This window comes from Triticum aestivum, chromosome 5D, assembly GCF_018294505.1.
Source record: "Triticum aestivum cultivar Chinese Spring chromosome 5D, IWGSC CS RefSeq v2.1, whole genome shotgun sequence".
In the NCBI taxonomy this organism is placed as follows: Eukaryota; Viridiplantae; Streptophyta; class Magnoliopsida; order Poales; family Poaceae; genus Triticum; species Triticum aestivum.
Genome location: NC_057808.1, coordinates 1,494,728 through 1,566,816, shown reverse-complemented (window position 1 = coordinate 1,566,816; position 72,089 = coordinate 1,494,728). Strand labels below are relative to the sequence as shown.

Here is a 72,089-nt window from a genome sequence, read left to right as displayed (position 1 = left end):
TTTGGGGTTGCGATGCTTATAAGAAAAAGTTTAATCCTGATAAGCTCGAACCCAAATCGGAAAAGTGCGTCTTCATAGGATACCCAAAAGTTACTGTTCGGTACACCTTCTATCACAGATTCGAAGGCAAGATATTCGTTGCTAAGAATGGATTCTTTCTAGAGAAGGAGTTTCTCTCGAAAGAAGTGAGTGGGAGGAAAGTAGAGCTTGATGAGGTAATTGTACCTGCTCCTTTATTGGAAAGTAGTTCATCACAGAAATCTGTTCCTGTGACTCCTACAACAATTAGTGGGGAAGTTAATGATGATGATCATGGAACTTCAGATCAAGTTATTACTGAACCTCGTAGGTCAACCAGAGTAAGATCCGCACCAGAGTGGTACGGTAATCCTGTTCTGGAGGTTATGTTACTAGACCATGACGAACCTACGAACTATGAGGAAGCGATGATGAGCCCAGATTCCGCAAAATGGCTTGAGACCATGAAATCTGAGATGAGATCCATGTATGAGAACAAAGTATGGACTTTGATTGACTTGCCCAATGATCTGCGAGTCATTGAGATTAAATGGATCTTCAAGAGGAAGATGGACGTTGATAGTAGTGTTACTATCTACAAAGCTAGAATTGTCGCAAAAAGGTTTTCGACAAGTTCAAGGTGTTGACTACGATGAGAGTTTCTCACTCGTATCTATGCCTAAGTCTATCCGAATCATGTTAGCAATTGCCGCATTTTATGAAATCTGGCAAATGGATAAACAAAACTGTATTCCTTAATGGATTTATTAAAGAATAGTTGTATATGATGCAACCAGAAGGTTTTGTCAATCCTAAAGGTGCTAACAAAATATGCAAGCTCCAGCGATCCATCTATGGACTGGTGCAAGCATCTCGGAGTTGGAATATACGCTTTGATAAGTTGATCAAAGCATATAGTTTTATACAGACTTGCGGTGAAGCCTGTATTTACAAGAAAGTGAGTGGGAGCACTACAGCATTTCTGATAAGTATATGTGAATGACATATTGTTGATCGGAAATAATGTAGAATTATTCTGCAAAGCATAAAGGAGTGTTTGAAAGGAGTTTTTCAAAGAAAGACCTCGGTGAAGCTGCTTACATATTGAGCATCAAGATCTATAGAGATAGATCAAGACGCTTGATAAGTTTTTCAATAAGTACATACCTTGACAAGATTTTGAACTAGTTCAAAATGGAACAGTCAAAGAAAGAGTTCTTGCCTGTGTTACAAGGTGTGAAATTGAGTAAGACTCAAAACCCGACCACGGCAGAAGATAGAAAGAGAATGAAAGTCATTGTCTATGCCTCGGCCATAGGTTCTATAAAGTATGCCATGCTGTGTACCAGATCTATTGTATACCCTACACTGATTTTGGCAAGGGAGTACAATAGTGATCTAGGAGTAGATCACTGGACAACGGTCAAAATTATCCTTAGTGGAATAAGGATATGTTTCTCGGTTATGGAAGTGACAAAAGGGTCATCGTAAAAGGTTACGTCGATGCAAGTTTTGATACTAATCTAGATGACTCTAAGTCTCGGTCTAGATACATATTGAAAGTGGGAGCAATTAGCTAGAGTAGCTCCGTGCAGAGTATTGTAGACATAGAATATTTGCAAAATACATACGGCTCTGAATGTGGCAGACCCGTTGACTAAACTTCTCTCACAAGCAAAACATGATCACACCTTAGTACTCTTTGGGTGTTAATCACATAGTAATGTGAACTAGATTGTTGACTCTAGTAAACCCTTTGGGTGTTGGTCACATGACGATGTGAACTATAGGTGTTAATCACATGGTGATGTGAACTATTGGTGTTAAATCACATGGCAATGTGAACTAGATTATTGACTCTAGTGCAAGTGGGAGACTGAAGGAAATATGCCCTAGAGGCATAATAAAGTTATTATTTATTTCCTTATATCATGATAAATGTTTATTATTCATGCTAGAATTGTATTAACCGGAAACATGATACATGTGTGAATACATAGACAAGCAGAGTGTCACTAGTATGCCTCTACTTGACTAGCTCGTTGATCAAAGATGGTTATGTTTCCTAGCCATAGACATGAGTTGTCATTTGATTAACGGGATCACATCATTAGGAGAATGATGTGATTGACTTGACCCATTCCGTTAGCTTAGCACTCGATCGTTTAGTATGTTGCTATTGCTTTCTTCATGACTTATACATGTTCCTATGACTATGAGATTATGCAACTCCCGTTTACCGGAGGAACACTTTGTGTGCTACCAAACGTCACAACGTAACTGGGTGATTATAAAGGTGCTCTACAGGTGTCTCCGAAGGTACTTGTTGGGTTGTCGTATTTCGAGATTAGGATTTGTCACTCCGATTGTCGGAGAGGTATCTCTGGGCCCTCTCGGTAATGCACATCACTTAGGCCTTGCATGCATTGCAACTAATGAGTTTGTTGCAAGATGATGTATTACGGAACGAGTAAAGAGACTTGCCGGTAACGAGATTGAACTAGGTATTAAGATACCGACGATCGAATCTCGGGCAAGTAACATACCGATGACAAAGGGAACAACGTATGTTGTTATGCGGTTTGACCGATAAAGATCTTCGTAGAATATGTGGGAGCCAATATGGGCATCCAGGTCCCGCTATTGGTTATTGACCGGAGACGTGTCTCGGTCATGTCTACATAGTTCTCGAACCCGTAGGGTCCGCACGCTTAACGTTACGATGACAGTTTTATTATGAGTTTATGAGTTTTGATGTACCGAAGGAGTTCGGAGTCCCGGATGAGATCGGGAACATGACGAGGAGTCTCGAAATGGTCGAGACGTAAAAATCGATATATTGGACGACTATATTCGGACATCGGAAAGGTTCCGAGTGATTCGGGTATTTTTTGGAGTACCGGAGAGTTACGGGAATTCGTATTGGGCCTTAATGGGCCATACGGGATAGGAGAGAAAGGCTCCAAAGGGTGGCCGCACCCCTCCCCATGGACTAGTCCGAATTGGACTAGGGAGGGGGGGCGCCCCCTTCCTTCCTTCTCCTTCTCCCTTCCCTTCTCCTACTCCAACAAGGAAAGGAGGAGTCCTACTCCCGGTGGGAGTAGGACTCCCCCCTTGGCGCGCCCTCCTCCTAGGCCGGCGGCCTCCCCCCTTGCTCCTTTATATATGGGGTCAGGGGGCACCCCATAGACACAACAATTGATCTATTGATCTCTTAGCCGTGTGCGGTGCCCCCCTCCACCATATTACACCTCGATAATATCGTAGCGGTGCTTAGGCGAAGCCCTACGTCGGTAGAACATCATCATCGTCACCACGACGTTGTGCTGACGAAACTCTCCCTCAACACTCGGCTGGATCGGAGTTCGAGGGACGTCATCGAGCTGAACCTGTGCTGAACTCGGAGGTGCCGTGCGTTCGGTACTTGACCAGTCAGATCGTGAAGACGTATGACTACATCAACCACGTTGTGTTAACGCTTCCGCTTTCGGTCTACAAGGGTACGTGGACAACACTCTCCCCTCTCGTTGCTATGCATCACCATGATCTTGCATGTTCGTAAGAATTTTTTTGAAATTACTATGTTCCCCAACATTTGTTCGGGGTATCTTCACCTCGACCGGAACCACAATTAGTTGCCGCCCAACCTACTGCACCTACTGAAAATATTGAATATAAAATTCCTTCGGGTATGGTAGAACAACTGCTAGCTAATCCTTATGCAGGAGATGGAACTGAACATCCTGATATGCACTTGATATATGTGGATGAAATTTGTGGACTGTTTAAGCTTGCAGGTTTACCCGGAGATGAAGCTAAGAAGAAGGTTTTCCCTTTATTTTTGAAATGAAAGGCATTGACAGGGTATAGGCTATACGATGATATTGGATCTTGGAACTGGAATCGGTGGAAATTGGAATTCCATCAAAAAAATTATCCTATGCATCTAGTTCATCGCGATCAGAATTATATATATATAGTTTTTAGCCTCGTGAAGGAGAAAGTATCGCTCTAGCTTGGGGGAGGCTTAAGTCAATGTTATATTCATGCCCCAATCATGAGCTCTCAAGAGAAATTATAATCCAGAATTTTTATGCTCGGCTTTCTCGTAATGATCAATCCATGCTCGATACTTCTTGTACTAGTTCTTTTATGAAGAAGACTATTGAATTCCGGTGGGATCTTTTAGAAAGAATTAAACGCAACTCTGAAGAATGGGAACTCGATGAAGTTAAAGAGTCAGGTATTGAGCCTAAGTTTGATTGTGTTAAATATTTTATGAATACCGATGCTTTTCAAAAGTTTAGCACTAAATATGGACTTGACTCTGAGATAGTAGCTTCCTTTTGTGAATCTTTTGCTACTCATGTTGATCTTCCTAAAGAAAATTGGTTCAAATATCACCCACCAATTAAAGAAGAAATTAAAGAACCGGTAAAAGCTAAAGAAGAAACTATCATTTATAATGTTGACCCAGTTGTTTCCACTGCTCATATTGAAAAACCACCTTTCCCTGTTAGGATGAAGGAACATGCTAAAGTTTCAACCGTTGTCAACAAAAGTAATATTAGAACACCTAAACTAGCTGAACAAATCAAAGTAGAACCTAGTGTTGCTATGGTTAAAGATCTCTTGGTCGATAATATTGATGGGCATGTTATTTACTTCTGTGCTGAAGCTGCTAGAATTGCCAAACCTCATGAAAAAGATAAACATAGACCTGTATTTGGCATGCCTGTTGTCTCAGTTAAGATAGGAGATCATTGTTGTCATGGTTTATGTGACATAGGTGCTAGCGTGAGTGCTATTCCTTTTACCTTATATCAAGAAATTATGATTGATATAACACCTGCTGAAATAGAAGACATAGATGTTACTATTTAGCTTGCTAATAGAGATACTATATCACCAATTGGGATTGTTAGAAATGTTGAAGTCTTTTGTGGGAAAATAAAATACCCTACTGATTTTCTTGTTCCTGGTTCCCCACAAGGTGACTTTTGTCGCATTATCTTTGGTAGACCTTTCTTGAACACCGTTAATGCTAAAATAGATTGTGAGAAACAAACTGCCGGTGTTAGCTTTGGTAATGAATCTCATGAGTATAATTTTTCTAAGTTTAGTACAAACCTCATAAGAAAGATATTCCTAGTAAGGATGAAATTATTGGTCTTGCTTCTACTGTTGTACCTCCTACTAATCCTTCAGAACAATATTTGCTAGACCATGAAAATGATTTGCATATGTGTGAAAGAAACGAAATAGATAGAATCTTGTTCGAACAACAACCTCTGCTGAAACACAATCTGCCTATTGAAACTCTAGGAGGTCCTCCTCCACCTAAAGGTGATATTGTGTTTGAATTAAAATAATTGCCAGACACTTTGAAATATGCTTATCTTGATGAGAAAAATATATATCCTGTTATTATTAGTGATAACCTTTCAGAACATGAAGAAGAAAGATTATTGAAAGTTCTAAGGAAGCACCGAGTTGCTATTGGATATACTCTTGATGATCTTAAGGGCAATAGTCCCTCTCTATGCGAGCACAAGATTAATATGGAACCCGATGCTAAACCCGTGTTGATCACCAACGTCGGTTAAACCCGAAGATGAAAGAAGTGGTAAGAATGGAAATATTGAAACACTAGTACAAAACAGGGCTTTCGTTACAGGGCAATATTCACATTAGTCCCGGTTCAGTCACAAACCGGGACTAATGTGAGCATTGGTCCCGGTTCGTGCGGCTAAGGCATTAGTCCCGGTTCACCTGGGACCTTTAGTCCCGGTTGGTGCCACGAACCGGGACTAAAGGGTGCGATGCCCATTAGTACCGGTTGGTGGCACCAACCGGGACTAAAGGTTAGTCCTTTAGTCCCGGTTGGTGCCACCAACCGGTACTAATGGGCTTTGAGGCATTAGTATCGGTTCATGGCACGAACCGGTACTAAAGGGCCCATCAAACTCTACCCCCCCGGTGGACCGCCTTTTCAGTTTTAGAAAAAACAAAAGAAAATAATGGAAATGTCAAAAAAAATAAAAAAATAAGTTTCCCATGTGATATGTGGTCTAGTTGTTGGGAAAATTAACAAATATGAATTTCGACTTTATTTGCAAAATCTCTCTGGAATTTCTTAAAATGGGCATAACTTTTGCATACGAACTCGGATGAAAAAGTTTTTTATATGAAAAATCATCTACTCGAAAAGTTACATCCGAATTTAACGCGGGGGGGGGGGGGTACCCCGTTAAACATTTTCAAAATCCTCAAAAACCTAACAGAAAAAAGATACGGGGCCTTTAAGATCTGGAGAGGCAAAAAATTCAAAAAAATTCAAATTGTGATCAAACTGTGGTCAAACAATGGTCAAACTAATTATTCTAGAATATTAGTGTTACTAAATAATTATTTCAGTTTTTTTGAATTTTGGTCAAATCTGGTCAAACAGTGGTCAAACTAATTATTCCGGAAATATTAGTGTTACTAAATAATTATTGTTTTTTAAAACAATAGTTTCAAACTCAAACAGTGAAATGTGTCACTTCATGCTCAAGCTAAATTCCTGAGGGTTAATAGAATTGACATCTTACTATTGTCAGGAAAACAACAAGTGCAGACTTGGAAACGAGGGAGAATAGAACCCGGAAGTTAAGCGTGCTCAGGCTGGACTAGTGAGAGGATGGGTGACCGTCCGGGAAGTTAGATGATTTGGAATGATGAGGGGTGATTAGAGATTAGAGGATAGATTGAGCAGTGGTGAGGGGTGGTGATTAGAGATTAGAGGTTAAAATAATTCAGAAATTTGAAAATTAAATTTTTTTTAAAAAATCGCAAAAAAAATGTTCAAAAAAAATCATAAAATTTCCTTTAGTCCCGGTTGGTAAGGCTGCGTCCACGTGGATGGCCTTTAGTCCCGGTTTGTGTAAGAACCAGGACTAAAGGGGGGAGGCATTAGTAACGACCCTTTAGTCCCGGTTCACAAACCGGGACTAAAGGCCCTTACCAACCGGGACAAAAGCCCCCTTTTCTAGTAGTGAAACTTCTGGAAGCAGGTATAATCTATCCTATAGCTGATAGTAGATGGGTAAGTCCTGTTCATTGCGCCCCTAAGAAGGGAGGTATTACTGTTGTTCCTAATGATAAGAATGAACTTATTCCATAGAGAATTGTCACAAGCTATAGAATAGTAATTGATTTTTAGAAAATTAGACAAAGCAACTAGAAAAGATCATTACCCTCTGCCTTTCACTGATCAAATGCTAGAAAGATTATCTAAGCACACACATTTTTGATTCCTTGATGGATATTCTAGTTTTCACAAATACTTGTTTCTCAACCTGCTCAAGAAAATACCACTTTTACTTGTCCCTTTGGAACTTATGCTTATAGACGTATGCCTTTTAGTCTATGCAATGCACCTACTACCTTTCAAAGATGCATGACTGCTATATTCTCTGATTTTTGTGAAAAGATTGTTGAGGTTTTCATGGATGACTTCTCTGTTTATGGGAAGTCTTTTGATGATTGTTTAAGCAATCTTGATCGCGTTTTGCAGAGATGTGAGCAAGCAAATCTTGTCTTGAATTGGGAGAAGTGCCACTTCATGGTTAACGAAGGTATTGTTTTGGGCCATAAAATTTCTGAAAGAGGTATTGAAGTGGACAAAGCCAAGGTTGATGCAATTGAGAAAATGCCATGTCCTAAAGATATCAAAGGTATTCGTAGTTTCCTTGGTCATGCTGGTTTCTATAGGAGATTTATCAAAGACTTATCTAAAATTTCTAGGCCTCTTGCAAATCTTTTGCAAAAGGATATCCCTTTTGTTTTTGATGATGATTGTCTGGAAGCCTTCGAAACACTAAAGAAAGCCTTAATTTCTGCACCTATTGTTCAACCACCTGATTGGAGCTTGCCTTTTCAAAATTATGTGTGATGCTAGTGATTATGCTGTTGGTGCTATTCTAGGACAAAGAGTTGATAAGAAACTAAATGTTATGCACTATGCTAGTAAAACTCTAGACAGTGCTCAATGAAATTATGCTACTACTGAAAAAGAATTCTTAGAAGTAGTGTTTGCTTGTGATAAATTTAGATCCTACATTGTTGCTTCCAAAGTGACTGTTCACACCGATCATGCTGCTATAAAGTATCTTATGGAAAAGAAAGATGCTAAACCAAGCCTCATTAGGTGGGTTCTTCTACTACAAGAATTTGATTTGCATATCACTGATAGAAAAGGAGCAGAGAACCCCGTAGCTGATAACTTGTCTAGGCTTGAAAAAATTATTGATGACCCACAACCTATTAATGATAGCTTTCCTGATGAACAATTAGCTGCAATAAATGTCTCTAACAGTACACCTTGGTATGCTGACTATGCTAATTATATTATTGCTAAATACATACCACCTAGTTTTACATACCAACAAAAGAAATAAATTGTTCTATGATTTAACACATTACTTTTGGGATGACCCATATCTTTATAAAGAAGGAGTAGATGGTATTATTAGACGTTGTGTACCTGAGCATGAACAGGAACAAATCCTACAGAAATGTCACTCTGAGGCTTATGGAGGACATCATGCGGGAGACAGAACCGCTCATAAGGTATTGCAGTCTGGGTTTTATTGGCCTACTCTCTTCAAGGATGCCCGTAAGTTTGTCTTATCTTGTGATGAATGTCAAAGAATAGGTAATATCGGTAAGCGTCAAGAAATGCCTATGAATTATTCACTTGTTGTAGAACCATTTGATGTTTGGGGATTTGATTTCATGGGACCTTTTCCTTCCTCTAATAGGTATACTCATATTTTGGTTGATGTTGATTATGTTACTAAGTGGGTAGAGGCTATTCCAACTAGTAGCGCTGATCACAACACCTCTATTAAAATGCTTAAGGAAGTTATTTTCCCAAGGTTTGGAGTCCCTAGATATTTAATGACTGATGGTGGTTCACACTTTATTCATGGTGCTTTCCGCAAAATGGTTGCCAAGTATGATGTTAACCATAGAATTGCATCACCATATCATCCTCAGTCTAGTGGTCAAGTTGAACTTAGCAATAGAGAAATAAAACTAATTTTGCAAAAGATTGTCAATAGGTCCCGGAAGAATTGGTCTAAGAAATTAGATGATGCACTTTGGGCTTATAGAACAGCATATAAAAATCCTATGGGTATGTCTCCTTATAAAATGGTTTATGGAAAAGCTTGTCATTGGCCTCTTGAGTTAGAACATAAAGCATATTAGGCAATTAGAGAACTCAACTATGATTTCAAACTTGCAAGTGAAAAGAGGTTATTTGATATTAGCTCGTTAAATGAATGGAGAACCCAAGCTTATGAGAATGCAAAGTTGTTCAAACAAAAAGTTAAAAGATGGCATGATAAAAGAATCCAAAAGCGTGAGTTAAAGTTTGCAAAATATGTTCTTTTGCACAACTCTCATTTCAGATTCTTTGCATGAAAACTCCTTTCGAAATGGGAAGGACCCTATGTTGTCGAGAAGGTTTATCGATCTAGAGCTATCAAGATAAATAATGCCGAAGGTACTAACCCGAAGGTTGTTAATGGGCAACGAATAAAACATTATATCTCAGGTACGCCCATTAATGTTTAAAGTAATATTATCCAAAACTATGACACCGGAAGAACACATAAAAGAAACCTTCCGAAACACTCCAGAATCGTGAAAAAGAGGAGGTACGTGATACGGTAAGTAAATGGACTTCGAAAAATCCGCAAAAATATTTTTTGTCAGTTTTGGAATATTTAGAAAATTAGGAAAATAAGAAACAACCAGGAAGGCACCCCTGGTAGGCACAAGACACCAGGGCGCGCCTGGCTTGGCGCCCAGGTGGGTTGTGCCCACCTCGGGTACTTTTCGGACTCCGTTTTTCTTCCGTGTGCTTGTTTCCCAAGATAAAAAAATCTTAATATACCCCCTGAACCTATTGGCCTCCATATCGCAGAGAAATCTCCTATTTTCTTTCCTTGCTGTTTTGCGTCAGATTGGTCAAGTCGGGCATCATGTCTTCTCCGTCCTCCAACTCTGAAGAAGGTGATGCTTGGTTGCTTCAGGTAGAGTCCAGGGGAGAGGGATTTGAAGAGGTCGCTATGGAGGAAGATGAGGGAGACTCGCTTGGAGTTCACCCTCCGGCCTCTGAGAGGGGCACTCTAGCTGGCATCTCCACTCATCCTAACCCCCATCCATCCATGAGACCAATAAACAATCAAGAGGGCCCTAGAGATCAGGAAGAACTCCCTACAAGGAGACCTCTACACAGGTTACATCAAAACAATTTTCACAATTTGATTCATAATTATGGGTTCGAAAACACTCCTCGTGTGCATATACTGTCCAATTGGGACATATCTCGTCCAAGAGAAAGTGATGCAGGGACAAACTCTTGGGGTCCAGAAAATAAGCATATCATGGCTGAAGTAGAGAAGAACACTGAGTTGCTTCACCAAGCTCTTCGGGAGATTCACATTTTAAGAGAGGCACTCAAAGATATATTGGATTAGGATAGCCACTACTTCATCACCACCACCTCCTTCTTCATCACCAAAAAAATTGAGTATCGGGTATGGGCACTCCCCTTGGCTTTCGCCAAGCTTGGGGGAGGTGCCCTGGTATCATATCACCTCCACTATCTTTTGCCTTTACTTTTCTTAGTTCAATCCATAGTTATCTTTTGCTTTAAATGAATAAATTTTTTAGTTCAATCCTTTATTTTCGAGAGTTTGCTTAGTGATCTATCCTTGTAATCGTGTACGAGATATATAATAAAGTTTAGTTTGAGTTTTGATTTCTTTACTTTCATGTTTCAATAAAAATAAGGGAAATAAATGAAAAAGATCATATGCTAATCTTAGGTTAAGTAATGACACCACATAAGGAAAAGTATAAGTAGAAAACTTTATTGTAGATTGACAAACATAGCGTTGGTCAATGATGCAACTCATGAAAGAATTAGTAAGGGAAGGGAAGATTCACATGCAAATACACTATCCTGGAAATCATTTGTGATTGTGAGCACTCATCAAAATATTATATGCCAAAATTGTTGACGTTGGACAAGGAAGACAACATAATGATTTCTGTTTGTTCATATTCACATAGAAGCTATATTGTCAGAGATCCTTCAACATGTGGTGTTTGCCCCCATCTTTGCCAGCCAAAAATTCCGCACCAAGTAGAGATACTACTTGTGCATCCAAAACCCCTTAAACCCAAATCTTATTTTGAGAGTCCACCATACCTACCTATGGATTGAGTAAGATCCTTCAAGTAAGTTGTCATCAGTTCAATAAGGCAATAAAAATTGCTTCTAAAAGTGTTAGATCATTTAGTGTAAGAGAAAATTGAGCGTTGTACGAACTTGTGATGGCGAAGAATAAAAGCGACAGACTGCATAATAAAGGTTGCCATCATAAGGGGCAATATAACGTGACGTTCTCTTGCACTAAGGGGTTGAGCATACAAACAAAAAGTGCATGGCAACCTCTGCTTCCCCCTGTGAAGGGCCTATCTTTTACTTTTATGTATTTACTTTCATGCAAGAGACATAGTTCTTCTCTCTATTCCTCTTTACTTTCTCTTTTGGCAAGCATCATGTGGTGAGGAAAGATCTAGGCACATATATCCAGTTGAATATGGGTAGCATAAGTTATTATTGCTGACATCACCCTTGAGGTGAATACGTAGGGAGGCGAAACTATAAGTCCCTATCTTTCTATGTGTCTGGTTGAAACTTTTTGCTCATGTGTACACGGTGAGTGTTAGCAATCATAGAAGACTATATGATGGTTGAGTATGTGGACTTGCCAAAAAGGCTCTGATACGTGACCCTTCCTGAAAAGATGATGAATTGTAGTTGCAAAGTTGACTGAGAACATAGTTGGTTTCCAATAGAGTTTATACTTTGTACTTCAAGTTGTGATGAACTGTTACTTGTTCATGAGAAGTCTATGATAAAAATTCTATGATAAAAGTTTTATGCTAAAGTTTGTTGTTGTCATAATAAATTACATGATGCTTCTATGTCCATATTTTGTTTTTATCGACATCTCTCTCTCTAAGCATGTGGACATGTTTTTCGATTTCGGTTTTCGCTTGAGGACATGCGAGGTCTAAGCTTGGGGGAGTTGATACGTCCAATTTGCATCATGTTTACCTACTGTTATTTATGTTGTTTTATTACATAATAATGTTTTTTGGAGTAATTATAATGCCTTTTCTCTCATAATATGCAAGGTACACACAAAGGGGGAGAATTCTGGCAGCTGGAAATCTGGACCTGAAAAAGTTATGTCAGGGTACCTATTCTGCACAACTCCAAATGAGCTGAAACTTCACGAGGATTTTTTATGGAATAAACGAGAATTATTGGAGCCAATAAGTACCAGAGGGGGGCCCACCAGGTGGGTGAGGGAGTCCTGGACTAAGGGGCCCTCGGGCATCCGGTCTATTCGATATGGGCCGGACTGATGGGCCATGAAGATAAAGGAAGAAGACCACCTCTGGTGTCCGGATATGACTTCTATATGCGTGAATGGCAAGATTGGCGTCCGGATATGCTATTTCCTTTCCCAGTAAACCGACTCTGGACAACCCTAGGGCCCTCTGGTGTTTATATAAACCGGAGGGTTTAGTCCGCAGGCAGGATCATAATATTCATAGGCGAGACAAGCTAGGGTTTAGCCATTACGATCTCGAGGTAGATCAACTCTTGTAACCCATATACTCATCGAATGCAATCAAGCAGGACATAGGGTTTTACCTCCTTTAAGAGGGCCCGAACCTGGATAAACATTGTGTCCCTTTGTCCATTGTTACCATTGATCCTCAGACGCACAGCTTGGGCCCCCCTACGCGAGATCTGCCAGTTTTGACACCGACATTGTGGCTTTCATTGAGAGCTCTGCTGCATTGTCAACAGAAGGATTGATGGCGCGCCTCATCATCAATAATGATGCCGTGTCCGGGGAGACCTTTCTCCCTAGACAGGTCTTTGTGTTCGGCGGCTTCGTGCTATGTGCCAACTCGACCGGCCAGCTTGAGCAGGTCGACAGCTACGCCCCCAGTCACCAGATCGGGTTTGGGAACCTGAATTACGTGGCTGAATCCGAGGAGATCTAATCTTCGAGGGGTTCGCAGGCTCGACTGCCTACCCTCATGAAGAAGGCCCTTCAGATCCGCTATCAAATCCCATCTAGAGGTCAATGTTCACACCTGCCTCGGCCGTAGATCCGGGGCAGATCGTGTCGTCCAAAGACAGGAGGATCGACCCCGCCAGACCTTCTCCTATCATGGAGCTCCCAACCGGAGACCCAGAGGCGATCATGCCATTGGTGAACCCGGAGTTAAACAGGACTCCCTAGTCATCGGAGAGCCGGACTCGCCTCTAGACGATAACTCCGAACTATCAAGGTCTGCGTCCATCGGGCTCTATCGCGTGCTCGGCCCCGCAGATCCGCAAATTCCTATCCAGCTTTCGCTCTTAGACGAAGCACTGGGCTTAATACAATCTCTCGCCATTACGGAAGCCTCGCCTCCTGACTACACCCAGCTCAGGCTGGGGGCTGAGATTGGGGAATTTTACACCCCACCACCACCCACTTAATAGCCACTGTCGAGGATTTAACCGACATGCTAGATTATGCCTCCGAAGACATCGACAACGTGGACGATGATGTTGACACCGAGCAAAGCCAAAACCCGCCTATCACTGGGCATTGGACGGCCACTTCTACCTACGATGTATACATGGTGGACACTCCTGAGAAGAAGGACGATGATGGCATTGAAGATCGAGGTAGGGACAAGCCCGTCGATGAACCACCAAAGTGTCGGCCTCAGCGGCGCCGCTCACGATCGCGTCGGGCAAAGGATAGTAATACCGGCACCGGAGATAATGACACTCTGAATAACGCCAAATATCGTGACCACCCCATCGAACCCACGTCCAAACAGAATGAGAGGGAGGAAGGGCAGTACAGTCCCGAACACACTGATCACGAGGACTCAGAAGACAACAACTACTTACCTACCTCCGAAGAGGATGTGAGCCTAGGTGACGAAGATTTCATCATCCCAGAGGAACCCCTCGAACAAGAATGCTTCAAGCAACAACTCATCGCCACTATGCGGAGCCTGAAAAAGAAATAGCAGCAGCTTCAAGCTGAATAGGACACGCTTAACGATAGATGGACCAAGGTCCTAGCTACCAAAGAATATGGCCTTGAGCGACCAGTAAAGAGTTACCCCAGGCGCAGGCTGCTGCCACAATTTGACGATGAAGCCCTTGAGCCAATTCCGTCAAAATACAATTATGCTGATCAATCAGACCGACCACCACGTGGACGGGACAAAATGACTCATCAGGCTGAACACCAGCCCGCACCACCTCGCCGTAGAGGCAAGGAGACAGCGGTGTCGGACTACACTTGTGACTTACGTCAGGACCTGGCCAATAAAGCCGGCCAGACCAGATCAATCTACGGATCCAGAGGACGTGCTCCGGCACGAGATGACGGTCACCAAACCTGGTGCGATGAACATCATCAAGTTCGAGGTCAGCACCAAACACATATGTCATCCGAACTTCGTCACGATGTATCCAGGTATAGACGTGTCGTACACCCTATGTGCTTTACTGATGAAGTAATGCAGCACCAATTTCCGGAAGGGTTTAAACTTGTGAAGATCGAGCAGTACGATGGAATGACAGACCCTGCCGTCTGGATTGAGGATTTTCTTCTCCACATTCACATGGCTCACGGAGATGACCTCCACACCATTAAATACCTTCCCCTGAAGTTGAAGGGACCAGCACGGCACTGGTTGAATAGCCTCCCTGAGAACTCCATTGGGAGCTGGGAAGATTTAGAAGATGCTTTCCGGGCCAACTTTCAGGGCACTTATGTCCGGCCACCGGATGTCGATGACCTAAGTCACATAGTCCAGCAGCCTAGAGAGTCAGCTCGCAAACTTTGGAATCGGTTCCTCATTAAAAAGAACCAAATCATGGACTGTCCAGATGCCGAAACCTTAGCAGCCTTCAAACACAGCGTCCGTGACGAATGGCTTGCCCGACAGCTCGGGCAGGAAAAGCCGAAAACCATGGCATCCCATACAACACTTATGACCTGCTTTTATGCGGGCGAAGATAGCTGGCTTGCTCGTAGAAGCAACGTTCCAGCGACCCCAACACCTCTGAGGCCAGGGACGGCAATGGCAGACCACGCCGCAATAGAAACAAGCGCCGGAACACTAACGAGGACACGGAAGACACGGCAGTCAATGCCGGATTCAGTGATTCTAAACCCGGTCAGCGGAAGAAACCTTTTAAGGGTAACAGGGACGGTCCATCCAATTTGGATAAAATCCTCGAGAGGCCTTGTCATATACATGGCACCCCGACAAGCTTGCCAATCACACCAATAGAAATTGTTGGGTTTTCAAATAGGTTGGTAAGTTATACCGAACACAAGGGGAAGGGACCTCCAAGCGAGGAAGATGACGAGCCCTGTTAGCCGAACACTGGGGGTTAGAAGCAGTTCCCCCCAAGGTGAAAATAGTGAACATGATCTATGTCACTCACATCCCCAAGAGGGAGCGCAAACACGCACTAAGGGACGTCTACGCCGTAGAGCATGTCGCCCCAAAATTCAACCCATGGTTGGCTTGTCCAATCACCTTTGATCGCAGGGATCGTCCAACTAGTATTCGTCACGGGGGTTCCGCCGCCCTGGTACTCGATCCTATCATCGACGGATACCATCTCACTAGAGTCCTTATGGATGACAGCCGCAGTCTTAACTTGATCTACCAAGACACTATCCGTAAAATGGGCATCAACCCGTCAAGAATTAAGCCTAGTAACACTACCATCAAGGGAGTGATACCCGGCGTGGAGGCCCGTTGTACGGGCTCCTTAACACTGGAAGTGGTATTCGGCTCTCCAGACAATTTTCCCAGCGAAGAATTGATCTTCGACATCGTCCCTTTCCGCAGTGGATATCACGCATTACTCGGACGAACCGCTTTCACCCGCTTTAATGCAGTCCCGCAATATGCTTATCTGAAGCTTAAAATGCCTGAACAGCGTGGCGTCATCACAGTCAATGGAAACATGGAGCGCTCCCTCCGTACTGAAGAGCACACCACGGCCCTAGCAGCCGAGGTGCATGGCGTCCTCATCAAGCCGAACAATTCATCGGTCATCAAGACCAATGACATTGCCAAAAGAGTCTGGTCCCCATCTCATTACGATAGCTCGATGGACTCGGACCACAAATAGCAGTTCTGCCTCCGCCAACTGCCCCATAAGGCTGCAGTATATGTACCACGCGTACATAACTACGCACTTAAAATACCTTGGGCAATGCCGAAGGCACACTGCGAAAAAGGTCCATAGTACGGTTCGACCCTATTCGGACCTCACATACCTTTTTTCTCTCTCTCTCACTGCAGGTTCATTCGAAAACCTACCAGCTGTACGGTTGCATGAGGGCCCTGATACGTCTCCATCGTATCTACTTTTCCAAACACTTTTTCCCTTGTTTTGGACTCTAACTTGCATGATTTGAATGGAACTAACCCGGACTGACGTTGTTTTCAGCAGAACTGCCATGGTGTTATTTTTGTGCAGAAATAAAAGTTCTCGGAATGACCTGAAACTCTACGGAGAATATTTTTGGAATTAATAAAAAATATTGGCGAAAGAATCAAGGCCAGGGGGCCCACACCCTGTCCATGAGGGTGGGGGCGCGCTCTACCCCCTTGGGCGCGCCCCTGCCTCGTGGGCCCCCTGGTGCTCCACCGACCTCAACTCCAACTCCATATATTCACGTTCGGGGAGAAAAAAATCAGAGAGAAGGATTCATCGCGTTTTATGATACGGAGCCCCTATGAGGCTGGATTCTCCTGATGTGCTCGGTCTTCATGAGCCAGCTCTTCTGGGCCTTGAAGAGCAGCTTCCATATCTCTTCGTGCGTAGTGCCGAAGAAGCGCTTCAGGGTCCGCGGCTCCTCCGGATTGAACTCCCTCATGAGGGAGGCCCGACGTTGGCAGGGGAGGACGCCGCGGAAGAGCATGATCTGCACCACGTTGGTGAGACCGATGTTCGTGCCCAGCACGTTGGTGATGCACTTCTGAACATTTTCACCTCCGTCGGGGACCCCCAATCAAGGCCCTTAGTGGTCCACAAGGTGAGCCTCATAGGGAGTCCGGATATGAACTCCGGAATTGCCACCTAGTTGGCACGACGGGGTTTGGTGATGTAGAACCAGTCCTGCTGCCAGACGTTGACGGTCTAGGCGGCGTTGGGCAACTTGCTTACCATGGCCCCGCCACAGTCCGCATGTTGTCCATCGACCACCTTTAGCTTTAGATTGAAGACCTTAAGCCACATGCCGAAGTGTGGTGGGATGCGGAGCAGAGCCTCACACACGATGATGAACGCCGATATGTAGAGGAAGGAATTCGGGGCTAGATCATGGAAATCTAGCCCGTAGTAGAACATAAGGCCGCGGAAGAAGGGGTGGAGGGGAAACCCAAGCCCCCTAAGGAAATGGGGGAGGAACACAACCCTTTCACCGGGCGCCGGAGTGGGGATGACTTGGTCCTTGTCGGGAAGCCTGTGCGCAATGTTCGTAGACAGGTACCCCGTGTTCCGGAGATCCTTCATGTCCTTCTCAGTGACGGAGGAGGCCTCCCACTTGCCCTTGGAGCCTGACCTGGCCATGGCTGGAGAGGGTGGTGGCGGTGAGGAAGATGGGAGCTTTTTTAGGCGTTGGAGCTTTGGAGATTGGAAGACAAAGGCTAGAGGAAGGCGTGCGGGAGAAAGGAGGAATCTTTGCCTTCTTATAGGCGGTGAAAATGCCAACCGTCCCCCACTTAAGCCTTAAACCTCGCCTATTCCCAATGAGATCGTGCGCCAGGAGCGGTTGGGTTACCCAAATCCCATTGATGAGAATCCCGTAATAAGTGGGAACGATCTCTGTTTTGACAAGACGTGACAAGGGGGGCTCGACCTCGAAACACAAAACGGGGAGTGTGAAAACGATTCAAAATACTGAAGAGACAAGTGTGATGCTTCGCCGAAAAAAGTTGTTAGTGAAGACACTATTTCTATTTTTATATCTTGCCGCCAGTTCTTTTATAAGGAAAGCTGATAGATGATGTTCAAAAAGAGGAACCCGCCTCGCAATGCCGAAGACAATCCACGTGCCGAACACGTCGTGATTGAAGACTGGTTTAGGCGCTACTGAGGGAGTCCTCGACTAAGGGGTCCTAGGGAGTCTAGTCTATTCGATATGGGTCGGACTGATGGGCCGTGAAGATAAAGGAAGAAGACCACCTCTTGTGTCCGGATAGGACTCCTATATGCGTGAACGGCAAGATTGGTGTCTAGATATGCTATTTCCTTTCCTTGTAAACCGACTCTGTACAACCCTAGGGCCCTCCGGTGTCTACATAAACCGGAGGGATTAGTCCGTAGGCAGGATCATAATATTCATAGGCTAGACAAGCTAGGGTTTAGCCATTACGATCTCGAGGTAGATCAACTATTGTAACCCATATACTCATTGAATACAATCAAGCAGGACGTAGGGTTTTACCTCCTTTAAGAGGGCCCGAGACGCACAACTTGGGCCCCCCTACCCGAGATCTGCCTGTTTTGACACCGTTAGTGGGCACAACCCACCTGGGCGCGCCAGGGAGCCCAGGCGCGCCCTGGTGGGTTATGCTCACCCCGGCACACCTCCGGTGCCCCTATTCTGGTACATAAGTCATTTTGACCTAGAAAAAAAAAGGAGAGGACTTTCGGGTCGAAGCGCCGCCGTCTCGAGGCAGAACTTGGGCAGGAGCACTTTTGCCCTCTGGCGGAGCGATTCTGCAGGGGGAACTTCCCTCCCAGAGGGTGAAATCATCGTCATCATCATCACCAACAACTCTCACATCTTGGGGAGGGCAATCTCCATCAACATCTTCAACAGCACCATCTCATCTCAAACCCTAGTTCATCTCTTGTGTTAAATCTTTGTACCGGGACTATAGATTGGTGCTTGTGGGTGACTAGTAGTGTTGATTACATCTCGTAGTTGATTACTATATGGTTTATTTGGTGGAAGATTATATGTTCAGATCCATTATGCTATTTAATACCCCTCTGATCATGAGCATGATTATCATTTGTGAGTAGTTACTTTTGTTCTTGAGGTCACGGGAGAAATCATGTTGCAAGTAATCATGTGAACTTGATACGTGTTCGATATTTTGATGATATGTATGTTGCGATTCCCTTAGTGGTGTCATGTGAACGTCGACTACATGACACTTCTCCATATTTGGGTCTAAGGGAATGCATTGTGTAGTAGTTATTAGATGATGGTTTGCGAGAGTGACAGAAGCTTAAACCCTAGTTTATGCGCTATTCCGTAAGGGACCAATTGGATCCAAAAGTTTACTCTATGGTTAGAATTTATTCTTAATTCTTTTCTCATAGTTGCGGATGCTTGCTAGGGGGTTAATCATAAGTAGGAGGTTTGTTCAAGTAAGAATAGCACCTAAGCATAGGTCCACCCACATACCAAATTATCAAAGTAGCGAACATGAGTCGAACCAACATGATGAAACTGACTAGATAAAATTCCCGTGTACCCTCAAGAACACTTTGCTTATCATAAGAGACTGTTTTGGCCTGTCCTTTGCCTCAAAAGGATTGGGCTACCTTGATGCACCTTTGTTACTACTACTGTTACTTGCTCGTTACAAATTATCTTGCTATCAAGCTACTCTGTTACTTACAATTTCAGCACTTACAGACATTACCTTGTTGAAAACCACTTGTCATTTCCTTCTGCTCCTCGTTGGGTTTGACACTCTTACTTATCAGAAAGGCTACAATTGATCCCATACACTTGTGTGTCATCACTTCTCATCCTCTCTTTCTCTCTCCCTAGCACCTCCTCCTTAGCTTCTCCCGCATCGGCGACTGCCAGCATCAACACCGCCTCCCAGCAAGTAGAGCTCCGCCGTGGCCTGTTAGAAGGGAGAGAGATGGATTATTGCGGAATATGATGGATGTATTGTTGAGCCTCGAGGGCGAGTATATATTGCGTACAAGACTTGGAGGGCAAGACACCTCCTAGAGATAAGATGGAAATAACTCTATCTAATCCCAGGCAATCTCTACTACCAAATATATCTCTAACATCCCCCGCAGTCGTAGCGGTAGCGTTGCGAACAATAGAAGCGTCGCGGATGGTCAGAGTAGAAAAAATAGCAGCCGACGGGCTGACGTCCCCCCATAGTCGTAGCGGGAGCGTCGCGAACGGTGTCGCGTTGCGGATGCGTTGACTATGGAGGAAGACGACAAGTTGCTCAAGTGGATGATAACCCTTTGTGCCAATGTTGAGGTAGCCGAGAGCGTAGGGTCGTGTAGCCATGGTCGAGGTAGCCGTGCGAATAACGCCGTGGTCGATGTCGAGTCGGGGTACCCGGTGTCGAGGGACTCGCCGTGGAGCCGCGGGCGCAAGGAGGCGCCGTGTTAGTCATAGGTGCAGTGGTGTCGAAGTAGTAGTGCGCCGAGAAGAAGACGGTGTTGACGACTAGCCGCGCAGGGTTTGCTGAGCCTGGGACACGCTGTAGATGAAGGCACGCATCGGTGTTGCCAACACCGGGCATGCGTAGACGAACAAAGACGAAGTTGACGAAGCACTGCACCAGGCTTGCTAGGCCCGGGGACACGTCGTAGACGAAGGCACACATCGGTGTTTCCAGCACCGGGCATGCGTAGACGAGGGACCTGCACGAGTTGTACGCCATGTCGAGGAGTCAGAGGGCCAGCAGAGAAGAAGACTTGACGACGGTTGTGGCGGCAATCGGCATGGGGGCCGATGTCACCAACGGCGGTCGGACTAGACGAAGTGGCCGGGGTAGATGACGACGACGCTAGCGACGGGCTAGTGCTGGACGAAGACAAAGGGGGTGGACGAGTGGCTGCGGCGGCTATGGGGGTAGCGGCGGCGGCTAGGTTAGGAGCGCGGCGGCGATGCTTGAAGGAGGTGAAGAACCCGACAACGTGACGAAGACTGGCACGGTGGGTGGCGTTCCCACGCCAAGGGAGATGGTGCGGTGCATACCACAGGAGATCGACGCGTGGTGACGGCGGAGTGGGCTGCATGTCCCGCCGCTACGGCCCGAAGGGGCGACGCAGCAGCGGCGGGCGGGCGGGTCAGGGCAATGATGGGAAGACCTCGGGGCGGCGGCGGGCCATGGCGCTGCGGCCCGAAGGGGCGACACAACGGCGACGCGTGAGTCGGCGGCGGGTGATGCAACGGTAGTGCGAGGGTCGATGCTGCCACGGACACGACCTGGAACAGACGTACTCGGGGCGGCGTTAAACCGCGGGTCGCGGCACTACGGCCCAAAGGGGCGACGCAGCGGCAGCACGTGGATCGGTGCAGCCACGGGGAGAACGACAGGGCGGCGGCGCTGTGGCCCGACGGGGCGACGCAGCGGTAGCCCGATGCTCGATCGGTGGAGGGGCATGCTGAACTCGGGGATGATCTTGACGGGACCTGCGGAGGCGCGCGCAACCAACGGGCCAGGTCGGTCGCGCGGCGTAGATGGGACGGATCGCGGGGCGAGTGGGTGATCAAGCCGATCGCACGCAAGGTCGGGGACGCCGCGCGGTGGAGGCGAGGTGGCGGACGAGTCCGAGATGAAGCCGACGACGGCGTTGGAGTAGAGGCGCACGAGGGTCGACGCGGCGGTGGGCGACACATACCTATCAAGATTAGATCAGAAAACCAAAAAGAGAAACACCGATCAAAACGACCGGCGAGAGAATGGAAAAATCTGGAGCAAGGGCTCGGGAAAAAGACTCTCTAGGGCAGCCAGTCAACACGACCGGCAGACGAACCCTAGGTACGGGCGGCGCGGCCCCCGGCGGTGCTCATGGAGGCCGACCGCCCTGGGGCGGCATGTGGGTGCGGAAGCTGCGGAGGCTAGGGTTTAGGATCGATTAGGTTGATACCATGTTAGAAGGGAGAGACATGGACTTGTTTTCTGCAGATGCTGCTCTAATTTCTTCCCAGGAAACCGTCGCCACACCTGCATCCGTCGGCGTGATCGACGTGCATGGCCCCAACGTCCATGCCCCGTCTCCCGAGGCTGCCTCGTCGGCCTCGCCCGCTGGCGTGTCTACGGCCCCACCGGCCTCGCCCGCTGGCACGACCGCGGGCCCGACTGGGTCGCCCGCTGCGTCCCCCGTCTCGCCTGGGTCGGCCCAGCCCGCCTCACCTGCGTCGGGCATCGCCAGGTCGCCAGCCGCGTCCCCGGGGCTGCCGTCCCCACCTGGCTCCCCCTCGTCGCCTGGTTCGGCCAACCCGACGCGTCTCCCCGGCCCGTGTCGCCTGTTGCTGACAATGGTTCAGCCGCGACACCACTGGTCGGGTCTCCGTCGTCGCCGCCACCATCTACCGACGATGCAGCTCCCGGGCACACCATGGTCACTCGTCACCGCGATCATACGCGTAAGGCCAAGACATACACGGATGGCACGGTGCGGTACGACACTCGTCGGCGTGCATTCTTTGCCGCACCCACTACTCATCGTGATGCTCTTGGTGACTGGCTTGGCGTGCCACCATGTCTGCGGAATTTGCTGCTCTTTGTCACACGAACACATTGGTGTTGGTGCCTCGGCCTCCTGGTGTTAATGTTGTGAACTGCAAGTGGATCTTTAAGACCAAGCATCGTCCGGATGGTTCGGTTGACAAGCACAAAGCTCGCCTTGTTGCTCGTGGTTTTACTCAACAGCAAGGGATCAACTATGGAGATACTTTCAGCCCCGCGGTGAAGCCTGCCACGGTTCGTCTGGTCCTCTCTCTCGCCTTCTCCCGCGGGTGGAGTCTTCGACAGATTGATGTGGGTAATGTTTTTCTCCACGGTTTTCTGGCCGAAGATGTCTACATGCAGTAGCCCCCTGGTTTTGAGGATGCTCGTTATCACTCTCATGTCTGCAAACTCCAGCGGTCCATCTACGGGCTCAAACAGTCACCGCGTGCCTGGTATGCTCGGTTGAGTCAGCGGCTCTCACAGCTTGGTTTTGTTCCCTCCAAGGCAGATGCGTCCCTGTTCATCTTTTCACATGGTGCTATTCAGATATATATATATATACATGCTGGTGTATGCTGATGATATTGTGATTGCTGGTTCTACACCTACTGTGGTGGATCGCCTTGTGCAGTCCTTGTATGCGAGTTTTCCCATCAAAGACTTGGGCCGGTTGGAGTACTTCCTTGGTTTGGAAGCGTCCTTTCATTCAGGGGGCATGGCATTGACGCAGAAGAAGTATGCACTTGATCTCCTTCATCGCGTCAACATGGAGAACTGCAAGTCCACTTCCACTCCACTTGCTACATCCGAGAGCCTTTCGCGTCACAGTGGTGCATTGCTGAGTACTGACGACTCTTTCAGGTATCGCAGTGTAGTTGGAGCACTTCAGTATCTGACACTCACTCGTCCAGATATCTCCTTTGCCGTGAACAAAGTGTGCCAGTTCCTGTCTCAGCCTACGGAGGTTCATTGGGAAGCAGTTAAGAGTATTCTGAGGTATGTCAAAGGTACGCTAGACATGGGACTACGGATTCGTAAGTCCAGATTTACTGGAGTCAGTATATTCACCGATGCAGACTGAGCAGGCTGTGTTGATGACAGGCGTTCTACTGGTGGCTTTGCTATATTTGTTGGACCCAATCTTATATCTTGAAGTTCCAAGAAGCAGCCTACAGTCTCGAGGTCTAGCACCGAGGCAGAGTATAAGGCGTTGGCCAATGGCGCGGCTGAAGCCATTTGGATAGACACAGTTCTCACAGAACTTGGAGTCACACGGCAGCGCACACCCATATTGTGGTGTGATAACTTAGGGGCAACTTACCTGACGGCGAATCCAGGGTTTCATGCTCGGACCAAACACATTGAGATTGATTTCCATTTTGTGAGGGAACGAGTAGCTATTGGTAAACTGGAAGTCAGGTTTATCTCAACTGATGATCAGCTAGCGGATGTATTTACTAAACCCGCTACTCGACAGATGCTAGACCGTTTCAGAACCAATCTGAATCTTGTATGTAGTTCAGATTGAGGGGGCATGTAAAATAGGGTCTAACATATTGTACATGTACACGTATTTGTATACGCATGTAATTGTATTATGATCATCTATATAAAGAGACGTGAGGCTGGATGTTAGCCACCCACGCAAAACCCTAAACCTACCTCTTCAACTTGCGACGGATGTATTATTGAGACTCGAGGGCGAGTATATATTGAGTACAAGATTTGAATGGCAAGACACCTCCTAAAGATAAGATGGAAATAACTCTATCTAATCCCGGACAATCTCTACTACCAAATATGTCTCTAACATGACCCTTCACCATTCTCCCGCTCCTCTCACCCTCCTCTTTCTACCCGCCTCCTATGCCCGCTCTCACAACCGTGGCCGCTTCTGCTTGCACCAACCGCCATGGCCACAACTCGACAGAAGCGCGCGCACTCCAGGATGCGACCAACTCAAAATCAGGCCCATCCAACATTGATTCTCTCCACACGACCCCAGGATCCGACCAAGTCAAAATCGAGGGACACGGTCCAAAATCAACGATCTCAATATTGGATGCGAGGCCTTTAAAATTATGAAGCATAGTGACATAGAAGGGGAGATTGGATAATATGCCCGTCTTTACTTGGGCTGTTGATAATTTGCCCCTCTTTACTTTCCGTTGGATGATTTACCGGGCTTTTCTTTTTCCAGTAGATAATATGCCCTTTTTAATTACTGTGATCATTTCTCGATTTTTATCCCAATGATCACCATGCGAACTGACTCGACTGCCCTTGTGGCAAATTACAATTACGTCCTAGTCTCCTTCCCTCTTTACATTGGTATACACAACGGAACCAACTGATCAAGAATCGTAGATTGATTCTATTACTTTGCATCATCATGTCCGTGCCCAGCGGACAGGCGGATGCACTGCCGGCCACCAAGCCGTCAACTCCGGTGGCCCCTGAACAGCCGGCCACCAAGCCAATCAACTCTGGCGACCCCTGGACAGCGAGGGTTCACACCAGCAGCCGGCGAGGTGATTCCACATGGGACACAAGGTATCGCCGCCTTCCGTGGCCTACTCATCCTCGGAGGACTCCGCAACCTCTCTATCGTCGGTGGACGCAAGGTCACGATGCAAATGGTGGCACTGGCGTGGTCGGCCGGCTGATGGTTCGCTGGTGGCGCGTATGAGGCGCAGCTGGCGTTGTTCTCCTCCGCAATCGCCTGCAGCTGCGCCTTCGCGGTGGTCGCTTCCTGGCGAGCGGCGGCTTAAGCGCGGACAACATCATAGATGGCACACTGCTCCGTGACGAAGTTGGGGTTCGCCGCGGCCCCTCCTCGCTTGCGCGCTCGCCGTAGATCTGGCCCTCCGCCAGCCGGTGCTGCTCCAGGAGGAACAACTTGTTCCTCATGCGCCTGCTGGAAGGCCGACAAAGGCGCCGGCGCAGGCTGCACCTCCGCCATGGCGGCGTCGAAGTGCGGCTGCGCCTGCTCCATGGTGAAGTCGACGTGCACAGGAGGCGCACAAGTCAGAGGGGAGGCGTCGAAGCTCATCTCCATCGTGGTGTCGTCCTTGTTGTCGGAGACCTCGGGCGAGCTGGCGGGCAAGCCGGCCTCGATCCGCCTGGCACGGTGGCTATGCCAGGCAGCGGCAAGGGTGGCCATCGCATGCTTCATCTCCAGCGACAGACTGTCCCACAATGTTTTCCCGCCGGCGGTCATGGCGGATGCAGTGCAAAGGAGGAGGATGTGGAGGGGCTGGTGTTGTGGTGTGGAGTTAGCCGGGTGTGGCCGCCTTTAAATAGTGAATTCCGGTGAGGCGAGGCGTTCGGGTGCGTCGATGCGCAGCGCCAGGGTTAGTTTCTCGGTCGGCGAGCCTGCTTAATGGCGGGAGACGAGCGACAGCGGCATTGAACGGGAGTGGTAGATATCCGTCCCGCCCTGTCCAATCACACGCCTCCCGCATTGAACAGGCGCGGACACCAGAGACATGTCGCGGGCGGTGCCCTCAGCCGGCACGACGCTTCAATGGCAGAGGCAGTGAGAGGTAGCGTCCGCCCTGAGCTGTCTCGAATTTTGAGTGGCGCGCTCTAGAGCAGCATGAATGCGGGCAGCTGGTGCTGGGCAGGAGCGCGAGCGGGAGGGGAGAGGGTTTTTTATGGTCTAGGGCTGTCAAAAACGGAATTGAGATCGGTCTGGACTCCCGCAAACCTTCCACATGCGTCTGGACCGCTGGCAGACCGATACAGGTTGGCATTGGATGACTTGTGTGGTCCGTACGGCGCGGTTCAGACGATGATGGGAGGTTTGCGGGTACGCCTTGAAGATGCCCTATGCCGGCTACTAGCTTCCCTCTCAACAACCAACCTCTTTGGTTTGGTAAATGAATATTCCTTACTTTTTGTTCCCTTTGCACACCCAACAAAAGTGGAATGTAATGCAGCAGGGTTTTGCTTGAGACCTGATTATTCCCGTGCTTGCAGAGTATGTGGTTGCCTACCTTAATTATCACCTGTTGTTTGATTTTATTTTTTATCATATTTTTGGTTGATTAGTATGCAACGGTGGCTGTCCTCCAAATCTCTGGATGGACACCGCCTCAGATGTGGTTATTCCTCTTACTGTGAGTGAGCGATGCTACGATTCTCATGAATGAGTAAAGGCGGAGATGATTGGGACAGGAACTTGATGCTCTCTGGTACCCGCGCATCCTATATGCGCAAAACTTTTCTTTAGTAATTTATAAAAAGTTCAAAAATTTCCAAATCTTGTTTGGAATCACAGATGATCAGGTATTGTACTCGTATAAAAAGTTTGGACAAGAAATGATTTCTATTGACTTTAGGGCAAAAAAAACATTCTTTTATGAATCTTTTTATACGACTACAATACTTGATCATGTTTGATACCAAAGATGGTTTTGAATTTTTTAAACTTTTTTGAATTATTAATTCATTTATTTTGCATATAGGGTGCGCTGGTACCCAAGTTCTCCTTTGTATTTTCCGAGATGATTGTCCCCCAAAAGAAGTGAGTAGATGTACAGCTGGATGGAGCCACAAAATGAAGTAGAAGAAGTTGGTCCTCCCTTTTGAAAACTAAACTGGAATGGAATGCACGTGGAGGCTTCTCATGTATCTCCATGTTAATTAGTTTGGCCTTCTTCTTGACAAACTTGTAGTATAAGCAGCTGCTTTTCCTTTCCCTCTCACCTGATGCAAAAATGCCCTTTTCCTTCCTAGGTCAGCTACCTCCCTTTGCCCTTGGTTGCTACACTTGTCCATCTTTGGGGCATATTCTTCTTTGCCTCTCAACCGATGCAATGCAATGCGATGCCCCCACAATACAATTTGCATATGCTTTGCTCTCTTCCCTCTGCAACCCAAATCCAAACTTACTCCCCATGCAACCATCAACTATACTAGCAAGCAAGCAAGCAAGGACAAGTTTGGATGGATTTCCCATTCATTCACCTCCCAATATATATCTATCTATCTCCTGGTTGCAACAGCACGGCCAACTCACACGTAGACGTAGTACATACAACGTACGGGCATCTAGCTAGTATATCGATCGATCGAATCGATCCATCGTTATGGGGTGGTCGTCGACGTCGACGTCGGCGCCGGCGCCGGCGGTGCTGCTGCTGTGGTTGCTCGCGCTGGCATTCAGGGCGGACGCGCTGGCGGCCAACTGGGGCACGCGCGCGCTGCACCCGCTCCCCGGCGACGTCACCGTGCAGCTGCTCAAGGACAACGGCTTCGACAAGGTGAAGCTCTTCGAGGCCGACCCGGCGGCGCTCAAGGCGCTGGGCCACTCCGGCATCCAGGTCATGCTCGGCCTCCCCAACGAGCTGCTCGCCACCGTCGCCCGGGACGTCGCCGCCGCCGAGCAGTGGGTGCAGCACAATGTCTCCCACTACGTCTCCGACTACGGCGTCGACATCCGGTAACTGACCATTCTCGATCTCTTTTCTTCTTCTCCATTCATTCTTTCTTTCATCAAACGAACAAGAGAAATCAAACTGATGGACATGCATGGACGATCGATCCATGGATGAAGGTTCGTGGCGGTGGGCAACGAGCCGTTCCTCAAGTCGTACAAGGGCCAGTTCGAGGCGGCCACGCTCCCGGCGGTGCGCAACGTGCAGGCGGCGCTCGTCAAGGCCGGGCTGGCGCGCCAGGTGCGCGTCACCGTGCCGCTCAACGCCGACGTCTACGAGTCGCTCGACGGCCGTCCCTCCTCCGGCGACTTCCGCGCCGACATCACGGGCCTCATGACCAGCCTCGTCCGCTTCCTGCTCGACAGCGGCGGCGTGCTCGCCATCAACATCTACCCGTTCCTCTCCATGGACGCCGACGCCAACTTCCCGCGCGACTACGCCTTCTTCCCGGCCCCCGGCGCGCCGCCCTCCCAGGCCAGCGTGCAGGACGGCAACGTGCTCTACACCAACGTCTTCGACGCCAACTACGACACCCTCGTCGCCGCGCTCGAGAAGCACGGCCTCGGGAACATCACCGTCGTGGTGGGCGAGATCGGCTGGCCCACCGACGGCGACGCCAACGCCAACGTGGCCGACGCGCGCAAGTTCAACCAGGGCCTCTTCGACCGCATCGTCGCCGGCAAGGGCACCCCGCGCCGGCCCCAGATGCCCGACGTCTACGTCTTCGCGCTCCTCGACGAGGACGCCAAGAGCGTCGACCCCGGCAACTTCGAGCGCCACTGGGGCGTCTTCAACTACGACGGCTCGCCCAAGTACGCGCTCCGCCTCGCCGGCGGCAAGGGCGTCGTGCCGGCCAAGGGCGTCAGGTACCTGTCCAAGCAGTGGTGCGTGCTCCGGCCCGACGCCAGCCCCACCGACCCGGCCATCGTCGGCGCCGTCGGGTACGCGTGCCAGTACGCCGACTGCACCAGCCTCAGCCCGGGGTCGTCGTGCGGCGGCCTCGACGTCAGGGGAAACGTCTCCTATGCCTTCAACCAGTTCTTCCAGTCCGCCAGCCAGCAGAAGGGCTCCTGCGGCTTCAACAACCTCTCCGTGGTCACCACCACCGACCCCTCGCAGGGCACATGCCGCTTCAAGATCATGATCGACACCGGCCGGCACGACCTCACCCACCAGGAGGACTCGGGCGCCGCCAGGGCCGCCGCCGCGTGGGGCACCGTCGTTGCCGTGCTCGCATTGCTCGCCATCGTGGCACTCTGACCCCCTCCCTCTTACATTGGCATTGATGAGGACGCGCGCGCTCACCACCTCAGCGGCTGGCTAGCCTAGAGAAGAAGGATCAAACAATTATTTCCTTCTTTTTCCTGTACATATCGGCTGTGAAGCTCCCCGGCAAGGATTAGAATTGTACTGTATATTTGTACATAATATACACGCAACCCTCACAAGTCAGGAGCGTTGCACGAAAGATCCTCTATGCTGGAGGGAAAACAAAAGGGCCAACCCTAGCCTGCGCCACCAGCAGCCCTGCCCGCGCCTCCCTTCCCCTCATCGCTGCCGACGGGCAAAGCCCGGTTGGCGTAGGGGCGGCGCGGCTGTTGCGGTTTGGCGGCGGTGCCATCCGGGTCGTGGTGGATGTCTTTGGTGTGCGGCGTGGATCAGGTTCGTGGTGGTGGACGACGGCTAGCGCATTGATACGAGGGGCTGACTCGGTCCGTGTTGGTCTCCATTGCGTTGTGCTTCTCGTGTCTGATACTTTTTCATGGCATCGGTCCGAGTTGGGCTCCTCGGGTGTTGTCGTGCCGTCAGTCGGATCGGCTCCAGAGACCATGGGCGGTGGCCGTCTGCAGTCACTGGGTTGCGTCCCCACGATTCACGGAACCGGCAGGTGTAGGCGCCTTCTACTGTGGAGGCGCTAACCCAGACATGAAACATTAATCGAGGTACAAAAATCACAAAATCGACATTGAATAGTACACAACATAAGCTGGGCTTTAAATTTGACCCATTCTCACATTGATGCTAAATTCATTATTTTTGTATATCGCCCAATGTTTTGAATTTTGATTTAAATTTTTGCGACAACATAGAACAATATTTTTTCAATATGCTAATTTCTTTTTCAGATTTTTGACACATTTTTGTACACCCTACGGCATTCGGTGCATCGGTAGCACGATAAGCACCAGTGCACCAGATACTTTACCCAACTGACTCGCTATGAGAGGATGCCGAAGAAGATACCCAGCATGAAGCTCGATCCGGAGACGCCGTCGCGGCGTTTGCAGCAGCATCCGTGTTGGAAGGTGAAATGCGAGACGAAACCCAGAAGGACTGCCAGGTGGGCCAAACCAACCACGAAAGGCAGGCCCATGGGGTACACGCACTCACCCCTGTCGTTCAACCTGATATCATCAGGCTTCTATTTAATTTTCTTGTAAGAACCAAGTAAGTATCGTTTTCGGTTCCAAACAAACAAAAACATAATGCTATGAATAATCATGTCATGTGCTTGCTTACCTTGGGCCTTGTGGCATCGGCAATGAGAATCAAGGCCTCATCGCTGATTAGTCGCGAGGGGGGCGCGAGATCCTGCGTCTGCTCGCGTCCGCACGTCGGAGAAGTTCATCTGTGATTGAAGGCGCCCGAGACGCCACGCCGCCGCGCTTTACACGTGGGCGGTCTCGAACGTTTCGACCCCGAGGCGTGTATCGCCGGAGCGGATCTTCGCGTAGTAATATATGTCGGAGGAGCGGAGGCAAACGCCGCAGTAGCCCGAGCTGCTCCAGGGGCGCGGCGGCATGGCGGGGCACTGGAAGAGACGGGGGGAGAAGACGCAGCGGCAGCGGGGCGCTGAAAGAGGCAGGGGAGAAGGCGCGGCGCCGGAAAAGGCGAGAAAGAAGGCGCGGCGGGAGGGAAATCGTGGCCGTGGGCGGGCGCAGGCGCACGGCGCCGAAGAGGTGAGGAAGAAGGCACGACGGGAGGGAAATCGTCGCGGTTGACGGGCGCAGGCGCGCGGCTTTAAACCAGCGCGTTGGGCGACGCGCGCCAAAACTACCACGCGCGCTGCCGCTACCTCATCCACCAGGACGACTCCGGCACCGCCAGGGCCACCACCGCGTGGGGCGCCGTCGTCGCCGTGCTCGCATTGCTCGCCATCGTGGCACTCTGACCCTCCCTCCCTCTGACATTGATGAGGACACGTACGCGCGCTCACCACCTCAGCGGCTGGCTAGCGTAGAGAGGAAGGATCGAACAATTCTTTCATTATTATTTTTTCTTTATCGGCGTCAAGCTCCCTGATCGGCAAGGATTAGAATTGTATATTTGTATATGAATATGTAGTGCAACGCTCAGGGGATCAGGAGGAATGTGTTGCACAAAGATCCTCTATCCTCCTCCGACTAATATAATGGAAAATAGGAAATGCGAGGAGTTGTGTAAAAAGTCCATTCAATCTTTCGGCTTTGCCTTGTTGTCGTATTGTCGGGGAAGAAAATGGGGCACACGTATTCTTTTTTTTTCTGATAAAGGGCGCTTTTATTATCTTAAAATGTAGCATCAAGCGATACAAAGCATTTAGAGTATCACCCGGCCTCTGCATAACTAGGATGCACACAGTCAAACATCAAAAATCTGACAAGAAAAAAATGACAATTCGGCAACAGTAGAGTCCTATAAACTGACACTATGCCTATGTCGAAACGGTTGGTGGACCGATGCAGAGATTATGCTGCCACCCAAGTTGGGTAAAAAAACTCCATAGCCACCTGCTCCAATCGCGTACACACCGTCTTAAATAGCGGTTGGTACTCCGCACGTCGTAGCATAGACCACATACGAAGCGAGTGCGTACAACAAAAAATAACCTGCAGAGGAGAAGCATTTTTGTCATTAAAAACCAAATCGTTTCTACATAGCCAAAGCGACCATAGTAAGGCATACGCTCCCACCCTTATTAGCGTTTTGAACCAATTTGAAATACCGTCCAACCAATGACCAAAAATATTGGCAACACTTGTGGGCGGATACAAATTTGACGCTATTTGGATGACTGACCACGTAGAATGCGCAAACTTGCATTGAAAAAAGAGGTGTTTAATTGTCTCGTTATGAGTACAAAAATAACACTTCTTACTTCCTGGCCAGTTGCGTCGTGCAAGGTTGTCTTTGGTTAGCACAACACCTCTACGGAGATACCACACGAATCTTTTAACTTTTAGTGGAATCTTTGCCTTTCAGATTTTCTTGTTATTGCTCTTCGGTACATCAGAATGCGTGAGCGCACGATACATAGTATCTACCGTGAAAGACCCCGATGTAGTAAGGTTCCAGCGAAACACATCACGGCCTTGCATCAGGTTAATCAGATCCAGACGGGATAAGAGATTATGCCATGACATAAGTTGGGCGTCAACCAAATCCCGCCTGAACGAAATATTCGGCGGGGATGAGCTGAGCACCTGCGCAATAGTATTGTTCTTATCGCGAGCAATGTTGTACAAGGCTAGATATTGTTCTCGGAGACTGGCATTGCCTAGCCAAATGTCTTCCCAAAAACGAATCTCCGACCCATCCTTTATCGCGAAAGACCCAAAGCAAAAGAGTTGTTTCTTTGCCGCCATTAGGCCAGCCCAAAAGTGTGAGTCGCCAGGTTTCCAAAATGCCTGAGACACCGCCTTTTGGCCTAGATACTTGTTGCGCCGTATGGTTTGCCAAACACCATCCTCAGTAAGAAGTTTGAACAACCATTTACTATGTAGGGCCTCATTCTTGACCTGCAGGTCATGAATTCCAAGGCCACCTTGGTCTTTCGGCCTACAAACCACGCTCCATTTGGTCAGCCGGTATTTTTTCTTTTCACCATCTCCTTGCCAAAAGAATCTCAACCTAAAATAGTCCAATCTTTGCAAGACCCTTTTTGGGAGTTGGAAGAAAGAAAGCATACAGAGAACCATATTTGTGAGGACAGAGTTTATCAAAACCAGCCGTCCTCCAACTAAGAGCAACTTGCCTTTCCAACTGCTCAACCGTTTCTCTAGGCGCTCCTCTACATGCTTCCACTCCGCAACGGTGAGACGTCGATAATGAATCGGTATTCCCAGATATTTGATCGGGAATTGGCCAAGTGCGCAACCAAATAGGTCCGCGTAATCGGCCGCTACCTCGACGGCTTCTCCAAAGCAGAAACACTTCGCTTTTATGGAAGTTAATTTTAAGACCTGACATTTGCTCAAACGCTGACAACAGGAGTTTCATGTTTTGAGCCTTGTACAGGTCATGTTCCATAAAAAGTATTGTGCCATCAGCATATTGCAGAATAGAGAGGCCACCATCCACAAGGTGTGGCACTGGCACTACCCCAGCAATTTGCCCGTCCTGCTTAGCGCGCTCAATCAGAATAGCCAACATGTCAGCCACAATGTTAAATAACATTGGGGACATGGGATCACCCTGCCGTAGTCCTTTTTTGTCTGGAAGTAATGACCTACATCATCATTGACTTTGATGGCCACGCTACCTCCAGTTACAAAATTTTGGATCCACTGGCACCATTTTTCAGAGAAACCTTTCATCTTTAGGGCCTGTTGGAGGAAAGACCATTTGACCTTGTCATGGGCTTTTTCAAAGTCAATTTTGAATACTACTCCACTTAGGTTTTTCCGATGCATCTCGTGGACGGTCTCATGCAGGATTACTACACCATCAAGTATATTCCTTCCTTGCATGAAAGCCGTTTGAGATGGTCGGACAACATGGTCAGCTACCGAGTTAAGCCGATTCGTAGCCACTTTGGTGAAAATCTTGAAACTGACATTAAGGAGGCATATGGGTCTGAACTGCTGGATCCGTTCAGCCTCCTTAATCTTTGGCAACAAGACAATCTCGCCAAAATAAGCCTAAATAGCTCAAGTCGGTCGGCATGAAGACAATTGAACAACTCCATAAGGTCAGCCTTGATGATATCCCAGAAATTCTGATAGAATTCTGCGGGGAAACCATCTGGGCCTGGAGCTTTGTTGTGTTCCATTTGGAACACTGCAGCTCTCACCTCCTCTTCCGAGAATGGTGCTGTCAAGATATCGTTTTCTTCTGTCGTGACTTGTGGAATGTCATCTGTTCGGGTCTCGTCAAGGGTGAAATTCCCTTCAGCCGGTGCTCCGAACAGAGATTTGTAGTAGTCGGTGATATACTTTTTGAGCTCCTCTTGACCTTCGATCCGCCCCTCATCTTGTTGGAGACTATAAATACATTTCTTCCTATGCCGCCCATTAGCGATCAATTGGAAGTATCTTGTATTACTATCACCCATCAAAATGAAATCGGCTTTGGATCTCTGGTAGTATTTGATCTCCTCTTCTCGCAGAAGACGGGCAATCTTCTCATTAGATTGATTTTTTAATTCAATCTCTTGTTGAAATAAGATGCGCGTCTCTGCAATTTTGTCGAGGTCATCAATAATGGTAGAGAGACGTTGTTTTCTTTTTTATAAATCCCGTTGGTATGTTTTGCCCATCCAGAGAGGTATTGCCTCATGGCCCTTATTTTAAAGTTCCATCTCTGAATAGGTGTACGACCAACAGCGGGCCTCTCCCAAATAGTCTTGATCATGTCTACAAATCCATCCCTATGCATCCATCCCAATTCAAATTTGAAAGGGCGTCGGAAGCTGGTTTCGTAGAATTAGAATCCAGAATAATGGGTGCATGATCCGATAAAGCCTCAATACGCTCTAGGGCTCGCACGGTTACCAGAGGAAATTTTAGTTCCCATTCGGTATCCATGAGTACCCTATCAAGCTTCTCGTATGTTGGCACATGTCGGTTATTAGCCTAAGCGAACTGCCGTTCCGACATACTGGCCTCCCGAAGATCCAAACTGTCTATCACAACATTGAATAGGAAAGGCCAATGAGTGTCAAAACGTTCATTATTTTTCTCTTCCTGATACTTAAGGATATTAAAGTCCCCTCCAATAAGCATTGGATGCGGGTTATCCTTAGCCAGATTTACCAATTCCCGAAGGAAAGCAGACTTATGCTCATCTTGGGCAGCCCCATAGACAGCGACAAGAGTCCATGTAAAATTATCAGCTCTGTTTCTTAGATGAAATTTTATATGAAATTCACCGATCGAGAAAGCTAACAAGTCCATGACTGTTGTCAGTATCCCAAGAAGGATTCCTCCAGACCTTCCACGAGCTGGTAGACTATGCCATGTGTAGTCGAAACCACCTGATAGGTGATCGAGGACATGCGGGCGAAAGTCACACTTACCAGCCTCAGAAATTGCCACAAAATCCAAAGCATGTTCCCGTACACAATCACCAATGTGTTTATGTTTAGCCAAGTTTGAGAGACCTCTGCTATTCCAAAACATGCCTCTCATATGGAAACTCAGATTGGTGTGGAACTCTTCGCCTTCTTGGGCGGTTTTTGTTTCTTTTTAGAGGCGTGTGATTTAGATTTCCGCGAAGACGCTGTGAAGTCACATAACATGGACCCAAGTCTTGCGTCATCCAATACAACCTCACATCCAATTGAGATTGTTAATTACCAGTAGCACTGGGACAAACAAATGCTACTGTTAAAAAATAGCTGTAGCGTCGTAACAGTAGTGCGTCTACCAGTGTTACTGGTAGCAAAAAAGCCAGGGCTACTGGTAAGCTCTTTCCTAGTAGTGTCAAGTTACTTTCACCACGATTCATTGATTTAGCGTTCATTGTCTTGATAAGTGTTATGTGGGTGGATCAGGTACTGTTCTTACTTGAACAAATACCTACTTATGATTAGACGGTCGGCTCCTGCGTCAGTTTCCGCTAACAGATCTGTTGTCCGGTTTGGGGAGTCAGCGTTGGAGATGCACATAGACGCTGCCTAATTTTGAAAGCCTCACTAGAGTTGAAGTTTAAAAAATATCCGTCAAATCAAATACTCCGTCCGTCCCAAAATAATTGTCTCAAGTTTAGTACAACTTTGTACAAATACTCCCTCCGTCTCAAAATAAGTGTCTGAAATTTAGTACAACTTTCTACTAAAGTTGTACTAAACTTGAGACATTTATTTTGGGACGGAAGAAGTATTAAATATGCTTGAAGCTTCCCACATGCATTGTAGAAATCCGACTCTAATCATGATATGTGAATGTGAGTTAACAAAATAATCAAACCAGGAAAAAAAGAACCTCCAACATAATGGGCGATCCATCGAACGTTGGGGAGACGTACGTACGCTAGCTAGGTTTCTATAGGAGGAGGAGGGGAAAGTTTCTTGGAGGAGCAGAATGCCAAGGCCAAGGCAAAGACGAAGGGTTTGAATGCATTCGCCATAAGGTGATGGTGATCCAATTTAAGAGCGGCGTAACACTCCGGGGGTTTACCACGCCTCCCCGGCCAGATCGCCCCCACGTCGCGGAGATATAGTCGTACCGCCCACCACGTCAATAACCTGCATACACCCACACCGTAAGAGAAGAGAAGCAATTAGTTACTCCCTCAAGTAATGATCTAAACGCTATTATATTTCTTTACGGAGACGGAGGGAGTACCGTTTATGAACGGCTCAACTCACTCACCATGAGAGGATGGCGAGGAAGATGCCCAGCGCGAAGCTCGATACGGAGACGCCGTCGCGGCGCACGCAGCACCATCCGTGTTGGAAGGTGAAATACGAGACGAAACCCAGAAGGACAGCCAGCTCGGCCAAACCCACCACGAAAGACAGGCTCATGGGGTACACGCACTCACCCCTGTCGTTCAACCTGATATCCTCAGGCTTCTATTTTTTTAAAAAAAATAGCAACAACCAAGTAAGTATAGTAATTCCGTTCCGTTCCATTAAACACATGCAAACAAACAAACAAAAGGATAATACTACTATGAATAATCATGTCATCTGCTTGCTTACCTTGGGCCGTGTGGCATCGGCATAGAGAATCAAGGCCGCTATGGCTAATGCTACTACCGACTTTATTAATAACCTTTTTAACCTTTCTGTGTCCATTTCGTTGTTATCAGCTTGGCGGTAGGATCATGTCATGTGGGATGACAATCCACTTAGTTTGGCATGCAGATCTACTGCGCACCATCTCGCAAGCAAAAAAGAAACAAGAGAAATAAGATGGATAGTAAAGACAGACATTATGGAAATGCACGTACGTACTCACAATTCACATGGAAATGCATCCCATTGCCGCATCCACGGGATTGAAATCTGTGTATGCATCGCGTCGGCTTCTCGAGTATGCATGCATGCTTGACTCTTATTACGAGGAAGGAACGGGAATGGAAGCCCATCGTGGGGAGGGGAATGAAAGTAGGTGAGAGGGCGTTTAGCGGTGGAGCTAGTTCCTCGTTTCTCGTGTGGTACTCCCCCTGTCCCAACTTAAGGGGACCTCCGACTTTCTTGGAGAGTCAAACTTTTCTAAAATTTTAACCGGCTTTATACTAGCTACTACTTCTTCTGGTGTGATGGAGACATCCTCCTTCAAGAGGGGATCCAGGCTGGAGATGAGGCCGTCGGCAAGAAGGATCCCCTTGGCTGCCTCGAAGAAACATGTTAGTAGCATCGAGGCGAGGCAATCAGCATGGTGGATGAATTTTCAATGAGAGCGAGGAGGACGTACGTGGAGGGGAACGGGATTGGGATAGGCCAAGTGTGTTCTGACTTCTGAGCTTCCGACAAAGACAAAGAGAATAACTCGCTTACCGTCGGAAACTGAGTTGGCCGATCGGGCAATCGTAGCCGTGACTCGTGCGCGTATATTTTATTATATTTCTTAAAAATATATGCTACCATGCATGGTTTATTAAAAAAATACCAGGGTGAAAGCAAATACTCCTCGGTCGCACAATATAAGACATTTTTGCAAGCAAATGTCTTCTATTATGAGATGGGGAGAGTATCTTTTAATAAAAGTTGTGATGAAAATAATTTTGTCGATCGCCGGGGGGATGACGCATGCTAGCATTCATATTGAGGGAGTCACGCGCAGCTCACGCCTAACTTTTTCTTTCCTCTTTCAATTCCCTCTACCCGGAGGGGTGGCGTCCTCCCGGGAAATAGCCAAAATAATATTCACTAAGTTCTAAATACATTTATTTGAGCGACAAGTAATTCAGGACGGATGGGGTATCAAATACTATATTTGTAGCTACCATATAATTTTTGTATTTTTTTGTTGTCCATGGCAATTTATTTAATAAGTCCATGGCAAATTTATTACATATAGCTTTGTATTTGTTATAGTCCATGGCAATTTATTAATAAGTCCATGGCAAATTTAGTACATATAGCATGGCAAATAATTTGTATATAAGAGGGCATTTTTTGCTGGTCATACTATGGCAAATCATTTTGTGTATGTTCCATGGCAATTTTCATATTATGTAGACAATTTTTTTTCATTGTGTCATGAATTAGATATTTTTTGCCAAAAATTATCTTGCCACATGAATTAGCAAGTTTTTGCAAATCTATGTATGTATTTTAAAAAATTATATGCGTTTCCGCGATGTGTTTTTTTTCTTTGGACTATTTTTTGTTTTTGGCATATGGATGACGCTGGGAAGGGAAATGCTCAATAAAAGGCCTGCCAGCTATCGAGTCGCACTAGGGGGGTTCTCCTAGCAAACGTTTTCGTTCGTTGCCTTCCCGAGCAATAATTTTGTTCGCTGCACCTCCTCCTCCCAGCTGACGTTCCCCAATTATTTGCGTCCTAGATTCAACTCCGCCTGCCATCACCCTGCAGTCTGCCGGCAGGGTGAGCGTGAATGCGACGCCAGCGTCAATGTTGTATGCAGCGACTCCGAGTGGAAGGATGCCACTGGGCATATGGTATGACTCGACGATGTCGTAGGTGCTCTCATTGTTCGCCGAGGTGTTGATCTCTTGCAAGAGGAAGCAGACGGTTTCTGTGCTAAAACCGGCAGATCGTGAGTAGGGGGTCCCAAGCTTGATGATCTGAGCTAGATGGTAACAGGAGAAAGTAGGGACACAGTTCTAACAATGTTCAGGGCCTCTCGAAGAGGTAAAACCCTACGTCCGACTTTTGATATATAGAATGTGATGGGGTTGCGTCCAGCATAGTTTATGGTTTCTTTGCTGGTTGCTTCTTTTGGTGCTCATGACGAGCAACCCGCTCATCGGTTCTAGAACGCTTCTTGCATCGGCGTGTACGCCTTTCATTAGCGGAACCGAGCAGATCTTTGATCGAATCTTTCTGTTCTTTTTCTACTAGCCAGGTGTCTTCCCTAACACAGTATCTTGATACTATGTCCGATAGCTCAGGAAATGTTTTGAATCGTCTCCGTTCGAAGACATTATGGATGCCTTCATTATGACAATTATAACGGAACGCCGAAATAGCAGCAATCTAGTATCTTATTTTTTACGAACAAGAATCTCATCCAAAACTGACAAACGGTTTTTCTAGTCTTCTGTTTAACATAGGCCAAATCCCAGACGTCGGTTGGTCCCGAACCCTCGAGACAATATGCAATGTGGGGGGAGAGCAAATCCGAATCCGAATTGATTTGACATCGTCCCGCCGATGCAAGGGTGGCTCAAGGGGACCCTTGGGACGGTTGCGCGGCGGCGTGTCCGAGATCATCTTGAGAGCTCGAATCCGATCTCCAAGCTCCATTCGATCGGCTGCGGACACTGTCTGCTAAGGGGTGACCCGCTGGTTCCTCGGCCACGACCACCGAACCGTCCTCGACCGGATCCGAGGATGCTCCAAAAATTGCTTAGGTAGTACTAGAAAACGGCCCTGTGCATTGCAACGGGAGTAAAAAAAATCATAATCTCCAACGGCCATGACCACATTTTGCTGCATCACCGAGATATAATATCACTTTCAATTTCATGAAAATCATGAACAATTTTTGAAATCATGAAAAAAAAATTAAACTCATGCACATATTTGAAATCGCGAAGATTTTTCAAATCCGTGAACACTTTTACAAATTTTCAAACATTTTCTAAAATCAAGAAATTTTATAAAATTCATGACCATTGTATGCTATTTGCAAACATTTTTAAAAAATGTGAATTTTTTTAAAACAATTTTCTTGAGTCGGTGATTTTTTTCTAGAATCGACGGAAATTTCCTTTGTAAATTGGTGGAATAATTTTTGAAATAGACGAACATTTATTTTTATTAAATGAACATTTTATGAAATGCATGATATTTTTGATTCGGTGAACATTTTATGAATGAATAAACTATTTTTAAGTCACAAACAGTTTTTCAGTTTTCAAGATATTTTTTCATTCACAAACATTTTTTGAATTGCCGTAATTTTGTTCAATTTCATTAAAAAAATTCAATACACGTACCTTTTTGAAAATCATGAACATTTTTTATTTTCCGAACATGGTTTCAACAGCTCAACATTTTTTGAAAAACATATTTTGACTAAATAGAGAACTATTTTTTGAATCCACACACATTTTATTTGAAAATTCTTTTTTTAAAAATTTTGGAATTTTTTTTAAGTCCCAAGTTATTGAAAGTATAAAAAACAGAAATGAAAAAGAAAAAGAGAAAATAAAAAAGAAATATAAGAACCAGGCTACCCGGACATGGCCCGGCCCAACCTGGTGTGTTGTGTCTTCTGCCGGCACGCAAAGCATTGTATAGGAGTTCCCTACTACATGGGCCGGCCAGGCGGGGTATTCCTCTGTGTGAAACGTTTTTTATCACTTATAGATGGCATTGGTGCATAATATTTTGCAACTTTGGTGGCAATTTCCATGATGTACCAGAAGCAATAAAACTTCTATTATTGGGTAGTTATAGATGTAGATTTTGGTTTAACTAGCAAAACGGCCCGTGTGTTGCAACGGGTGAAAATAATAGTTCATAATCTCCAATGTCCATGACCACATTTTGCAGCATCACCGAGATATATTATCACTATCATTTTTGTGAAATCTTCAAAAAAAATAAAATCATTTACATTTTTTAAAACTCATGAACATTTTTACAGATTTTGAAATATTTTCTAAAATTATGAACATTTTCTGAATTAATTAATATTATAATATTTGTAAAAAACTAAAATTGTGAACATTTTTAAAATATTTTTCTTGTATAGGCGAACATTTCTAGAGTTGCCGAACATTATTTTGGAAATTGGTGGAACAATTTTTGAAATTCACACATATTTTTTGATTTAACGAACATTTTTTGAAATGCATGATCACTTTTTGAATCAGCGAATATTTTATGAAACAATGAACTATTTTATAAGTCACGAATAGTTTTTGCTTTTTTGGATATTTTCAATTCATGAACGTTTTTTTGAATTGGCGAAATTTTTGCTCAATTTCATTAACATATTTTAATACACAAACATTTTGAAAAAATCATGAACATTTCCTGATTTCGCGAACATTTGTTTCCAAAATTGTGCACATTTGTTAAAAATCGCAAACATTTTTTGAATCCACAAACTGTTATGAATTATTAAACATTCTATATGGGACCTCATGGGATGCCGTCGCCGACCGCTATCTCGCAGCGCTGCAAGTCGTCGTCCTCCTGCGTCCCGCCCATCTATCGCGCGACGACACGGTCTTTGATTTCCAAGCCTAGAATATTCTAGGCTGTCTTGAAGAGTTGAACAACGGCGTGCCGGAGGAAGACAACGAGCACGCGGCCACCGTCGTAATTAGTCTTGTTTTGTTTATATTGTATCTTGACACTGTATCTCAATCGTATGAATGTAAAGCGAGAGTTATGGTTCCTTCCCCAGTAAGGCAAAAATAAATAAGAGAAAAAAAAAAGAATGGACAATGTTACTCTCATTTTCCACACTTGTGCTTCAAAGTAGCACCATGTTTTTCATATAGAGAGTCTCTTATGCTTTCATTTCATATAACTAGTGGGAATTTTTCATTATAGAACTTGACTTGGGGACTTCCTCAAATGTTCGAGGTCTTCTTGAGCAAGCAAGTTGGATGCACACCCATTTTGTTTTCTTTTAAACTTTCATACACTTATAACTCTTAGTAAATCTGTTGCATGACAATCCTTACTCCTTATATTGACATCAATTGATGGGCATCTCCATAGCCCATTGATTAGCCTCGTTGATGCGAGAATTTCTTCTTTTTTGTATTCTCCATATCAACCTCTATCATCATATTATATTCTATCCATAGTGCTATATCTATGGCTTGCGCTCATGTATTGCGTGAGAGTTGAAAAAGATGAAGCGCGTTAAAAAGTATGAACCAATTGCTCGGCTTGTCATCGGGGTTGTGCATGATAAATACTTTGTGTTAAGACGATGGAGCATGAGAAGGCTATATAATTCTGTAGGGATAACGTTCTTTAGCATTGATATTTTGAAAGGCATGATTGTTTGTTGGTATGCCAGAGTATTTATGTCTTTATGTCAAATTATAGACTATTGCTTTGAATCATTTGGATTATAATATTCATGCCATAAAAGAAAGATTACATGATGAATATGATAGGTAATATTCCACATCAAAAATCCCGATGGTAATCGAAGAGCGAGCGTGCCGACGGCGATCACATCAACCTTGGAACCATTTGCCACGCGCATCGTCACTTCTTTCTTCGCCAGCCTTTGTCTATTCCGTAGTTCCTGTTTAGAGTTGCAAATGTGAGCAACCGAACCGGTATCAAATACCTAAGCACTACAACGAGAGCTTACAAGGTACACATCAATAATATGTATATCATATATACCTTTGTTGACGTTGGCCCCCTTCTTGTCGGCCACATACTTGGGGCAATTCCGCTTCTAGTGGCCAGTTCCCTTGCAATAGAAGCACTCAGTTTCTGGTTTGGGTCTAGCCTTGGGTTTCTTCACGGGAGGAGGAGCAAACTGTTTTGCCTCTCTTCTTAAATTTTCCCTTCTTTCCCTTGCTCTTCTTGAAACTAGTGGTTTTATTGACCATCAACACTTGATGCTCCTTCTGTATATCCGATTCCGTGAATTTCAGCATCGCGAATAGCTCGGAGACTAACTTGTTCATCCCTTGCATGTTACAATTAAACACAAAGCTCTTATAACTAGATGGTAACGATTGAAGAACCCTGTCAGTGACCGCCTCAGGCGGGATCTCAACTCCCAACTCAGCCAGACGGTGGTAATACCCAGACATTCTGAGTATGTGCTCACTGACAGAGTTGTTCTCCTCCATTTTGTAGGCATAGAACTTATCGGAGGTCTCATACCTCTCGATCCGGGCATTTTTCTCAAAAATAAACTTCAACTCCTGGAACATCTCATATGATCCATGACATTCACAACTCCTTTGAAGTCCCGGTTCTAAGCCATATAACATGGCGCACCGAACTGTTGAGTAGTCATCAACACGCGACTACCAGGCATTCACAACGTCCACAGTCGCTGGAGGGGGTGGCACACCAAGCGATGCATCCAGGACATAAGACTTTTGGGAAGTCGTGAGGATAATCCTCAAATTACGGGCCCAGACCACAAAGTTGCTTCCATCATCTTTCAGCTTAGCTTTCTCTAGGAAAGCACTGAAATTCAGGGACTGCGTGAGCCATTGATCTACAACATAATTTGCAAAGACAACCTTAGACTATTGTTCAAGATAATGACTTCAATTAATCATATTACCTAAGAACTCCCACTCAAATCAACATCCCTCCGGTTGTCCGAGTGTAACATGATCCAACTCACCAACCCAAGTCCAAGCTTCACGTGAGATGAGGTGGTTTCAATGGTGAACATCTACATGTTGATCATATCTACTATATGACTCATGTTCGACCTTTCGGTCTCTTGTGTTCCGAGGCGTCGTCTGTACATGCTAAGCTTGTCAAGTTTAACTCAAGTGTTTCGCATGTACAAAACTGGCTTGCACCCGTTGTATGCGAACATAGAGTCTATCACACCCGGTCATCACGTGGTGCTTTGAAACGACGAACTTTCGCAATGGTGCACACTTGGGGAGAACACAATTTTATATTGAAATTTTAGTGAGGGGTCACCTTATAATGCTACCGCCATCCTAAGAAAAGTAAGATGCATAAAAGGATTAACATCACATGCAAATCATAAGTGACATGATATGGCCATCATCTTGTGCTTGTGATCTCCATCCTCAAAGTACCGGCATGATCTCCATTGTCACCGGCATGACAGCATGATCTCCATCATCGTGTCGCCATCAGGGTTGTCACGCCAACCATGCTTCTACAACTATTGCTACCTCTTAGCAATAAAGTAAAGCATTACATAGCGCTTAATGATTAACACACAAGTCATACAATAATTAAAGACAACCCTATGGCTCCTGCCGGTTGTCGTATTCATCGACGCGCAAGTCGTGATAATCTATACAAAACATGATCATCTCATACATCAAATATATCTCATCATGTCTTTTGCCATATCATATCACAACATACCCTGCAAAAACAAGTTAGACATCCTCTACTTTGTTGTTGCATGTTTTACATGGCTGCTATGGGTGACTAGTAAGAACCGTTCTTACCTACGCAAAGCCACAATGGTGATATTCAAGTTGCTATTTAACCTTCTACAAGGACCGCCTTTGCTGAATCCGATTCAACTAAGGTGGGAGAGATAGACACCCGCCAGCCATATTTATGCAATCAAGTTGCATGCCAGTCGATGGAACCGGTCTCATGTACGTGGACATGTAAATTTGGTCCAGGCCGCTTCATCCCACAATACCGATGAATCAAAATAAAACTAAGGAAGGAAGCAATCTGAACATCAACACCCACAAACTCCTTTGTGTTCTACTCGTGATGTCATCTACGCATAGACCTAGCTCATGATGCCACTGTCGGGGAACGTTGCATGGGAAACAAAAAATTTCCTATACTCACCAAGATCTATCTAGGAGATGCACATCTTCGAGAGGAGAGATTGGATCTACATTCACTTCTAGATCGCCAAGCGGAAGCGTTAAGTAATGCGCTTCATGTAGTCGGACGTCTTCGCGATCCAATCACGACCCATCCACGAACTTCCGATCAAGTGCCGAACAGACGACACCTCCGCCAGTTTTCAGAATCATGATTTTGAATCGAATTGGAGCTCCGATGGTAGGATCATAAATTATAGAATCTTCACTATCAGGATCGTAGAAACATAGATTCTATGAAGTAAAATTGTAGAATCAAAGGGGTTAGTTTGGATCGTAAAGTCGTAGAATCATATAACAGAATCGCGGTTCTGACAACCTCCGCGTTCAACACATGTATGGCTTGATGATGTCTCCTCCTTCTTGATCCAGCAAAAGAGGGAGGAGAAGTAGATGGGATCTCAACCAGCACGATGGCGTGGTGGAGAAGGTGGTGGAGCAATCCCAGCAGGGCTTTGCCAAGCGCCTCCAGAACTACGAACGAGGAAGAACGGGAGGGAGAGGAGGCCGCGGGGCGTGGGAATTGTTGTCTCCAGCTCTTGCGCCTCCTCCCCACTATATATAGGGGTGTTGGAGGGCTGGGGACGCAGCCCTAGCCCCTCCTCCAAGGAGGGAGGCGGCCAAATTAAGGGGGAGGAGTGCCCTCGAAGCCAAGTGGAGGGCCCTCCCCTTTAGGGTTTCCCTTCCCCTAGGCAGATGGGCCTTAGGGGGGCGGTGCGCCTGGCCCAATAAGGCTAGGATGCCCCCTACAGCCTATGCACGCCCTATGTAGGTGCTGGAGGGACCCTTTCGGACTCCTCCGAAACCCTCCAATACCTTCTAGAACCTTCTAGAACCTTCCGGAAGCTTCCCCGTACAATACCGGTAAAAGCCGAAACTTTTCCGGCAGCCAAAATATGACTTCCCATATATAAATCTTTACCTATGGATCATTCCGAAGCTCCTCGTGATGTCCGGGATCTCATCCGGGACTCCGAACAACATTCGGTCACCAACGTGAATATCCCAATACTACTCTAGCGTCACCGAACGTTAAGTGTGTAGACCCTGCGGGTTCAAGAACTATGCGGACATGACCGAGACACCTCTACGCTCAACAAACAATAGCGGGACCTAGATGTCCATATTGGTTCATACATATTCTACAAAGATCCTTATCGATCGAACCTCGATGCCAAGGATTCAACTAATCACGTATACAGTTCCCTTTATCCGTCGGTATGTTACTTGCCCCAGATTCGATCGTTGATATCTCCATACCTAATTTAATCTCGTTATAGGCAAGTCTCTTTACTCCTTCCGTAATACAAGATCTCGTGACAAACCCCTTAGTCACATTGTTTGCAAGCTCATTGTGATGATGTATTACCGAGTGGGCCCTGAGATACCGCTCCATCATACGGAGTGACAAATCCCAGTCTTGAACCATGCCAACTCAACAGACACCCTCAGAGATACCTGTAGAGCATCTTTATAGTCACCCAGTTATGTTGCGACACTTGACACACACAAGGTACTCCTCCGGTGTCAGTGAGTTGCATGATCTCATGGTCATAGGAGCAGATACTTGACATACAGAAAGCGATAGCAATAAACTTTATACGATCATATGCTACGCTTATAGTTTGGGTCTTTGTCCATCACATCATTCTCCTAATGATGTGATCCCATTATCAAATGAAAACTCATGCCTATGGCTAGGAAACCAAAGCCATCTTTGATCAACGAGCTAATCTGGTAGAGGCTCACTAGGGACATGTTGTTTTCTATGTATCCACACATGTATTTGAGTTTCAAGTCAATACAATTATTTCATGGATAATAAACGATTATCGTGAACAAGGAAATATAAAAATAACCACTTTATTATTGCCTCTAGGGCATATTTCCAACAGTAATTTTATGCAAAGATTTACTCTCCATTAAAATCATTTGGATACCCAAGTAAATAGAAATATCAAGAAAAGAAAAACTAAAGCAGAAAAAGAAATAAAAAAGAAGACAAAGCTACTACTGTGCACTTAAGGCCTATTGTTACAGTACATAAGCCCGACCCACCAACGGCCTTCTCCTATCTCTGTATAGAGGAGGAGGCAGAATGCACCGTGGCGCACATTGAAAGTGTAAGTTTACTCTGTCGGTGTAACAAACCTTCACGTATGTTGCCCGAACTGTACATAGGCGCAATTGCAAGGAAGCAAACAACACCAAGCATCCAAGTCAAGACAAAGCCACATGAAGAGATCTTTGAGGAATCAAAGGGCAGATCAAGAAGACCAAGACAAACCAAGAGAACAAGATATCACTAAGGGAAACCCTTCCTTACCAGGCAGGCGACCCTGGTCAGGTCGAGGCCACCCCGAAGACGAATCCGATGCTCCCCCGGCAGGCCTTGTCGGAGCCACTGGTGACAAGCCTCCCAGCCAAGACTCCACCGCTCCCCCCACATGACACCCGTCCAGAGGCGTGTCTTCCAGACATGTAGAAGAAGAATAAGCAGCGCAGCAGGCTTGCCGGCCTGCATCCTTAGCGTGACACTTAGCAGTGGATTTAATGCACTTTGTCCGAACTGCTAGAGTTAGGTACGATAGCACTGTTGGATATCTAGTCAGTAGATAATGACTGTTTTGCCACTACGGTAACCCCTTAGCCTATAAAACGAGGTCCATGGCAACCTGAAAAAGGATTCAGACCCCCGTGTACTCATATGCGCGTAGCCGCTCCCCTCGAGGCAACATTTCCGGGCTTGAGCGCTACGTGTTAACCACGGTCCTCCCCATCAATCCACCAAAGCAGGAGTAGGGTTTTACGCTTTCCAGCAGCCCGAACCTGGGTAAAACTGCGTGTGTCACCTCTGTCGTGCTATCCCGCGGCTTCTGCTCTTTGTGCATCATGACCTTCCCCCCGCTGAACCACAAAGGGGTTGATGGCCCCATAGGTGATCGTGTTCCACCACGACATCTTTTGCGCGCCAGGTAGGGGGAGCGCATGCGTGAACCTGAGGTTGAGGTCGGCGCGTCAATCTTCATCTTCGTTTTCTTCATCATCGACTTCATCTTCCATGACTCTTATTACGAGGAAGGAACCATGTCGAAACGGGAATGGGAGTCATGGGGAGGGGAATGAAAGTAGTTGAGCGGGCGTTTAGCGGTGGAGCTAGTTCCTCGTTTCTCGCGTGGTACTCCCCCGTCCCAAATTAAGTGGACCTCCGACTTTCATGGAGAGTCAAACTTTCTTAAGGTTTGACCGGCTTTATACTAGCTACTACTTCGTCTGGTGTGATGGAAACATCTTCCTTCAAGAGGGGATCCAGGCTGGAGATGAGGCCGTCGGCAAGAAGGATCCCCTTGGCTGCCTCGAAGAAACATGTTAGTAGCATCGAGGCGAGTCAATCAGCATGGTGGATGAATTTTCAATGAGAGCGAGGAGGACGTACGTGGAGGGGAACGGGATTGGGATAGGCCAAGTGTGTTCTGACTTCTGAGCTTCCGACAAAGACAAAGAGAATAACTCGCTTACCGTCGGAAACTGAGTTGGTCGATCGGGCAATCGTAGCCGTGACTCGTGCGTGTATATTTTATTATATTTCTTAAAAATATATACTACCATTCATGGTTTATTAAAAAAATACCAGGGTGAAAGCAAATACTCCTCGGTCGCACAATATAAGACATTTTTGCAAGCAAATGTCTTCTATTATGAGATGGGGAGAGTATCTTTTAATAAAAGTTGTGATGAAAATAATTTTGTCGATCGCCGGGGGGATGACGCATGCTAGCATTCATATTGGGGGAGTCACGCGCAGCTCACGCCTAACTTTTTCTTTCCTCTTTCAATTCCCTCTACCCGGAGGGGTGGCGTCCTCCTGGGAAATAGCCAAAATAATATTCACTAAGTTCTAAATACATTTATTTGAGCGACAAGTAATTCAGGACAGATGGGGTATCAAATACTATATTTGTAGCTACCATATAATTTTTGTATTTTTTTGTTGTCCATGGCAATTTATTTAATAAGTCCATGGCAAATTTATTACATATAGCTTTGTATTTGTTATAGTCCATGGCAATTTATTAATAAGTCCATGGCAAATTTAGTACATATAGCATGGCAAATAATTTGTATATAAGAGGGCATTTTTTGCTGGTCATACTATGGCAAATCATTTTGTGTATGTTCCATGGCAATTTTCATATTATGTAGACAATTGTTTTTCATTGTGTCATGAATTAGATTTTTTTTGCCAAAAATTATCTTGCCACATGAATTAGCAAGTTTTTGCAAATCTATGTATGTATTTAAAAAAATTATATGCGTTTCCACGATGTGTTTTTTTTCTTTGGACTGTTTTTTGTTTTTGGCATATGGATGACGCTGGGAAGGGAAATGCTCAATAAAAGGCCTGCCAGCTATCGAGTCGCACTAGGGGGGTTCTCCTAGCAAACGTTTTCGTTCGTTGCCTTCCCGAGCAATAATTTTGTTCGCTGCACCTCCTCCTCCCAGCTGACGTTCCCCAATTATTTGCGTCCTAGATTCAACTCCGCCTGCCATCACCCTGCAGTCTGCCGGCAGGGTGAGCGTGAATGCGACGCCAGCGTCAATGTTGTATGCAGCGACTCCGAGTGGAAGGATGCCACTGGGCATATGGTATGACTCGACGATGTCGTAGGTGCTCTCATTGTTCACCGAGGTGTTGATCTCTTGCAAGAGGAAGCAGATGGTGTCTGTGCTAAAACCGGCAGATCGTGAGTAGGGGGTCCCAAGCTTGATGATCTGAGCTAGATGGTAACAGGAGAAAGTAGGGACACAGTTCTAACAATGTTCAGGGCCTCTCGAAGAGGTAAAACCCTACGTCCGACTTTTGATATATAGAATCTGATGGGGTTGCGTCCAGCATAGTTTATGGTTTCTTTGCTGGTTGCTTCTTTTGGTGCTCATGACGAGCAACCCGCTCATCGGTTCTAGAACGCTTCTTGCATCGGTGTGTACGCCTTCCATTAGCGGAACCGAGCAGATCTTTGATCGAATCTTTCTGTTCTTTTTCTACTAGCCAGGTGTCTTCCCTAACACAGTATCTTGATACTATGTCCGATAGCTCAGGAAATGTTTTGAATCGTCTCCGTTCGAAGACATTATGGATGCCTTCATTATGAAAATTATAACGGAACGCCGAAATAGCAGCAATCTAGGATCTTATTTTTTACGAACAAGAATCTCATCCAAAACTGACAAACGGTTTTTCTAGTCTTCTGTTTAACATAGGCCAAATCCCAGACGTCGGTTGGTCCCGAACCCTCGAGACAATATGCAATGTGGGGGGAGAGCAAATCCGAATCCGAATTGATTTGACATCGTCCCGCCGATGCAAGGGTGGCTCATGGGGACCCTTGGGACGGTTGCGCGGCGGCGTGTCCGAGATCATCTTCAGAGCTCGAATCCGATCTCCAAGCTCCATTCGATCGGCTGCGGACACTGTCTGCTAAGGGGTGACCTGCTGGTTCCTCGGCCACGACCACCGAACCGTCCTCGACCGGATCCGAGGATGCTCCAAAAATTGCTTAGGTAGTACTAGAAAACGGCCCTGTGCGTTGCAACGGGAGTAAAAAAAAATCATAATCTCCAATGGCCATGACCACATTTTGCTGCATCACCGAGATATAACATCACTCTCAATTTCATGAAAATCATGAACAATTTTTGAAATCATGAAAAAAAAATTAAACTCATGCACATATTTGAAATCGCGAACATTTTTCAAATCCGTGAACACTTTTACAAATTTTCAAACATTTTCTAAAATCAAGAAATTTTATAAAATTCATGACCATTGTATGCTATTTGCAAACATTTTTAAAAAATGTGAATTTTTCTAAAACAATTTTCTTGAGTCGGTGATTTTTTTCTAGAATCGACCGAAATTTTCTTTTTAAATTGGTGGAATAATTTTTGAAATAGACGAACATTTTTTTTATTAAATGAACATTTTATGAAATGCATGATATTTTTGATTCGGTGAACATTTTATGAATGAATAAACTATTTTTAAGTCACAAACAGTTTTTCAGTTTTCAAGATATTTTTTCATTCACAAACATTTTTTGAATTGCCGTAATTTTGTTCAATTTCATTAAAAAAATTCAATACACGTACCTTTTTGAAAATCATGAACATTTTTTATTTTCCGAACATGGTTTCAACAGCTCAACATTTTTTGAAAAACATATTTTGACAAAATAGAGAACTATTTTTTGAATCCACACACATTTTATTTGAAAATTCTTTTTTTAAAAATTTTGGAATTTTTTTTAAGTCCCAAGTTATTGAAAGTATAAAAAACAGAAATGAAAAAGAAAAAGGGAAAATAAAAAAGAAATATAAGAACTAGGCTACCCGGACATGGCCCGGCCCAACCTGGTGTGTTGTGTCTTCTGCCGGCACGCAAAGCATTGTATAGGAGTTCCCTACTACATGGGCCGGCCAGGCGGGGTATTCCTCTGTGTGAAACGTTTTTTATCACTTATAGATGGCATTGGTGCATAATATTTTGCAACTTTGGTGGCAATTTCCATGATGTACCAGAAGCAATAAAACTTCTATTATTGGGTAGTTATAGATGTAGATTTTGGTTTAACTAGCAAAACGAGGAAGAACGGGAGGGAGAGGAGGCCGCGGGGCGTGGGAATTGTTGTCTCCAGCTCTTGCGCCTCCTCCCCACTATATATAGGGGTGTTGGAGGGCTGGGGACGCAGCCCTAACCCCTCCTCCAAGGAGGGAGGCGGCCAAATTAAGGGGGAGGAGTGCCCTCGAAGCCAAGTGGAGGGCCCTCCCCTTTAGGGTTTCCCTTCCCCTAGGCAGATGGGCCTTAGGGGGGCGGTGCGCCTGGCCCAATAAGGCTAGGATGCCCCCTACAGCCTATGCACGCCCTATGTAGGTGCTGGAGGGACCCTTTCGGAATCCTCCGAAACCCTCCGATACCTTCTAGAACCTTCCGGAAGCTTCCCGGTACAATACCGGTAAAAGCCGAAACTTTACCCTATGTAGGTGCTGGAGGGACCCTTTCGGACTCCTCCGAAAGCCTCCGATACCTTCTAGAACCTTCCGGAAGCTTCCCGGTACAATACCGGTAAAAGCCGAAACTTTTTCGGTAGCCAAAATATGACTTCCCATATATAAATCTTTACCTCCGGATCATTCCGGAGCTCCTCGTGATGTCCGGGATCTCATCCGGGACTCCAAACAACATTTGGTCACCAACGTGAATATCCCAATACTACTCTAGCGTCACCGAACGTTAAGTGTGTAGACCCTGCGGGTTCGAGAACTATGCGAACATGACCGAGACACCTCTACGCTCAACAAACAATAGCGGGACCTGGATGTCCATATTGGTTCATACATATTCTACAAAGATCCTTATCGATCGAACCTCGATGCCAAGGATTCAACTAATCACGTATACAGTTCCATTTATCCATCGGTATGTTACTTGCCCCAGATTCGATCGTTGATATCTCCATACCTAATTTAATCTCGTTATAGGCAAGTCTCTTTACTCCTTCCGTAATACAAGATCTCGTGAAAAACCCCTTAGTCACATTGTTTGCAAGCTCATTGTGATGATGTATTACCGAGTGGGCCCTGAGATACCTCTCCATCATACGGAGTGACAAATCCCAGTCTTGAACCATGCCAACTCAACAGACACCCTCAGAGATACCTGTAGAGCATCTTTATAGTCACCCAGTTATGTTGCGACACTTGACACACACAAGGTACTCCTCCGGTGTCAGTGAGTTGCATGATCTCATGGTCATAGGAGCAGATACTTGACATACAGAAAGCGATAGCAATAAACTTTATACGATCATATTCTACGCTTATAGTTTGGGTCTTTGTCCATCACATCATTCTCCTAATGATGTGATCCCATTATCAAATGAAAACTCATGCCTATGGCTAGGAAACCATAGCCATCTTTGATCAACGAGCTAGTCCGGTAGAGGCTCACTAGGGACATGTTGTTTTCTATGTATCCACACATGTATTTGAGTTTCAAGTCAATACAATTATTTCATGGATAATAAACGATTATCGTGAACAAGGAAATATAATAATAACCACTTTATTATTGCCTCTAGGGCATATTTCCAACAGTAATTTTATGCAAAGATTTACTCTCCGTTAAAATCATTTGGATACCCAAGTAAATAGAAATATCAAGAAAAGAAAAACTAAAGCAGAAAAAGAAATAAAAAAGAAGACAAAGCTACTACTGTGCACTTAAGGCCTATTGTTACAGTACATAAGCCCGACCCACCAACGGCCTTCTCCTATCTCTGTATAGAGGAGGAGGCAGAATGCACCGTGGCGCACATTGAAAGTGTAAGTTTACTCTGTCGGTGTAACAAACCTTCACGTATGTTGCCCGAACTGTACATAGGCGCAATCGCAAGGAAGCAAACACCACCAAGCATCCAAGTCAAGATCAAGCCACATGAAGAGATCTTTGAGGAATCAAATGGCAGATCAAGAAGACCAAGACAAACCAAGAGAACAAGATATCACTAAGGGAAACCCTCCCTTACCAGGCAGGCGAGCCTGGTCAGGTCGAGGCCACCCCGAAGACGAATCCGATGCTCCCCCGACAGTCCTTGTCGGAGCCACTGGTGACAAGCCTCCCAGCCAAGACTCCACCGCTCCACCGCACAGCGACGCAGGTCACTTATCAGTGTAGTGTCGAGCCTCCAAGTGATTAGGTGGCTATTATTATGCATGTGGCAGCCATTTGGAAGGAAGCAGATCCCCCCACATGACACCCTTCCAGAGGCGTGTCTTGCAGACATGTAGAAGATGAATAAGCAGCACAGCAGGCTTGCCGGGCTGCATCCTTAGCATGACACTTAGCAGTGGATTTAATGCACTTTGTCCGAACTGCTAGAGTTAGGTACGATCGCACTGTTGGATATCTAGTGAGTAGATAATGACTGTTTTGCCACTACGGTAACCCCTTAGCCTATAAAACGAGGTCCATGGCAACCTGAAAAAGGATTCAGACCCCCATGTACTCATATGCGCGTAGCTGCTCCCCTCGAGGCAACATTGCCGGGCTTGAGCGCTACGTGTTAACCACGGTCCTCCCCATCAATCCACCAAAGCAGGAGTAGGGTTTTACGCTTTCCAGCAGCCCGAACCTGGGTAAAACTGCGTGTGTCACCTCTGTCGTGCTATCCCGCGGCTTCTGCTCTTTGTGCAACATGACCTTCCCCCCGCTGAACCACAAAGGGGTTGATGGCCCCATAGGTGATCGTGTTCCACCACGACATCTTTGGCGCGCCAGGTAGGGGGAGCGCATGCGTGAACCTGAGGTTGAGGTCAGCGCGTCAATCTTCATCTTCGTTTTCTTCATGACCGACTTCATCATCCATGACTCTTATTACGAGGAAGGAACCATGTCGAAACGGGAATGGGAGTCGTGGGGAGGGGAATGAAAGTAGGTGAGCGGGCGTTTAGCGGTGGAGCTAGTTCCTCGTTTCTCGCATGGTACTCCCCCGTCCCAAATTAAGTGGACCTCCGACTTTCATGGAGAGTCAAACTTTCTTAAGGTTTGACCGGCTTTATACTAGCTACTACTTCGTCTGGTGTGATGGAAACATCTTCCTTCAAGAGGGGATCCAGGCTGGAGATGAGGCCGTCGGCAAGAAGGATCCCCTTGGCTGCCTCGAAGAAACATGTTAGTAGCATCGAGGCGAGGCAATCAGCATGGTGGATGAATTTTCAATGAGAGCGAGGAGGACGTACGTGGAGGGGAACGGGATTGGGATAGGCCAAGTGTGTTCTGACTTCTGAGCTTCCGACAAAGACAAAGAGAAGAACTCGCTTACCGTCGGAAAGTGAGTTGGCGATCGGGCAATCGTAGCCGTGACTCGTGCGCGTATATTTTATTATATTTCTTAAAAATATATGCTACCATGCATGGTTTATTAAAAAATAGTAGGCGAAAGCAAATACTCCTCGGTCGCACAATATAAGACATTTTTGCCAGCAAATGTCTTCTATTATGAGATGGGGAGAGTATCTTTTAATAAAAGTTGTGATGAAAATAATTTTGTCGATCGCCAGGGGGATGACGCATGCTAGCATTCATATTGGGGGAGTCACGCGCAGCTCACGCCTAACTTTTTCTTTCCTCTTTCAATTCCCTCTACCTGGAGGGGTGGCGTCCTCCCGGGAAATAGCCAAAATAATATTCACTAAGTTCTAAATACATTTATTTGAGTGACAAGTAATTCAGGACAGATGGTATCAAATACTATATTTGTAGCTACCATATGATTTTTGTATTTTTTTTGTTGTCCATGGCAATTTATTTAATAAGTCCATGGCAAATTTATTACATATAGCTTTGTATTTGTTATACTCCATGGCAATTTATTAATAAGTCCATGGCAAATTTAGTACATATAGCATGGCAAATAATTGTATATAAGAGGGCATTTTTTGCTGGTCATACTATGGCAAATCATTTTGTGTATGTTCCATGGCAATTTTCATATTATGTAGACAATTTTTTTTCATTGTGTCATGAATTAGATTTTTTTGCCACATGAATTAGCAAGTTTTTGCAAATCGATGTATGTATTTAAAAACATTATATGCGTTTCTGCGATGTTTTTTTGGGACTGTTTTTTGTTTTTGGCATATGGATGACGCTGGGAAGGGAAATGCTCAATAAAAGGCCTGCCAGCTATCGAGTCGCACTAGGGGGGTTCTCCTAGCAAACGTTTCCGTTCGCTGGTTCGAACCTTCCCTAGCAATCATTTTGTTCGCTGCACCTCCTCCTCCCAGCTGACGTTCCCCAATTATTTGCGTCCTAGATTCAACTCCGCCTGCCATCACCCCGCAGTCTGCCGGCAGGGTGAGCGTAAATGCGACGCCAGCGTCAATGTTGTATGCAGCGACTCCGAGTGGAAGGATGCCACTGGGCATATGGTATGACTCGACGATGTTGTAGGTGCTCTCATTGTTCGCCGAGGTGTTGATCTCTTGCAAGAGGAAGCAGACGGTGTCTGTGCTAAAACCGGCAGATCTTGAGCAGGGGGTCCCAAGCTTGATGATCTGAGCTAGATGGTAACAGGAGAAAGTAGGGACACAGTTCTAACAATGTTCAGGCCCTCTCGAAGAGGTAAAACCCTACGTCCGACTTTAGATATATTGAATGTGATGGGGTTTCGTCCAACATAGTTTATGGTTTCTTTGCTGGTTGCTTCTTTTGGTGCTCATGACGAGCAACCCGCTCATCTGTTCTAGAACGCTTCTTGCATCGGCGTGTGTGCCTTTCATTAGCGGAACCGAGCAGATCTTTGATCGAATCTTTCTGTTCTTTTTCTCCTAGCCAGGTGTCTTCCCTAACACAGTATCTTGATACTATGTCCGATAGCTCAAGAAACATTTTGAATCGTCTCCGTTCGAAGACATTATGGATGCCTTCATTATGACAATTATAACGGAACGCCGAAATAGCAGCAATCTAGGATCTTATTTTTTACGAACAAGAATCTCATCCAAAATTGACAAACGGTTTTTCTAGTCTTCTGTTTAACATAGGCCAAATCCCAGACGTCGGTTGGTCCCGAACCCTCGAGACAATATGCAATGTGGGGGGAGAGCACATCCGAATCCGAATTGATTTGACATCGTCCCGCTGATGCAAGGGTGGCTCAAGGGGACCCTTGGGACGCTTGCACAGCGGCGTGTCTGAGATCATCTTGAGAGCTCGAATCCGATCTCCAAGCTCGATTCGATCGGCTGCGGACACTGTCTGCTAAGGGGTGTCCCGCTGGTTCCTCGGCCACGACCACGGAACCGTCCTCAACCGGATCTGAGGATGCTCCAAAAATTGCTTAGGTAGTACTAGAAAAAGGGCCTATGCGTTGCAACGGGAGTAAAAAAATCATAATTTCCAATAGCCATGACCACATTTTGCTGCATCACCGAGATAAAATATCACTCTCAATTTCATGAAAATCATGAACAATTATTGAAATCATGAATAAAAAATTACACTCATGCACATATTTGAAATCGCGAACATTTTTCAAATCTGTGAACACTTTTACTTACAAATTTTCAAACATTTTCTAAAACCAAGAAATTTTATAAAATTCATGACCATTGTATGCTATTTGCAAACATTTTTAAAAAATTTGAATTTTTTTAAAACAATTTTCTTGAGTCGGTGATTTTTTTCTAGAATCGACGGAAATTTTCTTTGTAAATTGGTGTAATAATTTTTGAAATAGACGAACATTTTTTTTATTAAATGAACATTTTATGAAATGCATGATATTTTTGATTCAGTGAACATTCTATGAATAAATAAACTATTTTTAAGTCACAAACAGTTTTTCAGTTTTCAAGATATTTTTTCATTCACAAACATTTTTTGAATTGCCGTAATTTTGTTCAATTTCATTAAAAAAATTCAATACACGTACCTTTTTGAAAATCATGAACATTTTTTATTTTCCGAACATGGTTTCAACAGCTCAACATTTTTTGAAAAACATATTTTGACTAAATAGAGAACTATTTTTTGAATCCACACACATTTTATTTGAAAATTCTTTTTTTAAAAATTTTGGAATTTTTTTTAAGTCCCAAGTTATTGAAAGTATAAAAAACAGAAATGAAAAAGAAAAAGAGAAAATAAAAAAGAAATATAAGAACTAGGCTACCCGGACATGGCCCGGCCCAACCTGGTGTGTTGTGTCTTCTGCCGGCACACAAAGCATTGTATAGGAGTTCCCTACTACATGGGCCGGCCAGGCGGGGTATTCCTCTGTGTGAAACGTTTTTTATCACTTATAGATGGCATTGGTGCATAATATTTTGCAACTTTGGTGGCAATTTCCATGATGTACCAGAAGCAATAAAACTTCTATTATTGGGTAGTTATAGATGTAGATTTTGGTTTAACTAGCAAAACGAGGAAGAACGGGAGGGAGAGGAGGCCGCGGGGCGTGGGAATTGTTGTCTCCAGCTCTTGCGCCTCCTCCCCACTATATATAGGGGTGTTGGAGAGCTGGGGACGCAGCCCCAGCCCCTCCTCCAAGGAGGGAGGCGGCCAAATTAAGGGGGAGGAGTGCCCTCGAAGCCAAGTGGAGGGCCCTCCCCTTTAGGGTTTCCATTCCCCTAGGCAGATGGGCCTTAGGGGGGCGGTGCGCCTGGCCCAATAAGGCTAGGATGCCCCCTACAGCCTATGCACGCCCTATGTAGGTGCTGGAGGGACCCTTTCGGACTCCTCTGAAACCCTCCGATACCTTCTAGAACCTTCCGGAAGCTTCCCGGTACAATACCGGTAAAAGCCGAAACTTTACCCTATGTAGGTGCTGGAGGGACCCTTTCGGACTCCTCCGAAACCCTCCGATACCTTCTAGAACCTTCCGGAAGCTTCCCGGTACAATACCGGTAAAAGCCGAAACTTTTTCGGTAGCCAAAATATGACTTCGCATATATAAATCTTTACCTCCGGATCATTCCGGAGCTCCTCGTGATGTCCGGGATCTCATCCGGGACTCCGAACAACATTTGGTCACCAACGTGAATATCCCAATACTACTCTAGCGTCACCGAACGTTAAGTGTGTAGACCCTGCGGGTTCGAGAACTATGCGGACATGACCGAGACACCTCTACGCTCAACAAACAATAGCGGGACCTGGATGTCCATATTGGTTCATACATATTCTACAAAGATCCTTATCGATCGAACCTCGATGCCAAGGATTCAACTAATCACGTATACAGTTCCCTTTATCCATCGGTATGTTACTTGCCCCAGATTCGATCGTTGATATCTCCATACCTAATTTAATCTCGTTATAGGCAAGTCTCTTTACTCCTTCCGTAATACAAGATCTCGTGAAAAACCCCTTAGTCACATTGTTTGCAAGCTCATTGTGATGATGTATTACCGAGTGGGCCCTGAGATACCTCTCCAGCATACGGAGTGACAAATCCCAGTCTTGAACCATGCCAACTCAACAGACACCCTCAGAGATACCTGTAGAGCATCTTTATAGTCACCCAGTTATGTTGCGACACTTGACACACACAAGGTACTCCTCCGGTGTCAGTGAGTTGCATGATCTCATGGTCATAGGAGCAGATACTTGACATACAGAAAGCGATAGCAATAAACTTTATACGATCATATTCTACGCTTATAGTTTGGGTCTTTGTCCATCACATCATTCTCCTAATGATGTGATCCCATTATCAAATGAAAACTCATGCCTATGGCTAGGAAACCATAGCCATCTTTGATCAACGAGCTAGTCCGGTAGAGGCTCACTAGGGACATGTTGTTTTCTATGTATCCACACATGTATTTGAGTTTCAAGTCAATACAATTATTTCATGGATAATAAACGATTATCGTGAACAAGGAAATATAATAATAACCACTTTATTATTGCCTCTAGGGCATATTTCCAACAGTAATTTTATGCAAAGATTTACTCTCCGTTAAAATCATTTGGATACCCAAGTAAATAGAAATATCAAGAAAAGAAAAACTAAAGCAGAAAAAGAAATAAATAAGAAGACAAAGCTACTACTGTGCACTTAAGGCCTATTGTTACAGTACATAAGCCCGACCCACCAACGGCCTTCTCCTATCTCTGTATAGAGGAGGAGGCAGAATGCACCGTGGCGCACATTGAAAGTGTAAGTTTACTCTGTCGGTGTAACAAACCTTCACGTATGTTGCCCGAACTATACATAGGCGCAATCGCAAGGAAGCAAACACCACCAAGCATCCAAGTCAAGATCAAGCCACATGAAGAGATCTTTGAGGAATCAAATGGCAGATCAAGAAGACCAAGACAAACCAAGAGAACAAGATATCACTAAGGGAAACCCTCCCTTACCAGGCAGGCGAGCCTGGTCAGGTCGAGGCCACCCCGAAGACGAATCCGATGCTCCCCCGGCAGTCCTTGTCGGAGCCACTGGTGACAAGCCTCCCAGCCAAGACTCCACCGCTCCACCGCACAGCGACGCAGGTCACTTATCAGTGTAGTGTCGAGCCTCCAAGTGATTAGGTGGCTATTATTATGCATGTGGCAGCCATTTGGAAGGAAGCAGATCCCCCCACATGACACCCGTCCAGAGGCGTGTCTTGCAGACATGTAGAAGATGAATAAGCAGCACAGCAGGCTTGCCGGGCTGCATCCTTAGCATGACACTTAGCAGTGGATTTAATGCACTTTGTCCGAACTGCTAGAGTTAGGTACGATCGCACTGTTGGATATCTAGTGAGTAGATAATGACTGTTTTGCCACTACGGTAACCCCTTAGCCTATAAAACGAGGTCCATGGCAACCTGAAAAAGGATTCAGACCCCCATGTACTCATATGCGCGTAGCTGCTCCCCTCGAGGCAACATTGCCGGGCTTGAGCGCTACGTGTTAACCACGGTCCTCCCCATCAATCCACCAAAGCAGGAGTAGGGTTTTACGCTTTCCAGCAGCCCGAACCTGGGTAAAACTGCGTGTGTCACCTCTGTCGTGCTATCCCGCGGCTTCTGCTCTTTGTGCAACATGACCTTCCCCCCGCTGAACCACAAAGGGGTTGATGGCCCCATAGGTGATCGTGTTCCACCACGACATCTTTGGCGCGCCAGGTAGGGGGAGCGCATGCATGAACCTGAGGTTGAGGTCGGAGCGTCAATCTTCATCTTCGTTTTCTTCATCATCGACTTCATCATCCATGACTCTTATTACGAGGAAGGAACCATGTCGAAACGGGAATGGGAGTCATGGGGAGGGGAATGAAAGTAGGTGAGCGGGCGTTTAGCGGTGGAGCTAGTTCCTCGTTTCTCGCGTGGTACTCCCCCGTCCCAAATTAAGTGGACCTCCGACTTTCATGGAGAGTCAAACTTTCTTAAGGTTTGACCGGCTTTATACTAGCTACTACTTCGTCTGGTGTGATGGAAACATCTTCCTTCAAGAGGGGATCCAGGCTGGAGATGAGGCCGTCGGCAAGAAGGATCCCCTTGGCTGCCTCGAAGAAACATGTTAGTAGCATCGAGGCGAGGCAATCAGCATGGTGGATGAATTTTCAATGAGAGCGAGGAGGACGTACGTGGAGGGGAACGGGATTGGGATAGGCCAAGTGTGTTCTGACTTCTGAGCTTCCGACAAAGACAAAGAGAAGAACTCGCTTATATTTCTTAAAAATATATGCTACCATGCATGGTTTATTAAAAAATAGTAGGCGAAAGCAAATACTCCTCGGTCGCACAATAGAAGACATTTTTGCCAGCAAATGTCTTCTATTATGAGATGGGGAGAGTATCTTTTAATAAAAGTTGTGATGAAAATAATTTTGTCGATCGCCAGGGGGATGACGCATGCTAGCATTCATATTGGGGGAGTCACGCGCAGCTCACGCCTAACTTTTTCTTTCCTCTTTCAATTCCCTCTACCTGGAAGGGTGGCGTCCTCTCGGGAAATAGCCAAAATAATATTCACTAAGTTCTAAATACATTTATTTGAGTGACAAGTAATTCAGGACGGATGGGGTATCAAATACTATATTTGTAGCTACCATATAATATTTGTATTTTGTTGTTGTCCATGGCAATTTATTTAATAAGTCCATGGCAAATTTATTACATATAGCTTTGTATTTGTTATACTCCATGGCAATTTATTAATAAGTCCATGGCAAATTTAGTACATATAGCATGGCAAATAATTTGTATATAAGAGGGCATTTTTTGCTAGTCATACTATGGCAAATCATTTTGTGTATGTTCCATGGCAATTTTCATATTATGTAGACAATTTTTTTTCATTGTGTCATGAATTAGATTTTTTTGCCACATGAATTAGCAAGTTTTTGCAAATCGATGTATGTATTTAAAAACATTATATGCGTTTCTGCGATTTTTTTTTGACTGTTTTATGTTTTTGGCATCTGGATGACGCTGGGAAGGGAAATGCTCAATAAAAGGCCTGCCAGCTATCGAGTCGCACTAGGGGGGTTCTCCTAGCAAACGTTTCCGTTCGCTGGTTCGAACCTTCCCTAGCAATCATTTTGTTCGCTGCAGCTCCTCCTCCCAGCTGACGTTCCCCAATTATTTGCGTCCTAGATTCAACTCCGCCTGCCATCACCCTGCAGTCTGCCGGCAGGGTGAGCGTAAATGCGACGCCAGCGTCAATGTTGTATGCAGCGACTCCGAGTGGAAGGATGCCACTGGGCATATGGTATGACTCGACGATGTTGTAGGTGCTCTCATTGTTCGCCGAGGTGTTGATCTCTTGCAAGAGGAAGCAGACGGTGTCTATGCTAAAACCGGCAGATCTTGAGTAGGGGGTCCCAAGCTTGATGATCTGAGCTAGATGGTAACAGGAGAAAGTAGGGACACAGTTCTAACAATGTTCAGGCCCTCTCGAAGAGGTAAAACCCTACGTCCGACTTTTTATATATTGAATGTGATGGGGTTTCGTCCAACATGGTTTATGGTTTCTTTGCTGGTTGCTTCTTTTGGTGCTCATGACGAGCAACCCGCTCATCGGTTCTAGAACTCTTCTTGCATCGGCGTGTGTGCCTTTCATTAGCGGAACCGAGCAGATCTTTGATCGAATCTTTCTGTTCTTTTTCTCCTAGCCAGGTGTCTTCCCTAACACAGTATCTTGATACTATGTCCGATAGCTCAGGAAACATTTTGAATCGTCTCCGTTCGAAGACATTATGGATGCCTTCATTATGACAATTATAACGGAACACCGAAATAGCAGCAATCTAGGATCTTATTTTTTACGAACAAGAATCTCATCCAAAATTGACAAACGGTTTTTCTAGTCTTCTGTTTAACATAGGCCAAATCCCAGACGTCGGTTGGTCCCGAACCCTCGAGACAATATGCAATGTGGGGGGAGAGCACATCCGAATCCGAATTGATTTGACATCGTCCCGCTGATGTAAGGGTGGCTCAAGGGGACCCTTGGGACGCTTGCGCAGCGGCGTGTCTGAGATCATCCTGAGAGCTCGAATCCGATCTCCAAGCTCAATTCGATCGGCTGCGGACACTGTCTGCTAAGGGGTGACCCGCTAGTTCCTCGACCACGACCACGGAACCGTCCTCGACCGGATCCGAGGATGCTCCAAAAATTGCTTAGGTAGTACTAGAAAAAGGGCGTGTGCGTTGCAACGGGAGTAAAAAAATCATAATCTCCAATGGCCATGACCACATTTTGCTGCATCACCGAGATATAATATCACTCTCAATTTCATGAAAATCATGAACAATTATTGAAATCATGAATAAAAAATTACACTCATGCACATATTTGATATCGCGAACATTTTTCAAATCTGTGAACACTTTTACTTACAAATTTTCAAACATGTTCTAAAATCAAGAAATTTTATAAAATTCATGACCATTGTATGCTATTTGCAAACATTTTTAAAAAATGTGAAATTTTTTTAAAACAATTTTCTTGAGTCGGTGATTTTTTTTCTAGAATCGACGGACATTTTCTTTGTAAATTGGTGGAATAATTTTTGAAATTGACGAACATTTTTTATAATTAAATGAACATTTTATAAATTCATGATATTCTTGATTCAGTGAACATTTTATGAATGAATAAACTATTTTTAAGTCACAAACAGTTTTTCAGTTTTCAAGATATTTTTTCATTCACGAACATTTTTTGAATTGCCGTAATTTTGTTCAATTTCATTAAAAAAATCAATACACGTACTTTTTTGAAAATAATGAACATTTTTTATTTTCCGAACATGGTTTCAACAGCTCATCATTTTTTGAATAATAAAACATATTTTGACAAAATCGAGAACTATTTTTTGAATCTACACACATTTTATTTGAAAATTCTCATTTTTAAAATTTTGGAACTTTTTTGAAATCCCAAGTTATTGAAAGTATAAAAAACAGAAATGAAAAAGAAAAGGAGAAAATAAAAAAGAAATATAAGAACCAGGCTACCCGGACATGGCCTGGCCCAACCTGGTGTGTTGTGTCTTCTCCCGGCACGCAAAGCATTGTATAGGAATTCCCTACTATTTGGGCCGGCCCAGACGGGGTATTCCTCTGTGTGAAACGTTTTTAATCACTTATAGATGGCATTGGTGCATAATATTTTGCAAATTTGGTGGCAATTTCCATGATGTACCAGAAGCAATAAAACTTCTATTATTAGGTAGTTATAGATGTAGATTTTGGTTTAACTAGCAACACGGCCCGTGTGTTGCAACGGATGAAAATAATAGTTCATAATCTCCAATGTCCATGACCATATTTTGCAGCATCACCGAGATATAATCACTCTCATTTTTGTGAAATCTTCAAAAAAAAAACCATGAACATTTTTCCAAAACTCATGAACATTTTTACAGATTTTGAAATATTTTCTAAAATTATGAACATTTTCGGAATTAATTAATATTTTATAATATTAGTAAAAAACTAAAATTGTGGACATTTTTAAAATATTTTTCTTGAATAGGCGAACATTTCTAGAGTTGCCGAACACAACTTTGGAAATAGGTGGAACAGTTTTTGAAATTCACACATATTTTTGATTTAACAAACTTTTTTGAAATGCATGATCACTTTTTGAATCAGCGAATATTTTATGAAACAATGAACTATTTTATAAGTCACGAATAGTTTTTGCTTTTTTAGGATATTTTCAATTCATGAACATGTTTTTGAATTGGCGAAATTTTGCTCAATTTCATTAACATATTTTAATACACAAACATTTTGAAAAAATCATGAACATTTTCTGATTTCGCGAACATTTGTTTCCAAAATTGTGCACATTTGTAAAAAATCGCAAACATTTTCTGATTCCACAAACAGTTATGAATTATTAAACATTCTATATGGGACCTCATGGGACGCCGTCGCCGACCGCTATCTCGCAGCGCTGCAAGTCGTCGTCCTCCTGCGTCCCGCCCATCAATCGCGCGACGACACGGTCTTTGATTTCCAAGCCAAGAATATTCTAGGCTGGCTTGAAGAGTTGAACAACGGCGTGCCGGAGGAAGACAACGAGCACGCCGCCACCGTCGTAATTAGTCTTGTTTTGTTTATATTGTATCTCGACACTGTATCTCAATCGTATGAATGTAAAGCGAGAGTTATGGTTCGTTCCCCAGTAAGGCCAAAATAAATAAGAGAAAAAAAAGAATGGACAATGTTACTCTCCTTTTCCACACTTGTGCTTCAAAGTTGCATCATGTTTTTCATATAGAGAGTCTCTTATGCTTTCACTTCATATAACTAGTGGGAATTTCTCATTATAGAACTTGACTTGTATATTCCAATGATGGACTTCCTCAAATGTTCGAGGTCTTCTTGAGCAAGCAAGTTGGATGCACACCCATTTAGTTTTCTTTTAAACTTTCATACACTTATAACTCTTAGTAAATCTGTTGCATGACAATCCTTACTCCTTATATTGACATCAATTGATGGGCATCTCCATAGCCCATTGATTAGCCTCGTTGATGCGAGAATTTCTCCTTTTTGTCTTCTTCATATCAACCTCTATCATCATATTATAATCTATCCATAGTGCTATATCTATGGCTTGCGCTCATGTATTGCGTGAGAGTTGAAAAAGCCGAAGCGCGTTAAAAAGTATGAACCAATTGCTCGGCTTGTCATCGGGGTTGTGCATGATAAATACTTCGTGTTAAGACGATGGAGCATGAGAAGGCTATATAATTCTGTAGAGATAACGTTCTTTAGCATTGATATTTTGAAAGGCATGATTGTTTGTTGGTATTCCGGAGTATTTATGTCTTTATGTCAAATTATAGACTATTACTTTGAATCATTTGGATTTTAATATTCATGCCACAAAAGAAAGATTACATGATGAATATGGTAGGTAATATTCCACATCACTAATCCCGATGGTAATCGAAGAGCGAGCGTGCCGACGGCGATCACATCAACCTTGGAACCATTTGGCACGTGCATCGTCACTTCGTCCTTCGCCAGCCTTTGTCTATTCCGTAGTTCCTGTTTAGAGTTTCAAATGTGAGCAACCGAACCGGTATCAAATACCTAAGCACTACAACGAGAGCTTACAAGGTACACATCAATAATATGTATATCATATATACCTTTGTTGACGTTGGCCCCCTTCTTGTCGGCCAGATACTTGGGGCAATTCCGCTTCTAGTGGCCAGTTCCCTTGCAATAGAAGCACTCAGTTTCTGGCTTGGGTCTAGCCTTGGGTTTCTTCACGGGAGGAGGAGCAAACTGTTTTGCCGCTCTTCTTAAATTTTCCCTTCTTTCCCTTGCTCTTCTTGAAACTAGTGGTTTTATTGACCATCAACACTTGATGCTCCTTCTGTATGTCCAACTCCGCGACTTTCAGCATCACGAATAGCTCGGAGACTGACTTGTTCTTCCCTTGCATGTTACAATTCAACACAAAGCTCTATAACTAGATGGTAACGATTGAAGAACCCTATCAGTGACCGCCTCAGGCGGGATCTCAACTCCCAACTCAGCCAGCCGGTGGTAATACCCAGACATTCTGAGTATGTGCTCACTGACAGAGTTGTTCTCCTCCATTTTGCAGGCATAGAACTTATCGGAGGTCTCATACCTCTCGATCCGGGCATTTTTCTCAAAAATAAACTTCAACTCCTGGAACATCTCATATGATCCATGACATTCAAAACGCCTTTGAAGTCCCGGTTCTAAGCCATATAACATGGCGCACCGAACTGTTGAGTAGTCATCAACACGCGACTACCAGGCATTCACAACGTCCACAGTCGCTGGAGGGGGTGGCACACCAAGCGATGCATCTAGGACATACGACTTTTGGGCAGTCGTGAGGATAATCCTCAAATTACGGGCCTAGACCACGAAGTTGCTTCCATCATCTTTCAGCTTAGCTTTCTCTAGGAAAGCACTGAAATTGAGGGACTGCGTGAGCCATTGATCTACAACATAATTTGCAAAGACAACCTTAGACTATTGTTCAAGATAATGACTTCAATTAATCATATTACCTAAGAACTCCGACTCAAATCAACATCCCTCTGGTTGTCCGAGTGTAACATGATCCAAATCACCAACCCAAGTCCAATCTTCACGTGAGATGAGGTGGTTTCAATGGTGAACATCTCCATGTTGATCATATCTACTATATGACTCATGTTCGACCTTTCGGTCTCTTGTGTTCCGAGGCGTCGTATGTACATGCTAAGCTTGTCAAGTTTAACTCAAGTGTTTCGCATGTACAAAACTGGCTTTCACCCGTTGTATGCGAACATAGAGTCTATCATACCCGGTCATCACGTGGTGCTTTGAAACGACGAACTTTCACAATGGTGCACACTTGGGGAGAACACAATTTTATATTGAAATTTTAGTGAGGGGTCACCTTATAATGCTACCGCCGTCCTAAGAAAAGTAAGATGCATAAAAGGATTAACATCACATGCAAATCATAAGTGACATGATATGGCCATCATCTTGTGCTTGTGATCTCCATCTTCATAGCACCGGCATGATCTCCATTGTCACCGGCATGATAGCATGATCTCCATCATCGTGTCGCTATTGGGGTTGTCACGCCAACCATGCTTCTACAACTATTGCTACCGCTTAGCAATAAAGTAAAGCATTACATAGCGCTTAATGATTAACACACAAGTCATACAATAATTAAAGACAACCCTATGGCTCCTGCCGGTTGTCGTATTCATCGACACGCAAGTCGTGATAATCTATACAAAACATGATCATCTCATACATCAAATATATCTCATCATGTCTTTTGCCATATCATCTCACAACATACCCTGCAAAAACAAGTTAGACGTCCTCTACTTTGTTGTTGCATGTTTTACATGGCTGCTATGGGTGACTAGTAAGAATCGTTCTTACCTACGCAAAGCCACAATGGTGATATTCAAGTTGCTATTCAACCTTCTACAAGGACCGCCTTTGTTGAATCCTATTCAACTAAGGTGGGAGAGATAGACACCCGCCAGCCATATTTATGCAATCAAGTTGCATGCCAGTCGATGGAACCGGTCTCATGTACGTGGACATGTAAATTTGGTCCAGGCCGCTTCATCCCACAATACCGCTGAATCAAAATAAGACTAAGGAAGGAAGAAATTTGAACATCAACGCCCACAAACTCCTTTGTGTTCTACTCGTGATGTCATCTACGCATAGACCTAGCTCATGATGCCACTGTCGGGGAACGTTGCATGGGAAACAAAAAATTTCCTACGCTCACCAAGATCTATCTAGGAGATGCACATCTTCGAGAGAAGAGATTGGATCTACATACACTTCTAGATCGCCAAGCGGAAGCGTTAAGTAATGCGCTTCATGTAGTTGGACGTCTCTCAATCCAATCACGACCCATCCACGAACTTCCGATCAAGTGCTGAACGGACGACACCTCCGCCAGTTTTCAGAATCGTGATTTTGAATCGGATTGGAGCTCCGATGGTAGGATCATAAATTGTAGAATCTTACCTATCAGGATCGTAGAAACGTAGATTCTATGAAGTAAAATCGTAGAATCAAAGGGGTTAGTTTGGATCGTAAAGTCGTAGAATCGTATAACAGAATCGCGGTTCTGACAACCTTCGCGTTCAACACATGTATGGCATGATGACGTCTCCTCCTTCTTGATCCAGCAAGAGAGGGAGGAGAAGTTGATGGGATCTCAACCAGCACGATGGCGTGGTGGAGCAATCCCAGCAGGGCTTCGCCAAGCACCTCCAGAACTACGAACGAGGAAGAACGGGAGAGAGAGGAGGCCGCGGGGCATGGTAATTGTTGTCTCCAGCTCTTGCGCCTCCTCCCCACTATATATAGGGGTGCTGGAGGACTGGGGACGCAGCCCTAGCCCCTCCTCCAAGGAGGGAGGCGGCCAAATTAAGGGGGAGGAGTGCCCTCGAAGCCAAGTGGAGGGCCCTCCCCTTTAGGGTTTCCCTTCCCCTAGGCAGATGGGCCTTAGGGGGGGCGGTGCGCCTGGCCCAATAAGGCTAGGATGCCCCCTACAGCCTATGCACACCCTATGTAGGTGCTGGAGGGACCCTTCCGGACTCCTCCGAAACCCTCCGATACCTTCTAGAACCTTCCAGAAGCTTCCCGGTACAATACCGGTAAAAGCCGAAACTTTTCCGGTAGCCAAAATATGACTTCCCATATATAAATCTTTACCTCCGGATCATTCCGGAGCTCCGCGTGATGTCCGGGATCTCATCCGGGACTCCGAACAACATTCGGTCAACAATGTGAATATCCCAATACTACTCTAACGTCACAGAACGTTAAGTGTGTAGACCCTGCGGGTTCGAGAACAATGCGGGCATGACCGAGACACTTCTACACCCAACAAACAATAGCGGTACCTGGATGTCCATATTGGTTCATACATATTCTACGAAGACCCTTATCGATCGAACCTCGATGCCAAGGATTCAACTAATCACGTATACAGTTCCCTTTATCCATCGGTATGTTACTTGCCCCAGTTTCGATCCTTGATATCTCCATACCTAATTTAATCTCGTTATAGGCAAGTCTCTTTACTCCTTCCGTAATACAAGATCTCGTGACAAACCCCTTAGTCACATTGTTTGCAAGCTCATTGTGATGATGTATTGCCGAGTGGGCCCCGAGATACCTCTCCATCATACAGAGTGACAAATCACAGTCTTGAACCATGCCAACTCAACAGACACCCTCAGAGATACCTGTAGAGCATCTTTATAGTCACCCAGTTATGTTGCGACACTTGACACACACAAGGTACTCCTCCGGTGTCAGTGAGTTGCATGATCTCATGGTCATAGGAGCAGATACTTGACATACAGAAAGCGATAGCAATAAACTTTATATGATCATATGCTACACTTATAGTTTGGGTCTTTGTCCATCACATCATTCTCCTAATGATGTGATCCCATTATCAAATGAAAACTCATGCCTATGGCTAGGAAACCATAGCCATCTTTGATCAACGAGCTAGTCCGGTAGAGGCTCACTAGGGACATGTTGTTTTCTATGTATCCACACATGTATTTGAGTTTCAAGTCACAACAATTATTTCATGGATAATAAATGGTTATTGTGAACAAGGAAATATAATAATAACCACTTTATTATTGCCTCTAGGGCATATTTCCAACAGTAATTTTGTGCAAAGATTTACTCTCCATTAAAATCATTTGGATACCCAAGTAAATAGAAATATCAAGCAAAGAAAAACTAAAGCAGAAAAAGAAATAAAAAAGAAGACAAAGCTACTACTGTGCACTTAAGGCCTATTGTTACAGTACATAAGCCCGGCCCACCAACGGCCTTCTCCTATCTATGTATAGAGGAGGAGGCAGAATGCACCGTGGCGCACATCGAAAGTGTAAGTTTACTCTGTCGGTGTAACAAACCTTCATGTATGTTGCCCGGACTGTACATAGGCGCAATTGCAAGGAAGCAAACAACACTGAGCATCCAAGTCAAGATCAAGCCACATGAAGAGATCTTTGAGGAATCAAAGGGCAGATCAAGAAGACCAAGACAAACCAAGCGAACAAGATATCACTAAGGGAAACCCTCCCTTACCAGGCAGGCGAGCCTGGTCAGGTCGCGGCCACCCCGAAGACGAATCCAATGCTCCCCCGGTAGGCCTTGCCGGAGCCACTGGTGACAAGCCTCCCAGCCAAGTCTCCATCGCTCCTCCGCACAGCAACGCAGGTCACTTATCAGTGTGGTGTCGAGCCTCCAAGTGATTAGGTGGCTATCATTATGCACGTGGAAGCCATTTGGAAGGAAGATCCCCCCACATGACACCTGTCCAGAGGCGTGTCTTGCAGACATGTAGAAGATGAATAAGCAGCGCAACAGGCTTTCCGGGCTGCTTCCTTAGCGTGACACTTAGCAGTGCATTTAATGTACTTTGTCCGAACTGCTAGAGTTAGGTACGATAGCACTGTTGGATATCTAGTCAGTAGATAATGACTGTTTTGCCACTACGGTAACCCCTTAGCCTATAAAGGAGGTCCATGGCAACCTGAAAAAGGATTCGGACCCTCGTGTACTCATATGCGCGTAGCCGCTCCCCTCGAGGCAACATTGTCGGGCTTGAGCACTGCGTGTTAACCACGGTCCTCCCCATCAATCCACCAAAGCAGGAGTAGGGTTTTATGCTTTCCAGCAGCCCGAACCTGGGTAAAACTGCGTGTGTCACCTCTGTCGTGCTATCCCGCGGCCTCTGCTCTTTGTGTAACATGACCTTCCCCCCGCTGAACCACAAAGGGGTTGATGGCCCCATAGGTGATCATGTTCCACCACGACATCTTTGGCGCGCCAGGTAGGGGGAGCGCATGCGTGAACCTACGGTTGAGGTCGGCGCGTCAATCTTCATCTTCGTTTTCTTCATCATCCATGACTCTTATTACAAGGAAGGAACCATGTCGAAACGGGAATGGGAGTCGTGGGGAGGGGAATGAAAGTAGGTGAGCGGGCGTTTAGCTGTGGAGCTAGTTCCTCGTTTCTCGCGTGGTACTCCCCCGTCCCAAATTAAGTGGACCTCCGACTTTCATGGACAGTCAAACTTTCTTAAGGTTTGACCGGCTTTATACTAGCTACTACTTCGTCTAGTGTGATGGAGACATCTTCCTTCAAGAGGGGATCCAGGCTGGAGATGAGGCCGTCGGCAAGACGGATCCCCTTGGCTGCCTCGAAGAAACATGTTAGTAGCATCGAGGCGAGGCAATCAGCATGGTGGATGAATTTTCAATGAGAGCGAGGAGACGTACATGGAGGGGAACGGGATTGGGATAGGCCAAGTGTGTCCTGACTTCTGAGCTTCCGACAAAGACAAAGAGAAGAACTCGCTTACCGTCGGAAAGTGAATTGGTCGATCGGGCAATCGTAGCCGTGAGTCGTGCGCGTATATTTTATTATATTTCTTAAAAATAAATGCTACCATGCATGGTTTATTAAAAAAATACCAGGGTGAAAGCAAATACTCCTCGGTGGCACAA

General features: G+C 45.4%; 2 protein-coding genes across 6 annotated transcripts; one reads left to right on the top strand and one right to left on the bottom strand.

Moving 5' to 3' along the window:
- The first annotated feature begins 27,297 nt into the window (after nucleotides 1-27,297).
- LOC123124031 (glucan endo-1,3-beta-glucosidase 5) lies at nucleotides 27,298-29,568 on the top strand. The gene is made up of 2 exons (XM_044544738.1): nucleotides 27,298-28,105; nucleotides 28,220-29,568. Exons 1-2 carry the CDS (start codon nucleotides 27,753-27,755, stop codon nucleotides 29,358-29,360), a joined length of 1,494 nt encoding a protein of 497 aa, XP_044400673.1. The 5' UTR covers nucleotides 27,298-27,752; the 3' UTR covers nucleotides 29,361-29,568.
- Nucleotides 29,569-36,189: 6,621 nt separating this feature from the next.
- On the bottom strand, nucleotides 36,190-37,381 carry LOC123124030 (uncharacterized). Of its 5 annotated transcripts, none has more exons than XM_044544732.1 (4): nucleotides 37,265-37,381; nucleotides 37,006-37,175; nucleotides 36,674-36,876; nucleotides 36,190-36,546 (listed from the first exon to the last, which is right to left on the bottom strand). In XM_044544732.1, the coding sequence occupies exons 2-4, from the start codon at nucleotides 37,099-37,101 to the stop codon at nucleotides 36,336-36,338; spliced, it is 510 nt and encodes a 169-aa protein (XP_044400667.1). In that variant the 5' UTR covers nucleotides 37,102-37,175; nucleotides 37,265-37,381; the 3' UTR covers nucleotides 36,190-36,335. The 5 variants fall into 5 exon arrangements, with proteins under 5 accessions (XP_044400667.1, XP_044400669.1, XP_044400671.1 ...); XM_044544734.1 differs by having other exon boundaries at nucleotides 37,006-37,186; nucleotides 37,265-37,364; XM_044544736.1 differs by having other exon boundaries at nucleotides 37,261-37,327.
- Nucleotides 37,382-72,089: the final 34,708 nt, after the last annotated feature.

Coding starts and splice junctions, on each gene's coding strand:
- LOC123124031 (XM_044544738.1), top strand. CDS start 27,753: ATGGGGTGGTCGTCGACGTCGACGTCGGCGCCGGCGCCGGCGGTGCTG. Junction 28,106..28,219: donor GACTACGGCGTCGACATCCG/GTAACTGACCAT, acceptor CCATGGATGAAG/GTTCGTGGCGGTGGGCAACG.
- LOC123124030 (XM_044544732.1), bottom strand. CDS start 37,101: ATGGACACAGAAAGGTTAAAAAGGTTATTAATAAAGTCGGTAGTAGCA. Junction 36,877..37,005: donor CCGATGCCACACGGCCCAAG/GTAAGCAAGCAG, acceptor TTAAAAAAATAG/AAGCCTGAGGATATCAGGTT. Junction 36,547..36,673: donor TTCCTCGCCATCCTCTCATG/GTGAGTGAGTTG, acceptor GGGTGTATGCAG/GTTATTGACGTGGTGGGCGG.